Here is a 72089-nt window from a genome sequence, read left to right on the forward strand (position 1 = left end):
ATATATATATATATATACACACACACACACACACACACACACACACAGTAAACATTAAATATGATAAAATATTTAAAAAAGCTTTGAATAAAATTTTGCAATATTCATCTTTCTTTAAGCCTTGAACTATTAAATCATATTTTGAAATGTCTAGGAGTCTACCACTTAAAAGTGAGGAATTATTTTAATTATTTGTAATGGTTTGGTCTTTCTGCTGTCTTTTGCATTCACAGGTATATTAGATGTCATCGGTACAATAGAAACACTGGTGTCCGATTCTCTGGTTCTGTTGCAGGTCTTGTGTGCACTTTTAAGCAGCATTAACCTTAATAAATGAACATGTCAAATGAATCTGTCTCTTTACAGGCTGAATGTACGTCTAACTGATGAACTGTTCACTTTTCAGGGCTTTAATGGTTTTTGTGCACCCTAAGGACTGGAGTGTCCTCGTGTGAAAGGCTCTTTCTTCCAGTTTTACCTCCCATGATCCTCTCCTGGCCTGCGGCTGCCTGCCCCACACAGAGAGCTGGTTTTATTTGTGTGGGCTGCCCGGAGTGTTAAAATATCTTAGTGTCTCTCTGTAGGGGGAATGCTGATAGACACCTCTGCCACGATTTCCCAATTTGTTTTAAATTAGTTGAGACTCTGGTTAGCGTAATGGGGTGGGTTGGTGGGGGCCTGAGACACTTTAAATGTGTTTAATGACAGACAGAAATGTACCTGTGGCATTTTGTGATAGCATGAGCGATCTAAACAAGCCCTTGCAGACATGGCAGGGGAATTTCATGCCAAATAAGTTATAAAATGAAGTACTGTACACTAAAATTAAGTCATTTGAAATAATAATTCAATAAAGGCAGCAATTCTCTTGGCATGAAAAATCACAACTGGAACAAAATATATTTGGTTAACAGTAACAATCATAAATAAATATTCAATTTACATATGGATGGATATATTAGTAATTCATTAGAATGCATATTTTTTATGATATAAATCTCTAATTATTTGTATTATAGAATGTATTATAGAATCTATTAATTATTTAAATCATTTAGAATATTTGTTATTTGTTATTTTTTTATAAAACTGCTCGATTTAAATAATTCAACCAAAAAAGATTTAGAATTTTTATTTAGAATACTCAATTTAAATCATATTGGACTTTTGTTATAAGTTTTTTATATATACAACTGTGCAATAATAATCTTTTTAAGAACTTTTTTCTTTAATTAAGATGATTTAATGAAGATTTGTATATATATATATATATATATATATATATATATATATATATATATATATATATATATATATATATATATATATATATATTTTGTATGAGTAACCATATGCCATAATGCTGCTGATAGAGCTTGAGAACTTGAGCCTGTAAAATTCCTTTAAGGCGTTCACATACATCTAGTGTATGTGAACCTGTCGACCCCGTTAGGTTAACAGAAGCTTTACTAAGCACAGACCAACTGTGACCAACTGTGTGGGCTAATTACACTCGCACTGTCTACAAAACAGCTTCTTCATTTTTCATCTGATGAGCTGTTCATACCTGTCTGACAGTGGCCACCTTCAAGGGTCCTGCTGATCCTCCTTCCCTCCTAATGATGGCTAAACAGAGAAATGCAAATATGACAAGACTTTGCTGTGTAAAAACTGTGTTTATCTTTCTGATAATCAAGATATGATCATAACAAAACAAAAAACAAAAAAACTGATTTGTTACAAAAATGTCAATACAGAAAGCTAACACCTCAGACAGTAGGTAAGATATAAGTGCGTAAGCATACACTATACCAATACTTATTTCTTGGTTGCTTTTGGGTGCTTTAAATGCACTATTATTAGTAAACAACTACACAGAAGAAAGTCATATAAGTTTTTAAATTTAAGTTTTGGGGGAACTATTCTAAAGCAGTGTCACATTAATGCATAAAATGAACATTTGCACCCTGTCTCATTCTAGTGCCATTCTTTAGAATGTTAGCAGCAGACAGCTCAAACAGAAGCAGCTCCTCAGTTGTCTAAACAGGGATGTGACTCAGACTGATGAAAGGCTGAAGCCCCAGGCCCTGCTTAGCTTTACCACACTGTTCAAGTGTAACCTCACGCTGACCCTTGACCTGCCTGGTGGAAATATGTCCCTCCTCTCTCCCTGACATCACTCATGCCCCTTGACAAATCAGTCATGTTTCACCAACCGCCTACAGGCCCAAAACACACATCAGCTCACTGGAGATCCTGCGGAGGTTTGATAAAGTGAGACGCCATTGCTGAATGGATCTCAAAAGAGAAGAAGGGAAGCTGGCGAAGGCACCACAAACAGGCTCTCGAACTCGTCGCCTGAGGACGTGTCAGCGTCCTGGGTGGCGACAGAAGTGCCATGAGGCAAGGAAACAGTGCCTGGAGCGAGAGCTGCCATGTTATCCTGTTCCATTGAAATGCATTAGACTCATTGGATTTCAAAGTGAAATGCAATGTTTCGAGTTGGCAGGCCCACCCAAAAACTATATGTTAGCCCTTCTGTTGCCACTAAGAAAAATATCAGAAACAAACTTGTAGCAGGCGAGTTTATAAACACACAATACTTATAGCTATGAAAAAATTCATAACGCAATGCAAGTATGCACTGGCTTCTCTGTCTTGCCAAGGGGGGCGCTGTCATTAGCACAAATGGTGTTCATCTAAACTTCATCTTAAATTATCCATCTAAATGATAACATATCCAATTTATTAACAAATAAACGCGCCTTGAGTGCAGAGGTTTGTTACCACAAGTTAGCAATACATCGCCCAAGCATTCTAATTAATTAAAATTAGTTAAAATTAAAACCAGTAAATAAAAGTTACTTGAAATAAAATAAACGCTAACTGAAAAAAATAAATAAAATCCAGCTAGTTGCCAGAACATTTCTTATTTTTATTTAGTTTAATAAAATAACAAAAACTAAAACTGAAATAACAATAAAAAACTACATAGCAATATGGGACACCGAAAAACAAATAATAAAAACAAAATAAAGTTACTAAAATTTTAAAATGGATAAGGGAAATACAAAAATACAATAGAGTAAGCACAAGTTAGAGCAAGCTTTGCCGCCAAATGGAGGTAACCAAATGCACATTCAAATATGCCGAATAATAAACCTTCTACTTCCGGGTTTATGCAATCGGAGAAAAAATAAAAGTAATTTACGCTACTGTTCAGATGATTGGGGTCAACAAGATTTTTCAATATCTCTCTTATGCTCATAAAGGTTGCATTTATTTGATTAAAAATACAGTAAACCTGTAATATTGTGAATTAAAATAATTTTTTCTATTTGAATATATTTTAATTTCACTTAGTAATAGTCATCTTGAAATATAACTTGGCAAATTAGTATGTTTACTTGATAGGACAGCTTCTAAAGAAAGAAGTCTAAAGAAAGTGACAAAGTTTACCCCTTCTGGCCTAGCTATTCAGATAAATGCATTCAGTCCCATAGACAACTCATTATGCTTTCCGATCCTGAGCTAATCATGTGGGTGCCGTGTCAGGAAAAGTCCTGAAAAGAGCGTCTGACTAGGAATGCTTGCCACAAACTGTGTTTTTTGCGCATTTCATTACATTCCAGAATGCTCCTCACAGTTTTCAGCTATAACAGATGGAAAAAACGATCTGTGGTGTAAGCATTATCCCCAAGACAGCAGTTTGGAGGGTGACCGCAATGCTGCAGTGAAGCCCTGCATGGTCGTTCACTTTTAACAAGTCATTGAGACAAGAAGACCATTAAGATCGATTCGCAGTCATAACATCAGTAAGGTCTTGTGCCCTAATGATCTCTCAACCCTGAGAAGAGATAGTGCCCGGGGGTGCCGTCACAGAACAAGGGAGAGGAAATTCCACATTAAAAAAAATAATAATAAAAAAATAGAGTGTGGACCCACAACAGAGACTCTAAGAGCTACCTGGACATCACAACACACCTGCACTGACACGGATGAGATGAGCAACAACTATATAAAGCTGGATAATGACAATAACATGATTCATTTTGGATTAAATCCAGTTAAATAACAGTTTTGAGCTGAATAATCACACTACTTATACTGTATCTAAACTGTTGATGAATCAACACTGCACTTAGTTTCCCATATGGAATGTAATATATGACATTGACATATATTTTACCTATAAGGTTATCTATATCTTTGGGTGGATGAAGATAAAAGTTTGTTAATATAGGTTAATAATATTTATATATTTTTATTTTTATGGTTATATACAGGGGTGCACAGGTGCACAACCAAAATAAAAAATGTGCGAGTAAATCAATTCAGACCGCTCATTTGTGTGCCAGCATTTTTGATATTTTAGATCGACTAACTGTAATACTTCAGAGTAAAATGCAAAATTGTGGTATGTTTCATTCACTGATGGGCTTCACTTGGCAGCACTAAAACTGGCAGCGCATACTCGCTGACAATCTGCCATAATAAAAGCTTTCAGATTTTAGGTTCAAAAAATATGATTTGTATAAAAAAAATAAAAATAAAGTATAAAAAAAAAAAGAAATTATAAACATTAGCATCGTATTTTTTTATGTGTACTATATACACTTTACTCACTTTTTATTTAAAAAAATAATAGTATTATCATACTTTATTTGTTATGTTATATGTTATTTATATATATATATATATATATATATATATATATATATATATATATATATATATATATATATATATATATAAGCAAAAGCACGCACATCAATCTAAACTGGGTGCTCGACCAAAAAAACAAGCAGAAAAATACTTGAATGTAAAGTCGGCAACATAGCTTCAAAGGTATCAAAAACTATCGCATAGCGTATGTGACGTTTCGACCATGCAGGCTCTTCATTAGACAGATCAATCAATCAATCACCTTCATTTATATAGCACTTTAAACAAAATACATTGCGTCAAAGCACTGAACAACATTCATTTGGAAAACAGTGTCTCAATAATGCAAAATGATAGTTAAAGGCAGTTCATCATTGAATTCAGTGATGTCATCTCTGTTCAGTTTAAATAGTGTCTGTGCATTTATTTGCAATCAAGTCAATGATATCGCTGTAGATGGAAGACAGATGAGAAACACTTTATAGGACTACCTCCAAGTAATTAAAGGTCACATGACCATATAATATTATCATGATATGATAGTGTGAGTACCCAACCAAATCTCCAGATTCTCTCAATAGAACCAGACTGAAATTCGTACGTGCACCCCTGGTTATATATGAAGCAACCATATCTTTCAACACTATGTATGCAACTTTTTTAACATATATCTAAATGTTTTTATAAATACATTTAGATAAATAATTAACTATAGACAGTTATCAAACTGATTTGAATGAACACTGAACTAAACTGGGCTAAATGACTGTTATCTTCTTTATTTGAATTTGTTCCATAATTGATTAATTTTACAACATTAACAGTTATTTTCCTGTTTATTAATATGAAGCTGCTTTGAAACATATTGTATTGTACGAAATGCTGTATAAATATTTTGATTTGACTTGCCTAAACCTGCTACAAACTTAGCATGATCCCTAACAGGAACCTCTTTGCATGAGGAAACAAAAGTCTTTAAAACTTATTAAAATAGTTCATCCAAAGATAAAAAATAATTTACTCACCTTTTGCAAGTAACACACACTTTCTGCGTGGATCATACTGCATTTAAGTTATTTTAAGAATAGATTTAATATCTTAAATATTTTACGTTTTTTTTTCTGAAATGATCATTTATGTCAACCTTGGTTGGTGTGGTGAATTTGAATATACTATACTGAGTAAACTGAATATAAACTGTATATAATTAGTCAAATGAAGTTTGAGAGCAAAAGTAGAGAAGTGTAGTGAATTTCATTCTGAACTATTCTTATAATTTAATACACATCCATATTTTCCCAGCAGATGCCACTCTAGGCAAACGGTCCCTGTCATACAGTATTAAAAAAAGAAAACAGTCCTCTGGGAGAGAACAAATAGGCCTAATCATTCCTCTAATGATCTAACATATGAACCAAATACTCTTTACTTCCTGCATCAGTGACACTAGATGTCAAAGCATTTGTAACAGACTTACAAATGCTCATCTGCTAAATATTGTTTTAACACTATGTAGTGCCACACTTCCACATGCAGTATTTTTAGTTTTACCTTCTTTTCTTGTACAGCAACCTTTTTAGGGTAGGGTACACTTTCTTCAAAATTTGTATTGCATGTGCAAAAGTTCTTGCATGAGGTTGTGAGCATGTTGCAAGGGTGCATTAGCTGATCGAAAACGACAATAAAGACATTCATGAAATGGAAGATTTCCATTTCAAATAAATGTTGTGTTTTGAACGTTTTATGTATCAAGGAATCCTAGTAATTAAATAAATAAATTGAAAATTGACAAAAACGTTAAGCTGTTTTCGACATGGATAATAATAAGAAATGTTTCTTGAGCAGTACATTTATGATTTCTGAAGATCATGTGACGCTGAAGACTGGAGTAATGATGCTGAGAATCCAGCTTTGACATCACAGTAATACATTTCATTTTTAAAATATATAAAAATTAAGTTATTTGAAAATTTTGTAAAATTTCACAATATTTCTGGGTTTTTTTTTAGGGGGGGGGGGGGTTTAATCAAATAAATGCAGCCATGGTGAGCATAAGAGACTTTTTTAGAAACATTAAAAAAATCTTACAAAGCCCAAAAATCTGTGAATGTCTATGTGTGTGAGATTTTCCACCTGTTTTATTGCCTACTAAGTGAAAATCATTTGTAAGTCTATAGTGAAAGTGATGCTTCCCATGGAAATAATAACACATAGTATTTACTCATTACCTTATCTCCTGGCCATCAATATTGATAATTAACAGAACAACGTGTGCAATGTTCATAAATGAAGATAAATATCTTCTAGGATGTGCCATCATCACTAGTTGCCAGGAATACAGAATTCGTTTAAGCTTTTTGTGGAACAGAGACCTGAACTTCTGCCACTTCTTTGAGTCATTGGTTACGCACCACAGTTGCTCAACTCTTCAGGGACCTTCAAACGCTCACAATATTGGATGTTTAAGAGCTCTGCTCATTAAATTCATTGCCATTGTAATTTATATAGTCTTGTTATCTTAAGTGATTGTTGATTTAAGCCTCTCACTTGAGCAGATGTGAAAATTAGACTTCCCGCTCGTGCTGAGAGGCATGTTGTTGGACCTGCTTCTTGTTGGCTGCTCCTCTGCTTGGCGCTGAAAGGAAAAAGGGAAGACAGATAAAAATAAGCAAAACAATTAGCACAGCCAAAAGCTCCTGTGTGAGAGTGATTTGAGATTAGCAGTCAAAGTGCAAGAGTTCATCAAGGGCTTGTTGAACCGCAGCTGAAACCATGCTTCACCAAATCCCGAAATAAACATCTTGGATATCCAGAGTTATTTTTCTAAATATAAATAATGATTTTTATTACGTTAGCTGGATAGAGCATGGCGAATGTTTCTAATGAAATGTAGAGAGGTAAAACAAGCAGTGTGTTTTATGTTTGTTATTCGTCAGAATTGGTTTAATTGTATCGTGCGATTTCGCTCAACAAACCCTCTTGTTCCTCTCCGACAATAACGCTGCATTTCGTCTTCCTGACATGTATCTCAACTCTGATGTGTTTCAGAGACGGGAAGGCACATTGTGAAAGCCTTCTGGGCCAAGCTTCAGCCAAATATCTCTTCCAGATGCACACAGCACTCGGACCCCCAGGAGAAACATGGGACGCTCGCTATGTCGAAGGCCCCTGAGACCGACTTTTTCTCAGCACGTGTCATTTTGCCTCGGTCACACACAAACATGTTTTTCTGGAGGCGGATTGCTGGGTGGTATAGATCGGAAAAGAAATTAGATTTCCAGTATTGTGCGATTCATCATGTTCTCTAAAACTGTTGGATATAAATAATCTACTTTTAGAGTGCTGGTCATTGCTGTCACATGATCCCCACATGTGTGATCTGGTATCCTTTTTTTTTCCTCCTTGAAACTCTTGTCAGAGGTAATTAAGTTCCACTTGACTTGTACCACCCCCTCTTACTTATTTTTTTTACTGGTACATTAGTCAGCAGACATCCAACAGGGCAATGATACATCAAGGCCTTTGGGTTATCCAGCCCCAGCAGTAGAGACAAAGATGAGAAAACACCCCAGATCAGGTAATGTACCCCTGTGATAAATTGAGAGCATATTTCATGCTCATCATGTCTGATGAGGAGGACCATTGTTCACTCTGATAATTGGGACCACAGACGATACCTGCTACTGTCAAGTACTTTTAAGATATTTGTTTAAATCTCTTGTCCTATAAACAGTAGGGGAAAAAATAGATGAAAAGCTCATTTCTAAATCTCTAGCTTGTAAAATAGTAACTCTGGCAGTGTGGAAAGCCGTTTCAATCTCTGTTGGTACAGCAAAGTCACGGACCGACATGTTCTCCTGCCAGACCCTCTTAAGCTGGCCTATCACTTGCCTGAGCAGAACAGTGAAAAGAGAGAATTTGATATTGATCCAACTTCCCAGACACCCACAGTCAGGGATCTTGTTAACAGGATTAGGACACCCTGAATAGACTTACACCAGAGACAGAAAAGGCCTTCTTGTTGAAGAGGACCCTCCAGCTAATCTCAACCAAAAACCTGTGCTTCATGTTAACCAAGAAAAGTAGAAATGGGATTTGGGGAGCAAAATCTGCACTCATGTTTCCACTAAAGTTTGTACATGTTGATGTCAAAACACAATGCATGTCCCAAACAAAACACAGCAAAGAAAGACCTAGAACATATGTTCCCATAAGACAACATAAAACAATTGCACAGCGAGTCGGACTATATGTAGGTATAGGAAGTATTTAGCAATTTTGTATTCCTGCTTTGTGGTACTTACATACATAAATTAACAGTCCGTAAACACTATAATAAAGCAGCTAAAGTTCATTCAAACACTCAGAAAGGTATGGAAAAAATATGATAGAAAAAAATATTAAATGGGAAAAATATATATATTTCAATGCTTTTCTGCTTTCAGAGAACCTATCACAAGTTTTGTTTTCTATCACAAAACATTGGCGCATTCTCTCACAAAAGTATTGCGGTAAACCTGAGAAAGGTTGCATTCTCTTGCGAAAGTATTGCATTCCTCAGAGAAAGTTTATATTCTCTTGCAAAACATTTGCATTTTTGGATAAAAGTATTAAAAAAAGAAAAGTTGTGTTCTCTCGCAAAGCATTTGCATTCTATCCTGTTCCCAAGATAAACTTTGTATACTCCTATAAAGCATTTGCATTTTTTAGCAAAAGTACTTTGTTTCCCTGAGAAAATTAGCATTTGATGGCAAAACATTTGTGTTCTAGTGCAAAAATATTGCATGCCCTCAAAAACCATTTACATTCTCTTGCAAAAGCATTATGTTCCCCAGAGAAACTTTGTATTATCTTGCAAAACATTTGCATTCTATTGCAGAAGTATTGTGTCCCTTTGAGAAACTTAGTCTTTTTTGGTAAAGCATTAGCATTTTCTTGCAAAACTTTTCCATTCTCTTGCAGAAGTATTGTGTTTCCCAGAGTTTTTGCAAAACTTTGCTAGCAAAACATTTGCAGTCTAGTGCAAAAGTAGTGCATTCTCTCAAAAAAAAGTTGTCTCGTACTCTCGCAAAACATTAGCATTTTCTTGCAGAAGTATTGTGCTCCCAAGAGAAACTTTGCATATTCTCACAAAACATTAGCATTCTTTAGCAAAAGTACTTTGTTCCCCTGAGAAACTTTGTGTTTGCTGGCAAAACATTTACGTTGTCTAACAAACTGTTTCTTCGAGAAACCTAGCATTTTCTAGTAAAACGATTGAATTAAGCTGCAGAACATTTGAGTTCTCTCTCAAAAGTATTGTGGAAAGTTTTTGCATTCTCTTGCAAAACTTTTGCATTTTCTGGCAAAAGTACTTAGTTGCCCTGAAAAAAAGAGAAAACTTCGCAAACCATTTGTATGCTATCACAAAAGTATTCTGATCCACTGAGAAACTTTGTGTTTGGCAAAATATTTGCGTTCTCTCTCGCACAAAATTTTTAAACTATTCCATCACCAAAGTTCCTCAAGCGAGCACAAAGTTTCAGGGGAACACAAAAGTTTTGCAAAAGAACACAAAATCATTAATAATTTTTCATCCCATCTCATTTGTATTTTTCCATCACCATGTTCCCTCAGGGTCTGCGTAGAAAGGTTCAATTGAATTAGTGTCTGATGTTTCTACGTGCTCAATGTGGCCTTCCCCGTGTGGCTTCCGTGTCTATAAGCGTTCAGATGACTCATTCTTCTCCACTATACCCGTCAGACATCCAGGATCCAGAACCCTTTGACTGGCACCTCTCCTGCGGGCTGCCTCTGTGGCGATAAATCCCAATTATGACCCCTTCTATTACAGCTAGTGAAAGGTCATGTGACCCAGACGGCATTCTCGGGCATGATTAGGATTAGCAGTCCATCTCTCCTGGACGGAACTGTCGCCAGTAGCTCTGCTAGTTACTTAGCGCCTAGCCATCCCCGCCAAAGAACAACAAGCCAGTGTCTGCTGCATCTAAAACCCTCTGGATTAGAGGCAAGACCCCACCAGAGCATGACAAGGCTTTTGTCACTGGACTCCATTGGCTTTAAGACAGCTTGTTGTCTTCATTTTGTTCCCGCTCTAATTCAATCACGGGAGATCTTGGAGAACTAGATTAAGCACTGTTGTTGGAAATGGATTTCATGCTGGAGCCAAAGGAAAGTGTAGATTGAGAAAAAATCTATTAACGGCCAATGGAATTTCTTTAAGGCGTGGCCTGCAGAAACCCAGGTTGCCGATTGCAAGGAATATTTGTGAAGCTTTTTCATCTATTCTTCACAGAGTAATTGATTATATTTTTGGTCTTAATGTAAATTTTATTGCACAGGACAAACAGAATGTACAACAAGTATCAACTCATGATAGGTAAAAATTGATAGCCTGAATGCACTGTAAGTCCCTTTGGATAAAAGCGTCTGCTAAATGCATAAATTTAATTTTAATTTAATTTATCAAGAAATGTCACATGCCAGATATAAACAAATTTTAATTGCAATAGATATTAAATTTCATGTGATTACATTTCCAAACTGCAGAGGTAAACCTTCTTCCATTCTTATGTGGACTTCTAGTTTAACCAATGCCATTTAAGGTGTGACTCTATGCAAACCAAAGAGTTTTAACATACCTATCAGTAAGCATTCCCATTTATTTTGCTTGGTTGATGCATGAATCCCTTAATTAGATTAAAATGTTCTGTGACTAATATCACTATAATAAAAATAATGAAACTTTATTTTAAAAGCCTTGTCAAAATGGAACTGAAATTATATTTACTGCTGTCAGTTGAATAAAATATTTAACAATTATTAACTGAAAAGCTGCATTACATGCATTAATGTGTTAATTTACATTATAATTTACAAATTAACATTAATTTAATAAAATAATAATGATTTATATGTAGCTTGCAAAAATATTGATATTGTCAGAATACATGCATAATTTTAAACGGCTGGCAATGGAGAGAAATTTATTTTGACTATTTAATGTAGTTACTGCACTGTCCAGCAAGGGCTCCAACATTTTAATCCAACAATGGCAGATGGAAACCAGTTTGGAAACAGTCATTATTTAGAGTTTGTTGCAGAACTTACACCTTTAAAATATACTAGTATTACCCAGCTAACAAAAATATGTTCTACAGACCATTTCCATTTTATAATTTTGCAAACATTATGGGAATGTTACTTTTGAATATTCTCTGAACATTTTGAAAAGAGTAGCAACATTTAAAAATGTTAGATGGACATTCAACCGAAATCTTTCAGAAAAAAATGCTGCATTAATAATGTATAAATAACGATTTTTGTGCTAACATTTTAAGAATATTATTGAAGACCTGGAAACGTTTGACAACATGTTACTAGAAGAACGTTTGTTCATGACTTTGAGAGAACCTTGCCAGAACATCAGTCAAATTCTGAGAATGTTCTCTGTTGGCTGGGTAACTGGATCTAACAAAAAACAATTATCAAACAGTTCTGTGTACTATTCACAATCTATATGAATCAATTAATTACTGAATCCAACAATGAATAAAAGAGAACAGTCTCTCTGCAAAATTCCCATAAACAGACAACAGGAGCTCTCAGAAAAAGAAAAAGAAAAACTAGTTATGCTACACAAATAACCATTCATGGCTTGCATCCATGTCAATCAAGTCTCTCCATGGCACTTCAGAGGGTCTGATCTGGCCGAGAGCAAAGACACACAGCCTCACCGTCGGTGAGCTCATCCCTCGGCCCATTCCTCTCTGATCCCCCTTGGCACCCCTTTCTGATGGTATCTTAATCTTTCCTGTGAATGAAGGTCTCCCACCTCCCCTGATGGGGTCTGTTAAAAGGCCTCTGCTAACCTATTTTGGGGACAGCAGTGCATATGGTTTCAGAAGCCTGGTGGTATTTCTAACCTCATTGTTGACTCACAAGAATTGCATTGAACCCACGTCCCATGGCTGCATTTTAATAGGGAATGGAAGTGCTGGGTTGTGTCACATTTCCACAGGACTCCAATTCCACTGGGAATTCCAGAGCTATGAACTAATGTATCAGGGACTGTGATCAAGCTATTGTGGGCTGCTGGAAACAAGCGTGCTCTGGTCTAATGGCTCTAGCCCATGCTGGTAACCAGAAGGTAGCCGATTTGAGCAACAACGGGCCACCATTGTGCCCTTGAGGAAAATGCTTAAAGACTACATGAAATCAAAACTGACCATATACTCTCAGGTACAATGTTTTAGGTCTTATTATGCATGATTAATCTGAATGTAATACCAAAATGTAATAAATTACTATTGGGATACATTGGTAGAAGCTGACCTTCAGCCTCCACATCCGCAGCCTCCCTGGCATTTCACAAGTTGATGAATTCCTGATGGATAAAATCAAGACCTGCTTCTTCTCTTATTGAATATCTGATTTAATTTGTAAATGTGTTACATTATGGAAGTGAAATGGGTTGCAAGTGCCAATTAAAGCCTAGGTTGCTACTGTAGATAAAAGCACCTGCTAAATGGTTATATATTGCATGAACAAATGGGGTGGACAGCCTTGAATATTCCTAATATAACTGGAAAATAACTATAAGATGTCAGATACTTTTCATGTGAATTTCAACAGTTTCAACAACACCACAGCTGTACTACAAAAAAAAAAAAAATAATAATAATAATTCTTACAAACAATCGATATTGCTCATAGATAAACTCTATGGATGAATTATATATATATAAAAAAATAAAAAATTCAATTCAGCCTTTTGTAGACAGACAGTCATCTGCAGGCCAGCAAATGAATAAAATGTTTGACAGTTCTGTTATATTTGTGTAAATACATTTTAATAAGCGATATCTTTTTGTCCAATTTGGTATATTTTGAAATACATTTTTTTAAATATATATTAAAATACAGTATATAAATCGTTGGTAGTATGCTGTAAAAACTGCTTGTTTACTAATAGCAAATGCCATTCATCAAATTCCCAGATTTGTGTTATGGTATGTCTACACGTGTGTGAAAATGGCAGTAAATCTCATTCAGTTGCAGTGAGGTGAACTGAAGGGGTTATTCAGTTCAAAACCTGTGGTTAAAAAAAAAAAAAGCACGAGCATAATGAAGCCCAGATGCTTTTCAGAGCATACATAACCAGCATATGTTGTGTTTCGGATGCTGGTCCCCATTATGGGATGCTGGTGTTCTTGCGTAGCCACACTTTGACTTGTAGAATAAAGTCTGGTTCATACCGCAGTTTTAGCCTAGTCAATAAATAAATTATAATACAAAAAAAAAAAAAAAAACACCTGGTGGAAACTTTTTTTATTTTTTTCTATTTCACAGTACTCACTAATATCTATTAATACATGCTATTTAGCACTCCAAACAAAATGTCCACACCAGGCTTCTTAGCTTAACCAGCAAAAGTTCCAAAGCTTGTTGACAACCTTCACCATCTAGCCATTTTTCCACTTTCCACTATCAACAGCAGGGGTCTCAAACTCATTCCTGAGGTGTTTCTCAATGTCAAGGATACTTCCTTGGCAGGACTGATCCTTCCAAGTCACTTCCTTCAGAGGCTAGGCGAGACTCCTCTTTAGCATTCAGAGAACACGTAAATGGAACAGGCTAGCAAGTGCACGTAATTGCGTCATTACGTCAGTGAAAAGGTCCGTTTGAATAACGCTGTGGATGGTATCGTTAAATTACTTTGGAAAACGTAACTAGTTATTTATAAAAGAAATGCCGATGACGCAACCATGTTAACAATTGTTAAATGACAGGTCCGGTTCGGTTAACCATTTGTATTTGTATAATTTACAATATCAATATGGAAGTAATTTGTGCTGGCATTTAAACGTTAAACTTTACTTATATTTACTACAGTTATAACAAATGTTTGGTAATGTAAATAAAAACCGTTAACGACTTGAATTTTTGAACAAGATAGCAAAGCTGCGCGCATAGGATTGTGGGTGATTTGAGAGCACGAAGAGCACGAAGGATACACATATGCATCCTTTCCTGTGTATGGCATATTTTTCGAACGAAGAACTCAGTCCTTGGTTGAAATTCCGAGGATCCTCGACATTGGAACAGTCCTTCAATGGATGTCGATGACGTAGCATCCACAAAATACTGGCTTCCGAGGATCCTTCCTTGACATTGAGAAACACCTCTGGAGAGTTTTGGTCCAACACACATATCATGTAGTTTTCAGATAACCCTGAAGGACTTCAGCTGGATCAGGTGTGTTTAATTATAGTTGAATCTAAACTCTACAGTGCTCCAGAATTTAGTTTGACACCCCTGATCTAGACAATTACCAATCTAGCACTAATAATCAGCATAAATCTTTGAGGATCAGCATGGTCTTTTAAGCATGGTTCAAGCAAACTAATCCCAGTTTAATTGTTACATTCTTATACTAGCACAATAGCTATTCCTCCATTGAGACATTCGGGTTCTTGCTACAGACATGGTTCAGCTAAAGCTCTTATTTCATAAATTCTCTTATTTATGAGACGTTCTTTTCATGTGAAGACCAGAGATAATCCTGATAGATTGATTGATCTCATTAACTTGGATTCTTGTCACATGACTCATAAGCTAATGCTGAATCATACACTTCAAATAGTCCATTACAGCAACCCTGATAAAATATCTTGCATTCCTAGAAACGCTCTCCGCTGATGCCGACCGTCCTAAAACTTCCTAGCTGCAGCATTCAGGCGTTATGAGGTGTGACACGCAGCTGGGGCCTGTTCTCTCAGAAATACGCTTGTGTGTTTCTTGGATCATTGGGTAAGGGGATATAATAGGGGGTGTTGCGGGCACGGAGCGCTCGCTCAGACACAATCAGCACCTGTTCCCTCCCTGATCGCTCTAAGCTCAGTGTGTAATTAATGGATGTTCTTGCTTTTCAGAGGGCTTATATTATGTTTACAGAAGTAACAATAACTCTCTTTATCATGTCATAATTCAAAATGGACTTGCTTACACATAGTGACCAAAGCTACGTCTAAATTACTGTACAAGCTGAGCATCTGAAACCTGCACAGTTTAAATTTACAGGAAAACTGCCAGCTGTGCCAGAAATTCACTGCAAGTATTGCATTCATAAATACAAATAAGAAATCAGTAAGTCTCTTTGAGAATCTTTGATATGAAATAAATAAATAAATAAATAAATACTGAAATATTGAAATATAATACAAGCAAATGATGTGTCAAGCAGGGACTTCTTAGGAGCATCTGCAGTAGTGTTTATTATCATAAATTATAAGGTGACTAATTTTACTTCCATCTAAATGCACAGTAGAGTTACATGTATTTTGTTAAGTCTAATATAGATTTTCACAATATCCATATGGTGACTTTTAAATTTTTTTAAAAGAAAATTTTTACACTGTGTACACGAGAGTTGGGAACCAGGAAACATAGGTCATGAGCGTGTTAATTAGTGAACATGAAGTGAATGATACTGTGAGGCTGATGGCATTGAATATGAGGGGAACAGAGACCTGGGGGAGGGTAGAAAACCACCTCTGGCCCTCACGACATCACAAACACTGAATAAAACCCAGTCTCAGCGCAAAGCTTGTCTTAATCATTCATTTGACAATGTGTGTGAGCATCTGCTTGACAGCACTTTGCTGACATCCAGTCTGAAGAGCATTATTGTCCTATGTTACACATTTCTATAAAGCTCCCATCCAGAACCTCTTGTCAATCGATGGCAACACAGGGAAAAGTTTAGATGTGTCTCAGGTGTTGTTTTTTTTCATTGTGAAATGTAAGGCAAGTTCAGCTAAGATTACCACACTATTGATTTAAATAGTTCAATAAGTAGCAGTGCTTGCTAAAGCTAAGTATTAAACTCCATTAGGCATGTGTGATATTTGTTATCTATGATAATGTTAATTGTTGTTTTAATGAAGTGTGAGTAGACGTTATCTAGAATATCACTCACTTGCAAAAAAAAAAAAAAAAAAAAAAAAAACATCTTGAAAAGTCCAAAAAGTTTTTGTTTTTGTTATAAGATGTGATATACCCTGATAACAAACGTACATCACAGAGACGTCTATTTGACATCTGCAAGATGTATTTTTAGTGTTTGCTCATCTGCAATATGTCTATAGGACATTTCTTATCAGATGTCAAATACACATTTACAAGATGTCCTGAAGATATTTATGATTTAGAATGAATGTAAAATTGACGTCTGAATCAGATGTTTGTAAACCGCAGATGCTTTCACGAAGCGATCTTTAACAGACATTTTGCAGACGTACCTGTGCTCTCTGGGTAGTTTAGTGATATCTCAAGAGCAAGAGTGATGTTTTCCTGAATAGTAGCAAGTGAATGCAATCTCGATTACGAATGTGATTTTAACTGTTGATAAAAAATAAAAATAAAAGTTACAACTGAGTGAGTTACATTTTAGACATTATTGGCAATGGAAATACACTGAACAAAACTTCAAATGCAACACTTTTGTTTTTGGCCCCATTTTTCATGAGCAGAACTTTAAGATCTAAGACTTTTTCTATGTACACAAAGCCTAGTTCTCTCAAATATTGTTAACAAATCTGTCTAAATCTGTGTTAGTGAGCACTTCTCCTTTGCCGAGATAATCCATCCACCTCACAGGTGTGACACATCAAGATGCTGATTAGACAGCATGATTACTGCACAGGTGTGCCTTGGGCTGGCCACAATAAATAGGCATTTTGTGTAGACAGAAAAAGTCTTAGATCTTTGAGTTCTGCTCATGAAAAATAGGGGCAAAAACAAAAGTGTTGCATATAGAGCATCGCGTTAGTTCAGTCAGGTCATTTTAGTCATGCTTGCGTCAGCTGACAGTCAGCTGTTCCTGACGTGTACCAATCCAGTCTTGACACCTATCTCCTGCAGTCTATTTAAATTCCCATTATTCAGTGTCTCTCCATCGCATTGCTGCTTGCAATTAACTCCCTCCTCAAACCCCAACTCCACCAACTGAACCTGTAATCTGATCTAACTTGTTCTTTCTTTACAGTGTCTTCATTGGAAGCAGTCTCTATGACATTTTGTTTACTACTCATGTAATTGTGAATTGTAATTATGTATGCTTATAATGGTTCTGTCCTGTACCCCAGGGGGGTTTGTCTTGCTGCTCTCCCAGCTCTGTCCAAGCATGGCTGCATGGACAGGTGTGTGGAGTGTTGCCAAGAACATAACCATACTGCCAACACTAACTGTATGCAATTATAATTGTCATTAAATATACTTGACGGAAGTGGTCCTGATTGAATTATAATTTTGTTCTGTATAGTTCCAAACAAAATTGGATCAAAACAATTGTGTATTTCAGAGAAACACTGCAGCATTTCACTAATGAATGAATCTGTTTTTTGAACAACGCATTTGAGTCAGCGATTCAATGATCCATTCGTAAAGACAGTCACTTGCTAAATGCATCAGCCGATTTAAAAAAATGTAATAAATAAATCCCACAGACTTACATTGAAGGAAGGAGTTGAACCATATCTAGAGACAAGAATATAACTGAGGCCTGGGAATGGACTCTTCTGACTTGGCTTATTAATTAATACAAATAATAAATTAATAAAATTTAAATATACAAAAATGTAAATAAATGATAAAAATATTTAATTTAGTTTATTCTTCATGTCATATTTTCTTATGGCATAAAAAATACATTTTGTTGAATTTTAAAGATATTTTGATCTTATTTTTTAGTTTTTTTTTTTTTTTTTTTTTTGTATATTTTTAAAGTCATGTCACAAATGCATTCAAAAAGCCAAACATGAAGCAATATGTTAGTCTATTTTTGGCCTTCAACATGAGCGGAAAAGATTCATTGATTGAAATTAAATTCAGTAGAACGTGTAATACAGAGATTAAAGCTCTTGGGTAGGTTGTAAAATATTTGCAATTGAAGCTACTTTGTTGGTTGTCAGTGTGTTTGCAGTAAGCAAATAGTTTATGATGACTACTTTAAACAGCAGTTTGTTTAATTAAAACACGGTAGTACATTTTGTCACACCCAGCAATGATTCACTCACATACACTTTGGTTGCTGGATCATGTCAAAGCCAAAGTGATTTCACCTGAAGTAATAAAGTAATAAAATAAATACAATATTTATAAAATATGAACATGCACAATCATCTGTGGTGTTTCTAAATCTATTTTATTACACATGCAAAAGTAACTTCTACACAGCACCCGGTATGCAAAATGTAGTGTGAGAGCACTGACTGATGCCCTCAATTAAGTAGGATTTCAGCTTTTTGTTATAGGCGTCCCTCAATCCCATTCAACTGCCGTCTCTTTTTTGGGGAGCTCTGTGTTAGGGATGCGTTTTGGAGCCACTGACTCCCCATTGTCTGTCGAGGGGCCCTGCTGTCCTGCTTCTTTGTTATGACAGTTGGACGGCTTTTATACAGACTAAATAAGATAACTCAGCTGTTCATTTGAGGGACTAATGCAACACCCCCATCAACCACCCAACCAGCATCTACAGAGGCCCTAAAACCCCCCAAAAACTGCAGGTCACACTCCGAGTCTCAACACATCGAACCAGCTCAAGAAATTACAGCAGCAGTTCTCAACTGGATTTGTTTGAGGAACCAGACTTCATATTACATGCTGATCAAGGGCTAAATGTAACCCATGTTTAATGCAGTCTGGGTTAAAACTCCCTTTAAATGTGTTTTACCTACCAACCTGTCAGTATAGGAACTGACCTACAGTCAGGGGCGGACTGGCCATCGGTAGCACTGGGACATTTCCCGGTGGCCTGACGGTCGCTCTGGCCTGCCGGCTGCCGCTGTGCAGTCGATCAGGCTGACGTGCAATAGGCTGTTATGCAACTGCAAATTAATTGACGGTTTTATGAATCTACGAATCAGGCGATCGCGGAGTGAAAATGACACTACTACATGACCAAACATCAGCGAAGCACTTCCTAATTGGCAATATCCAGAGGCAGGCTTTATCTTAGAAAATCATGCAAAAAAATGGAGCCGTAAATGCAAAGGAGAATCAGAGACGGAACCAATAAAAATGAGAAAAGCCCTGGCCACAGACATATTCGCCAGTAAGGGAGCAGGTCAGTCAGAATTACATTTATATTTACTATTGGGATATAGTAAATAGTAACTCTTCTATAATGACAAAAAGAACCCTTTTGGCACAAATGTTCTTTAGGCTATTATTCATTCATATATTGCATTATTCTGCAACATTTTGTATTTGTAATTAAACTATTGTTTGGAGTAACTTCACATTTATTATACATATATCACATTTTAATCATGCTGATTTTTGGAGAAAAACTGAAATGGCACTCTTTGTGTGATATTGATTGACTACAATGATATAAATATATATATATATATATATATATTTTCTAACCCCCATATCTTGAATTTTGTGATCATTCACATGCATTAATAAATTTATTTGAATACACAGAATAATGAAGTGAAAGAAAGCACTCAAAATGCACACACGGCACAGGCACTATATGACTTCATCATGTAAATTTACATTAGCCTAGATGCATGCACTTTTTAGGCACGATTTGTTTAGTTTTTGATTATACTTAATACTGTTAAAAGGAACATCAGTAAAACAAAAAATAAGAGTTCACATATCCCAGCTAAACACGCTTGGAACTCCCGAATTGACTCAAATGATTCGCGAACCCTCTCTGAGTTCCCAAACTGACTCAAATGTTTCACGATCCCGCCACGAACTCCCAAACGGATTCAAATGATTCGCGATCCCCAAACTGACTCAAATGATTCGCGAACCCCCTTTGAACTCCCGAACTGACTCAAATGATTCGCGATCCCGCTCCGAACTCCCAAACTGATTCAAATGATGCGCGATCCACACACTGACTCAAATGAGTTCGTAGCGCGAACCCGCTACGAACTCCCGAACTGACTCAAATGATTCGCGATCACCAAACTGACTCAAATGATTCGCTATCCCGCTACGAACGCCCGAAATGATTCAAATGATTCGCGATCCCCAAACTGACTCAGAGCAACTAAATTTAGCTACTAAATTAGTAAAAAATACCTATCCATATACAGCTATGATTCGTGAACCCGCTTTGAACTCCCGAACTGACTGAAATGATTCGCGAACCCACGAACTCCCGACCTGATTCAAATGATTTGCGATCCCCAAACTGACTCAAATGAATCGCGATCCCGCTCCGAACTCCCGAACTGATTCAAATGATTTGCGATCTATTTACATTTTTTAAATAGATTTGAAAATATATATATATATATATATATATATATATATATATATATATATATATATATATATATATATATATATATATATATATATATATTATATTGTAATAATAATTCACTTTTTTTTACTGTATTTGTGATCAAATAAATGCAGCCTTGGTGAGCAATTTTCAAAAAAAGAACAAATTTGACCGACCTCAAACTTTTGAATAGTAGTAGTGTAGGCTATGTATAATTCATTAATATTTCATTATTAAAAGAAATTATCCTGTTTCTTTATATTTGTTTCTACTGGACAGCAATGAGATTAAATCTGAGATCAAGTGGAGAAAACATTGTCCTTACATTCGAAAGACAAAAATCTCAATATGAACTCAAAATCTTTTCATTTTCTTCCATGACTAAATTATCTGATCTATACTATTAGCATTTATTCCACAGCTCTATATTCTTACTGTATGTTAACAATCAATTTATTTGCCTCTATTTAAAGCTGAAATTGTAAAAGAGACGATGTACATACTTCAATAAAACATACTTCACTGAGTCTCCAAAGCAAATGAAAGAGCAAATGAAATGTTAATCTGCATTAAAATACTGTTCAGCCATAAAAAACAAAACATTTATACACAATACTTAATATCTACATGTCCTCGCAGATCATTGCAATGCTCATACACCACTGTCAGATTCTAGTTATCATTTTACACCATTTGCATTCCAGCGTTTGAGAGTCTGGTCTTTGGTAACAGGTCCAGCGAGGCTGTGAATGTGTGCGGACGGCTCTGCTTAAACACTGCTATCCCTGACCCTGACACTGAGCCTGACTGTGGACTAACATTTACTCAACATCACCCGTCCTCCTGATTTCCACCTTAACCAGAAAGTCAATACAGAATACGTCCTGACAGGACAGAGCACACATAAACAGATAATGAGAAAACACGACTAGTAAGTGTGTAAAAAAAGTAAGTGTGAAAGAGAGGATGAGCGTTTCAAAGGAAGAAGATCGATAAAAAGAACAAAACCAAATTATGTGAATGGACTATTGTGAAAGTGGCTTTAAGGAATAAGATCTTCCTAGAAACAGGAGTATATTTCTATGTGTTGATTTAATTCTGCGCTGGTCCGAAACCCTGCTGTGAGAGAGAGAGAGTTACTGAATAACCCAGTTCACTGCTCATCTCCTACAATCTCTCTAGGACTACTGACCCCTGGATGCCCCAACCCGAGTTTAGAGGTCACATCCACCTCTTTTGTTATCTCCATTTCACTCTCACAAGCATTCACACATATACTAATGCTACAGGTTCAAAAAAAAAAAAAAAAAAAAAAAAAAACAGAAAGTCCTTGTATATCTTATGTTTATGCACATTTAGCAGTAAAGTACTAAAAAACTAAATAATCTGCCATTGAAAAACCCTTATTGATCACTGTTAAAAACAAAGATTCTTTACTGGTATTGATGGCTCTTTGAGGAACCTTAAACATCCATAGAGACTTTCCATTCCACAAAAGGTTCTTTAGATTAGGGATGCACCGATCTGATACTCAGAATCGGAAGTATCGGTATCGGATCCGATACTTCCATTTTCTGCCAGATCAGGTATCGGTCAGATAATACCGATCCAAATCTGATATTGTGAGTATACTATTCTATGTTATTGTTAAATCCCACGGTAGGCACAAAAACATTATAAAGCACCATCAATTTTTTATCATCCTCCATTCAGCATTCAAACTGTGTGTCACGTTCGGTTACAACAGTCAAGACGATTAAACTCTCTCCAAGATGATTCAGTGTTGCTATTATTATACTTGATATGGAAGTATAAAAGTAAATGGTTTTTCATAAAAGGGCTTGCTGGAGTTTACCGCTGTTCAAAAATCAAGTTTCATTCTACCAGGTGTTTGTTAGGCCCAAATATGAATTTTGTATTTATTTATTTTTTGCTCACATGTGACTCAGATCTGTTTTTGTCATGACAGTGTGAGCAGCACAAACCACATGGAATCTGATCTTTTCAATTCCAATAAAAAAAATTTTTTTTAGGCCCCTTGTCCCTCGTCGGGCCCTTGGAATCATCCTAACACCCCCCCCCCCCCCCCCCAGCACCTCTGCCTCCGTGTTCACTTTCATATGACAGTGTGCTGCACAAGTTTTGCAAGTCCACAGTTTTCCCTTGTAATTGGGCAACTTTTTCATTGTTGTCGCGGGTTTTTTTACAATTCTGTGGGTTAAAGCGACCCCACTAATGCAATATCTATTTTATTAGGGTTTAGGATGGTAAAGAAAGAAAGAAAGAAAGAAAGAAAGAAAGACTGGAGTAATGATTCAGAAAATTCTATACAAACAGTCTGTTCAATATGTGTGCAGTATTGACTGGCGATCTGCTTTTATGTTTGAAGGCAGAGGGGAAAGGAGAACAAACTTAATCTGTTGTGATCTGAGAGATAGGAGCCTGTAAGCACTTTATCTCAAATGTCACCTATGCTGTGCTCATCGGGAATCAGGATTTCCAAGGGGAAAAGTTGCCAGGATCGATGCTAGGAGCAAACACACACACATACAGAGAGTGAGAGAGTTGTAATTAACTGGCAAATAAATAAATATAGCACATTAATTATCGATAAAAGTTACTCTAATATTTGAGAAGAAAAGGGGCATGGAGTGATACAAGACACAGGACACATTATCACACATAATAATAATACTTTTTACAGTGTAGAGTGCTAAGATTGACCAATCAGAATCAAGTATTCCAGAGAGCTGCATAATGAGTGAAATGATTAGTAATAAGATTGAAATCATCTTGCAACACTTCTAATGCCGTTGACTTACTGACTCACTGACTAAATGGTAATCGAAATGTTCTCTGACAGTTATTTTCATTGGCTAAATTGCTTTTTTAAATCCAGTCTAATCCTTGAGACAGCAGGTGTGATGGTAGGAGACCGGAAAAGATCTGTAACCATAATACTGCCATAACTCACAGTCAACACAACACGAAGGGGAAATGTTTATGGTACCCAACGCTCTGTGTAAATGTTAAAGGGGTTCGGCGCACCACCATTAACATGCCATTGGAAAGCCGTTTCCTTGGCAATGGCTCTGCAAGCACAAGCTGTATAAAATCTGTTTGGGTTGGGAATGCCATTGTGATCAGATATATGTGCCAATCCATGTTACCATGGAGGGCGGGACTGCTCAGGAACGCCTTTTCATGACTAAGCCCCATTCTTCCCCTTTCCCAGGAGTCATTCATTCTGGATTTAATTCATCGCAGACAGGAATGATCAGATCAACCACCTTCTGTTGCCTAACCTCTGCACCTCTCTGCTCACTTCTGACTAACTTCAACACCAATGGCCTAATTCTAGCCAGCTTGCTTTGGTCCGAAAAGACAACAATATATGTATTCCTGTCAAAGAAAGCAGATCTGATCAACACCCTTAGATCTGATTTTAATTTGGGCCCGACGTCCTCTCTTGAACTCCACACAAGCCTCAGCAGATGGGCCACAGATACTGATGTCATTTCCTGGATCTTTCCAAAGTGAACAATAAAACACAACAGACCCCATAACTCTTTCCATGTCCATTTCAATTTCAAACTTGAAGCTTCCATTTAAAAATAAATAAACTAATGGAGAAAAATGTAATTGTAGAAAATAGAATGGTTAACTGATGACATCAGTGACATGAGACATCAGATATGGATTATAAGGTTCACATTAATGATCACCATGCACTAAACCAACGCAATGAACAAATGAATGAACAAACATACAAATAAATAGAACAATGCAACTGCACAACAACAAACATTATTAATGCATGAATAGAAATTATAAATAAATCATACATGATTAATCTTTTTAATAAAAATACATTGTGGATGGCACAAACCAATCCTTATTCTCACAGCAACCAAACATTTCAAATAAATGAATATGAAACACACACACACACACACACACACTGATTTCAGACGGAGGAAGAGCAAACGCTATGCAGGAGTCATGCAAAGGTTGCTGGGCACTGAAAGCACTGCAGTCTTTTTGTGCAATGACTGTTATGCACTTGCATGTTCAGCGCATACTGTGAAGAGCCTATCCAAACTTCGGCAGTGCTCGTGCCACAAGAATGGATTCATTCACTGGTGGCACATGTCTACAATTGCTTGGTCGTATGTCAGCATCTCTGACTGACTGTTTATTCATATACACGTCTAGTGTGGACATGTTGCAGAACTGGTCTGGAAAAAAGACCCAAAATCATCAAATAAAATGTTTTATGAGTGCAACTGGTCATTAAGTGGCTATTAAATTGCACTACAGACAAGTTTAGCATTTACAAATGAGAGAAAGTCTTCCCAAATCCAAACTGATACAGAATTCGGGACCTATCGAGACCAATCCGCCTCTGCTGATTGTGGTTCCAATGCTGCTGATTTGTTTAAAGGGAAAGAGACAGTATGAGCACAACAGCTGTGAAAAAAATAGTGTTATGTAGGTTGTCTGCCGTCCAAACCTCATCTCCTTGGCTCCATGCAGTCTTGCTCTCGTTGCTCCAGTATCATCGGTGGCGTCTGTGGGGATAACAGATCACACCTCTTTTGTGAGTGTGGGATTGCACGAGGGCCAAGGCTCAGTAAATCAGGACCAATGGAGTAAAGAACTGGACAGAACCAGCAACAATGGATGGATGCAGAAAAGTATTTTTTTTTTCTACTAATTATAATTTAATGACATTAGTCAGGTCATTCTAACAGCACCATGCATGTCCCATTTATTTTCACATGGATTACTTATTATATAGGGCTTATAATTAAGTGTCAGTATGATTTATTTATTTTTTTATTAAAAATGTAATGTTTTTATTCAGCAAGGATGCATTAAACAGTGAAGACATTAATTACAAAGGATTTCTAGAAATGCAGTTTTTTTTTTGTCATGCTGAAATTTCTATTAATCAAAGGAAAAATGCACCATGGTTTCACAAAAAAGACTAAGCAGCTCAACTTTTTTTCAATGCTGCAAATATTTCTTGAGCAGCAAATCAGCATATTAGAATGATTTCTGAAGGATCATGTGACACTGAAGACTGGAGTAATGATGCTGAAAATTCAGCTTTGATCACAGGAATAAAGGTAGCACTTTATTTTACAGTCCTGTTCCTCATGTACTATGTACTTATTATAGTAATTACAATAACTATGTAACAACTAGGTACTAACCCTGAACCTACCCCTAAACCTAACCCTACCTCATGTAGTGACCTTGTGTTACAAGAACTTTCTTAGATAAATACACTGTAAGTACCCTATAAGTACACGTAAGTACACGTACTGTAAAATAAAGTGCAACCGGAATAAATTACATTTTAAAAATACAATATTACGGTTTTACTATATTTTTGTTCAAATAAATGTAGCCCCGGTGAGCATAAGACGCATCCTTCAAAAATACATAAAAATAAATTGTACCACCAATAATAATTTTTATATTGCTAAATAATTTGTACATTTTTCAAAAGTCTTTCAATCGTTATCATTTAATGGGTTATACAGAATACCAACACAAATGATTCTAGCTAAATTCTGCTTTAAAAAAATCTGTGGGAAGTCGTGGCCTAATGGTTAGAGGGTTGGACTCCCAATCGAAGGGTTGTGAGTTCTAGTCTTGGGCCGGATGGAATTGTGGGTGGGGGTAGTGCATGAACAGCTCTCTCTCCACCTTTAATACCACGACTTGAGCGAGACATCGAACCCCCAACTGCTCCCCGGGCAGCCGCAGCATAAATGGTTGCCCACTGCTCTGTGTGTGTGCATTTCGGATGGGTTAAATGCAGAGCACAAATTCTGAGTATGGGCCACCATACTTGGCTGAATGTCACTTCACTTTCACTTTAAATAATAAAATCATAGTAAAAAAAATAAAAACAAATGCAGCCTGAAGTCTGAGACATTTTGAATAGTTGTTACACAAAGCAAGGTTTGAAAGAGAAATGCGCCACATTGAGCTGTGGCTGCATGATTTAACAATTAAAAGATGACTCAGAAGAATCTCTAACACTGAAACCCCAGAAGCCAATTCAGAAACCAGCCAATGCCAGCCTTGACTTCAGCATCAGTTACTGTTGCTCACTTTCTCCCTCTGTTGGTGAACAGGGAATCTGAGGGACCCAGTCGAGCACTTGTCTGTCAATCCAGCAAACTTGCAAGATAAAAACAACTGCACATAATATTTACCAGTATAGAAAGATGTTTGTGGTTTCCCACTGCATACATACCATGTTAAACACACATAAACTTACGATGAACTGTTGCTGTGATTAAGCTGACATGAAACGACTAAAAAATAAAACCACCACGACTGATTTCAGCCTAATGTTCTATTACGAAGAAAAACCTGGTTTATTTATGTATGTAATCCTAATGAATCAGATTTTATCTTTGAAAATGCTGTTTTAAAGTGACTCCTGTAATCTTCATTCTCATTCAAATGCCAACCACATATCACAGCATTAATAACAATAATAAGCCATAATCTGTAGTCTATTTTTGTCAAAGCTGTCAAAATGCTAGGCATCCTATAAATAGCATCCTAACCACAAAGTACTTGCGTTTGGGGGCACTGAGGCCAGGGAAAATACACCTTGCCAAAAGCATATGCGGTTATACCTCGAGCACGGCGAATAGTGAGTCCCTCTGAAGAACTCTGAAGAAAAAAAAAAAACCTTAAAAAATACACCTTCCTTGGCAGCAAAGAGCAGGAGAAAACATATATGCATGCACTAAACCCGCCTTTATCTGCTTTCTCACACATCAAAACCTCCCCCAAAACGACGCGCCGCCCCTACCAAACCCTCCAGGAGTCAGTAAATTCAGCATTCCCTCTCAGGCTCAATTCAGAGTGGCATCAACAGGGGTGCTGAACCTCACGTTTAGATGAATTAACTGCACGCACGGGAGTGGGACTGTCGTTTAGACTCAATTTATTGGCGGGACCGCGCGTGGTTCACCTTTATCTGATGCTGCGTAAAAGTTGACCGTGGAAACCGCTGCACGCGCTCGGAGGAAATCGCATGGTTGGATACCGCTCAGTGTGAGTTTGCTGCCACTACATAAACTTTATTGAGCCCTTGGGCTTGTTTATACAAGGAGGCATGAACTGTTGATCCGGACAGACCTGCTTCTCATCCAGATGGATGCGCAATGATGGATTCATCGCTTTTCGATGCAACTTTTCAGCGCGGTGCACTGATAAACTTCCCCTGAGGATTTTACACCAGCGACCTTTACCTGAATTATCCTCTCAAGATGTCATCGGAGTATTTGATAAGGTCGCTGCTTATGCTCTTTCTAGCACTCTTCTCCGCCAATGCGAGCAACTGGCTGTAAGTGAATAGCTATCACTTTCTTCATTCATGTTATGTTTTGACGTCTGGGTCTAGGTCTGTTATGACTAAGTCAGTCAGATTCCCCGAAAGCAAATGTTTAGCATGTCAAATGTAGCCTATGAATCACAAATCTGAAATTAGGAAGCGAACTGGTGAATAAGAATATAACCTACCTACTTCGATGAAATACCTTAAAGCTTACAGTTTTTTTTTAAAGCGCAGAACAAAACAGTTGTAAACTTTGTCTAAGTCGTCTAATGTAGCCTTTATTATGAAATAAACATCTCAAAGCATGCACTGTATGGACAGCACAAAATATAAAGTAATGAAACCGGTTATTTGGAGACTTTCCGTTCATGTGCATTTGGCACAGCCGCGCTTTGCGCAACGCGTGAATGTGACAGCAGTTAGTTAGTGCAGAAGAGAGCTGTATAAATGAATCACGTATGGCAATTTGTGATAACAGCAAAGAATCCATAAGAGAATGATCTGATTTTGTTACTTACGTAGTTAAGAAGCAGAATTGCATGCTTGGTTAAGGCCATATCAAGATGAGTGCATTTCCAGGTATATAGAATCATTTATCTGTATCCTCAGGGCAGAAACAGCGCATCATTTAATCTATCCAGATGTAGTTGGGTTTTCGATGGAAGAGTGTTTTTAACTCAAAGGCGTGGTGACAGGTTTGGGGCATGCACAGACAAGCTTCACACTTACGGAAAACCTCCTACCTGTCTACAAAATATGATCATTCTGACAGGAGCTTGTACATGATTCCAACCCCATCTCAGGACAGGTATTAGCAGGCAGCCAAATTGACATTAGACAAGTTTTCTTTAGCGAACAGAAAATGTGAAATCTTCGAGTTATAGGAGCAACATGTGAGCATGAATCTAAAATGTAGTCTATATGATCCAGAAACACTAATATTATTTATATGAAGACAGTTAATTAAGCTTAAATGTTATACAAATGTGACTTGAAGTTTTGATAAGAAATGCAAGGTTTAAGTCTACGGTTTAACTGAAGAACAGGGAAACAGACTTCGTGTAAAACCTGCAATAAATAGAAAAATGTTGTTCAGTATGACAACTGACAATATGCTGCATGCTTTTTGATAAAGATCATCTTCAGGCATATTCCTGAGGTAAATCATCTTCTGAGCAACATAGCAGTCTTTAGTTCAAATGAAATAAACAGTGATTTTGTCACGACTGATCTTAAAATGAGATTTAGATGTAAAGTAAGATTATAAACATTTTTTAAATATTTCGTCTCACTTAAATAAAATCAGATGAAAAGCATGACTGAGAACACAAACGTTTTCTGTGTTGTCTCCTGTTTGTTGCATATAACTGAATTACTGTGCAACAAATCTTAAAAATAAAAGCTTTTCAACTGGTTTTTCTGTAGTAGGTAAACCCCTTCAGAGATTAAAACGTTCTCAATGTTTCAATATAGGTTCTTCAGATCAGTGGTTTGGCTTCTGGGCTCTTTAAAACGCCAGAATATAGACATGAAAACAAGAGAATAAAGGTTTTGTGGTGCTTAAAAAGTATCAGGTTGTTAGCCCTTTGTAGCTCTAATCTGAATATTTTAAGAGAGTGCGTTCTTCTGGTTAGTCAGATACTCTTTACTCAGCAGTCATAATTAAATGTTTTGAAGCACAGCCAAGAGCTTTTCATTTGAGAGATGTGTGAATGTATTATTCTTGATACACATCCATCAGCACCTGTGTGGAGGGTTGAGGTGCAGGTGCACGTCACGAGAGCAGTTGTACTGCACCTGCACATCTTCAAACCTGCTTCAACAGCATGTGCTTGTTCATGCAAATATAAGCTTACATTGCTTTATAATATTTTATGAATGACTATTTGCAGTTGCTTTGTATTAAAATGCCAGGAATGAATCATTAATTAGACACTATAAATAACAGATGGTGAAATGTTATTAAACAAACTCTTTTCTAAATAAACAATGCAAATAGTTGCTCTTAATCCTTATTCTAATGCATTTTGACAGGCAACGGTTTTTGCTTTTATCTTGCTTTGGCAAAGTCAGCATATACTGCTATTGATCAAACTTCTAAATCCTTAAACTGAGACCAACATTCTGAATTACATCCACCAAAATTTAGTCTGTTCCAACTTAGTGTGCTTTGTGTATTCTGACTGATCAAACGGTTTCAGATTTTGTAGAATTCTATTGAGAAAGTCTGACTCTACTGATCCATCCAATCTTTAAAGAAATAGTTCACCCAAAAAAGAAAATCTGCCTAGACGTAGAGCTTGTTTTTTCATGGGAACAGAGTTGGTGAAATTTAGCAATACATCACTTGCTAACCAATGGATCCGCTGCAGTGAATGGGTGCCGTCAGAATGAGAGTCCAAACAGCTGATAAAATGATCCAAAGTAATCCACATGACTCCAGTCCATCAGTTAACGTCTTGTAAAGCAAATAGCTGCAAGTTTTTGAAGAAAAACAAATCCAACATTAAGGAGTTTCTAACTTCAATCCGGCTTTCGGCTAAAATATTTTCCAGTGAAAAAGTCATCTTGTCTGAATTAGGAAAGAAATATGCACAGATCAAGCACCGTTTACAAGCAAAAACAGTCTAAAACAGTTCTAATCTAATATGTGGGTGGAGTTTGATGTGAGAAGGGTGAATATGGATTATGGAAGGGACGAGTTAAAGTTAAAATGCCTTAATGATGGATTTGTTTCTGACAAACATGTAACTTCATTTCACGAGACGTTCACTGATGGAGTACAATCGTGTGGATTACTTGTGGATTACTCTGATGTTTTTATCAGCTGTTTGGACTCTCATTCTGACGGCACCCATCCACTGCAGTGGAGCCATTGGTGAGCAAGTGATGGAATGCTGGGTTTCTCCAAATCTGTTCCGATGAAGAAACAAACTCATCTACACCTTAGATAGCCTGAAGGTGAGTACATTTTCAGCATATTTTAACTCTCTCCATTCTTAACTTTTACATTAAGTATCCAACCTACATAAGGCCAATGCAACCTTCACAATTCAATATTTTTCTAAACTTTAAAATTTATCTTGATGAATTAATCTAGTTTCATGATGCAACAATTTCAGAAGTAAAGAAAGCGTTGCACACTGTGAAATGCAGATTTTTTTTTTTTTTCTTTTAGAAGTTGAGGTTATAGAATGTTCCCTAATGCACATCTCACTGAATATAATACAAAACCATGCAGTTGTCTTTGTTTGGGAAGTGACACAGTGTTTCCCATTGCATGGGATGGAAAGAACAGTGGTTGAGGCGTTTGCACAGGACGGTCAATAAATAGTTCACAGCTGATGAGCAACATGAGAAGAGAGAAACCTCTAATGTGAAATACATCCTGGCGCCGAGTGCTGATAACACAAATAACACCAGTGACAACAGCGTAATGAAGCTGGAAAACCTGTTGTCACATACCTCCACTCATACAGCAGCCTATTAAAAGGTTAATTTGATAAAAACAGGCAACTTCCATCACCACTTTCATCAGTCATCAACATTTAAGTTCTTTGCTCTTAAAAATAAATGGCAGAATCCCCATATGGGCCTGTCAACACCTAAAAAGAACAAGAGTAAATCGCTCTTACTTAATTTTCTGCTCTGTACCGGAGTACATTTCCTCCAGATTCTTATCAATCCGTCTTCAATTTTACAGACCGCCGTTCTGGTCACACAAGATGTTCAGGATGTTTTTTGGACCTCAGGTGCAGGAATGTCTCCGAAATATATCTATAAATAGTATATACCCATTTACTTCTTGAACTGATGCTAATTATATTTACATAAATTATTTTAATTTGTTCTGGAGTCATGTATGATAAAAAACGTTCTGGTTTGTAGAAGCATATGCTCATATAAAATGAATTAAACTGCACAGATTAATTTAAGTTTAGATGTTCAACGCACCTTGTTGTCCCTCTCTGAAAGTCTGAAGTATCTTCATGATGTACACCTGGCACATATTTAATCTGCTAGAAGATATAGAAACAAGATTAATTAAAGATATGACGTTATCTCAATAAATGAGATAACACTGCCCTCTAGAGTTAAAGTCATCCACGAGACTTGCAGATTAAGCGTTGTGTAAATGCAACTGTAGCTCTAGACGAACTCTCTCAACTTAAAGCAAAATGAATGAATGAGGTTTTGGTACATGAGCTGTGAACAGTCTGCGAGACTTAGAAATACCAATGAGTCACTGAGTTTTTGAGGAAACGAGCTGTTTATCAGAGCAAGACTGTTGTGCAAGAATGACAGATCTGTTTTTGAAAACATGTCATATTCTTTGATGGTTCACATTTTGGCTCCTTTGTGCAGAACATCTTCTTGACTGTATTTTTAATGTTGTGAGGAGAATTAAAGTGTGACTTTCAAGATCTGTAGACTACCATTCAAAAATACAAAATGAAAACTTTTATTTTAGTAAGCATGCATTAAATGAATCTAAATTCATTTATAATGCTATAAAAAATACTGAAAAAAAAGGGTCAGGATTTCCTCAAAAAATATATAGCAGCACAACTGTATTTTGGTTATAATACGACTAAATGCAGCCATTGTAAGCATGAGAATGAAGAAGAAATAATACCTATGAACCGTATTCAGTTAATAATTTAAATAAATAATTTGTTATTTTTAAATTCATTCATTTTCAAAGTAATATTTAAAGGAGCCATATGATGTTGTTAAAATCAGAGCTTAATATATCATTTATATCAGCGCCAAAAAACAGTGCAGGACGGGTTTCTCACAGAGTTTTATGAAAAGTATGAGCAATGCCAACAGTAATGCATTAATAGTGCTTCTATTCAAAACAAACTCCTTGGTAATGCTGGTAATGCGTTTGATGATAATTATAATAAAAATGGAAATATGTGGGTGTAATGCGAAGCACTAAATGCATCAGTTCCCTTAAACTCCCTTAACACTGAATTCATTTCAGACAAACAGCTTGTAATACACAGATACAAGCGCCCTATGACGCACAGCTGACAAATATGTAAATATCAAATACTTTGCTAAACCTCAAGAAATTGTGTTCCTCGGACACCACAGCACACTTTACGTACTGTCGGTAGCCTGCATAGGTCTGATATTTACTTTCACCGATTTACCACAGAGAGACAAAATCTCAACATCCATTGTTTGATTATAAAAAAAAAAAAAGATGCTGAGGGAAATTGAAGCTTTTTAGTTGCTATAAAAAGTTTTTTATATATATATTTATTTATTTATTTATTAGAGATGCCACAATTCTCGATATAAAATTGAACCATTGGGTACGACATCCATGGTTCAATATGTGCTTGTGAATTGTGTTTTTTTGGCTTTGCGTTTAAATAATTTTTGAACTGGCTCTGTTTGTCTGCTCATGAGTCTAATCACTGAGATGACCAAACGCTGTCCTGCTTATAACATGCATTTGAAAAAACACTACAAAGAAAGATGTTTGGCATGTGATGTCTTGTAATTAGAAGCATTTCTAAACCAAAAGAGTATATTATAACACGCTTTCACTCTACAACAGTCAGAATGTTTGAAATAACTTCCTTTTGTGATCTGACGTGGCTTCTTTTCACAAAATGACACAGAAAATATATTCTATATTCTGTGAATATATGTACTGTAAAATCGACAGCCAATGGATTATAAATATACATCATTATGAAAATACACTAAATGGCTTGAAGAACACTATACATTGTCACAATCGAGTGTTTATTGTCTTCATGTTTCATCATTCAAAATGTTTCTAGCAGGATGTCCATATTAGGGGTTTCCTTGAGTGTCATCAGTTCTATTATTTCTGAGATGTATATGTGAAGTTTCTGCATGAGGGTGCCCTTCCGGCTGCCAGAATGAATGAAACAGATATTACATGTGTTAATAGTGCCTAATAATGGCCAATCCACAAAAATAATACTTCTCTCAAAAGAATTTTGAAGTAATCCATGTTTTTTTATATAGCGTACAGAAGTGTATTACAGTTTTAAATAATTTTAAAATGGAGGTACATATTGAACCCTGGGCTAAATGTCTTGTTGCACCCAGTGGTTTTTATTTAATCTCATTAAATAATTTCCCCTTTCTCAAATTGAGCCGATCTCAAGAATGATTCCTAAACGATTGAGGTGTTCTGTTGTTGGATGTAATAATGAGCATAGCAGCCGTCATTTACTCTTGACATGTGAGCCACTGAAGATGCAGTGGATTACATTTGTTTTTGAAGGGAATAAGCCCCCGATCTACATAAATGCATCTATGTTCAAGCCAATAATTCGCAACCCAGCTTCACCAACAGAAGACGTGAGTAAAATATTTTTTAATGAATCTTTGCAAATCATCTTTCCAAATAATGTGCTAATTAGCAAGTTTCAGATGAATGCACTTATAGTAAACAGTCTCTCTGAGAGCAGCATGGAAGAGAGGGGTGGGGTCAGCAGAGCTCATTAACATTTAAAGGAAAATGCTACAAAACGGCTTGCTCTGCAAAGAGTTGTATTTGACAGGGTAAAAAAAGTTGTTGTTTTACACTACCATTAAGACATTTTAACTAAAATATGTTACAGACTTTTCATTAAGATCTTATTAAGAATCATATATTAAGAATCATATCAGTTTGTGGAAATTTTGCATCCGATGACCTCTTTAAAAAATGTTCCTTGAGCAGCAAATTCTCATATTAGAATAATTTCTGAAGAATCATGTGACACTTTAGACATTTTAAAGTATATTTAAAGAGAAAATAGGCATTTAAATTGTAATAATATTTCACAATATTACTGCTTTCACTGTATGTTTGATCAAATAAATGCTGAGACTTTGATATGTTTATAAGTTGACAGTAGTAAGAGGCAAGCGGATATATGCAGTCAGGCGTGTGTACGTGTGTGATGCTTTTTCTCTCTCATTCTCTTTCAAACTCTCTCATACAGCATTGTTGCGTGCTAAGTTGCGCTTGGCTAAGCCATCTGGAGCCAACAGTGCTCGAAGGCCAGGGCAATGTAATTCAACACAAACATGACAGAAAAGGAAGAAGGCACCATGCTCCAGGTGGAATGCTCCTGCAAAAACCTCCCAGAAAGCGCAGAGGAAGGCATCTCCCATTCTTTCACAAAATCCCATAGTCGACTCCCTTTGTTTTCCCAAACGATTAGCAAGTACGTAGAAGAGAAGGCTAGAGCTATAACTGGGGAGCAATGAAAACAAGATTCTCTCAAGGTCTCAGACAATCTTTTTCCCAGACAAATATGCAGCGGGCCGTTCTTCAGGTGTCTGTTTGTCAAAATCCCGAGCTTGATATGAGTGCCAGTCTTATGAGTGCATCTGGCACTGATATATTATATTCTAGCGCTAATCCCGTCAGAACGGACGGGACTCCGCTGCCATTTGGCTGCCAGATTCATTATCAGGTCAGGATCACAGAGCTAATTTACTAGTGAAACAAACAAAAGCTGTAAACACACATGCAAGAACATGCAATTGTCAACAGATGCTACAAAAAAGAAACTCAAACTCCCTCTGCGCAGAATGCATGTGCATCTGGCCATTGAAGTCGTGCTTCATCTTTTGGCTGGACAGGAGCATGTTATCAAAGCTCAAGAGAGCAGAGATGATGGTCCCATGGACAAGGAGGTGTTTGTTGCTTATCTGCCCCAACCGTGGCCTTCAAAATCATCTCTTGTCAACGGCAGAGAGGGGTGGGATGCGCCGCTTCCAGCTGCAGGGATTCAAACGTGCCGTTTTTAACTTAAGATGAGCCCTTGAAACCAAACAAGACACTGCAAGCTTAAAATTCCTAATACTATTTTTTATTTTATTTTGTATGTTAATTGCAATTTAATAAGCATGAACTGAAATACTGACTCAAAGTCATGCATGTGCATTAACATCAGATTAGCTCAAATCTTTTGTGTGCTATTTACACTGAAAAAATGGCAACATCTAAGTCAACTGGTTAATCAGAATCACAACTACTATTAACTATTGTTAACTATTAATATCGATAAATCAACCCAAATACATTAATCTGTATCAACAAAAATAAAATTGTATGGGTTAAAAAAGGTAAAAATAGCTCTTTAAAAAGGTAACAGTTGCAGGTTATCACAAACAGAAACCCTTAAAAATCCCAAATTAATAGAATATTAAACACTAACATATCTCTCACTATACTGTTCCTGTGCAAAAACACAAAAATAATACTTAATTTCAACATTTATTCTCCTAAAGACTGACGGTTTGGCACACCGGTAACAAAAAATCTGCTGCTCCTCTTTCATTTTAATTTCAGATTAATATAATCATTTATTGGCTTCATCTAACTTTAAGTGCAATGAGCTTTTATTAATATTTGAAATAAAGTAGTGTAGTTAATTTTACTGTTTGTTTTAAAGTGGTGGCATCAATGATTCCATGAAGTACCTTTAACATTCATGGAAAATGTCCATGTCACAAAAAGTTCTTTAGATTTCTAAAATGGACTTCACCCTAAAAAAAAAAAAACTTCTTTTGAGAACCATTCCATGAAAGGTTTGCATCGCTTTGAAAACCCCTTTTAAAAACTACTTTCAAGAGCGTAAATACTGTACATGCGATTACACTATAAGCATTTCGTGAGTCAGATCCGATCCGTGGTGATTTTGTGGTTTAGCCTTGAGCTACAATCCAAATCAATAAACCTCAAGATCTTGCACCTTAATTGAGTATTTACACCACAGCACTTTCAAAGCCATTCTTAAGACCTCCATCCGCAATACATTTAAGCACACTTTCGAATTACCCAGCACTACACCAAAAGACCTTCAGAAACAAATAATGCAAAACAAACCCATCCGTGAGCACACGCAACTCTCTAAATGCATCTGTGCAGACTTTAAACACTCATGACTTTGATCTTAACCAGTCCTTGATGATAATGAGACCAAGCTTGGTGTGTTCGGATGAAAACCTGTGTGATGTGTTGTAGTATAGGACTATTTTTATAAGGTGCCATAAAGAGATGGAGCTCAGCAGACCCTTCAAAGCATTGGTGTTGCCCCGACCCCCTGGCCCTGGAGGTGATGGGTGAAGATAGTCTCTATCCGTCTCTCAACATCACCCTTACCTCATCTGCTCAACACAGCCATCCATAAACGTCACAGGAGGGCCACGCTGCTTATGTTTGCGCTGTTTATTGTACTGTTTGTGCTTTGGAGTCAATATAAAACCTACGTGGGTCACTAAATTAGTGGAACAATGCATGGGTCAGGGTTATTGTTAACAGACACTTTAAGAACAACTAAATTAAGCCATAAAACTAAAAATAAATAAATAAATAATAATGGGGGGGGGTAAAAATTTTAAAATACAAAACACAGAAACAACTTTAACCAAAAATACTAAAAAGAATTACTTTTTACATTAAGGTTACATTTGGTACAATTACTTAATGCAATAGTTATCATGAACTAATAATAAACTTTTTTTATTTTCTTTTTTTACAGAATACATACAATAAATTAATAATAAATAATAGGATAATATATAACGGTACTGTATTTAGAATATATATATATAATAAAAAAAAAAAAAAAATATATATATATATATATATATATATATATATATATATATATATATTATTATAGATTTATTATTATATTATACTGTTTATTTGTTTAAATGGTTCCTTCATTTGACTTAATTTTATAAATGCATCTTTGTAGAAATTGACATTAAAATAATAAATGATTACTCTACTGCTTTGTCCTCAGATACCTAGCAAAGCTGTCATCAGTGGGGAGCATCTCGGATGAAGAAACCTGTGAGAAGCTCAGAGGACTCATCCAGAGGCAGGTTCAGATCTGCAAGCGCAATGTGGAGGTGATGGACGCCGTCCGCAGGGGCGCTCAGCTCGCCATCGACGAGTGCCAGTTTCAGTTCCGCAACCGACGCTGGAACTGCTCGACGCTAGAAAGTGTTCCTCTGTTTGGCAAAGTGGTCACACAAGGTAAGTAGCCTCATATTTAATTGCACATGAAGCCAGCCCTGCTTAAAACCCTGTAGATACTTAATGGCTACTTATGTGTGTCACAGGTACACGGGAAGCTGCATTTGTGTACGCTTTATCTGCTGCTAGTGTAGCCTTTGCAGTGACCAGAGCCTGCAGCAGCGGGGAGCTGGACAAGTGTGGCTGCGACCGCAATGTGCACGGTGTCAGTCCAGAGGGTATGTGCGCTTTTTTTATTGAATAATTATTATTTTGAGGATTGCTGATTAATTATTATTGCTGTTGCATATACATGGTTTTTCTCCTGGATATCTAGTTCACCTAGTCTTAAACTAAACTTAAACTAAACACTATCGTGTACCTAACAACGTTGTTTCCATGTGGACTCGTTACATTTCTCCATGCTTGAGGGTCTTTATCTCAACAGGTTTCCAATGGTCAGGATGCTCTGATAACATTGCATACGGGGTTGCTTTTTCCCAGTCCTTTGTGGACATCAGGGAACGAAGTAAAGGACAGTCCTCCAACAGAGCCCTAATGAACCTTCATAACAATGAGGCAGGGAGGAAGGTACGGCGCTTAACACACATCATGCTGAAAGGTTTCAATTATCACAACTTGTTTAACAAATGACCTTTCTTTCACAATCCAAGGCAATTCTGAACAACATGCGAGTGGAATGTAAGTGCCATGGCGTTTCTGGCTCTTGTGAGGTAAAAACCTGCTGGAAAGCAATGCCGCCGTTCCGCAAAGTGGGCAACATCATCAAGGAGAAATTTGACGGTGCTACAGAGGTGGAGCTACGCAAAGTGGGCACCACCAAGGTCCTGGTTCCCCGAAACTCACAGTTCAAGCCACACACAGATGAAGATCTGGTGTACCTGGACCCAAGCCCAGACTTCTGCGAACATGACCCCAGATCTCCAGGCATACTGGGCACCGCGGGCCGCTTATGCAACAAGACCTCGAAGGCCATCGACGGCTGTGAGCTCATGTGCTGTGGTCGCGGATTCCACACGGAGGAGGTGGAGGTGGTCGACCGCTGCAGCTGCAAGTTCCACTGGTGCTGCTACGTCAAGTGCAAACAGTGCCGCAAGATGGTGGAGATGCACACGTGTCGGTGATCTCTCCCCTTACCACTTCCCTCCATGCACAGGGAAACTAGACAAATTCCCAAGCATTTCAAGCAAAGGTAGAGGAACATGTCATACATGAGACATTAAATTATAGGGGCAAAATACCCGAGGTCCCAATTGAGAGTATTTTTCTCTCTCCTTGTCCTGTTTTTAATCATGATTGCTCTCTTATTTTTATAAATATATATATATATATATATATCCATTTTAACTTATTGCAATCGAATAGAGAGTTAATTTTTAATGTGACGTGCACCAGAGAAGTGCCATTGGGATCAGGGGCACATGAATATGGAGAAAGGTCAATGCCTTTTCATCGTTAATGCTGCTTTAGGGTTTCATCTTGAAAGATGGACGTCGGACTAACTGAGACATTGAACACTACATGCTGAGATGCAGTCCAGGTGTACATGTACTTTCCAAGAGTTTTCCATCCTGTGACCATTCGTTCGTGTGATGCTGCTTGAATTCGTGAATTACTCACTGATAACATACAGCGAGCATTAAAGCAAGGCTTGCTTTACTATGGATGCAAACCGACTACAAACAAGACAGAGTGGAAATATAAGTGTTAGCAAGCTGTTCAAAAGAAGCGCTGGGTTAGTTAACTAGCTATTGATGCAGACAGATGATTGGTGCTGAGATGTAACCATGCATCTGGTGCGAAACTGACAAACATAAATTGTTTACCCGCTTGGGGTGCTTGGACCATGGATTCTGTGCATGATGACTCTAGCACTTTTCCTCTCCAGATGCACATAACGCAAATAAACAAATCCCCCAGCATTCCCTCCTCCATTAGTCAGACCTGAGTGACTGAATTATGTACGATATCATAACTCCAAGCTTTTCTATAGTAAAACTTGCTATCCATTATGCTTTTAAAAGAAACATAGGTTTGTAATGACTTGTACACTGAAGAGGACTATATTTCATATGAATGTATGATAAATTGAAATATATGCTGTGTCAAAGACTGACATGCTTGTGATTGTGCTTTTTGCGTGAACTGCTCTTTCCAAATGGTAATTTATGGAAGCAGGCCATCCATAATTAACCAGCTTCATTATAAAAAACAGGCTGAGCAACATTAATCAACATGGTGGCCAAATCTGGTCTTTTGGCAGGGTATGATTTAATGATTTAATGGGCTTCCCACAAGGATAAGTGTCTTCGTTTTGTGAAGTTTTGGTTTTAACGTTAAAAAATATCCTGGGTTGTGACATAATGCTGATTACTACAAATATATATTGGGGGGTGGGGAAATTGGGAAATTCTCGGTTACTTGCAATGAATGTTTAAATGTTTCAGTAGTATATAGATAAGATTTTAATGTGTGTTATGATTTAAGTGGTGGAAAAAATTGCTTTCTAACCAGCTTTCTATGCTGTCTGGATAGTTATGTCCAATTTAACTTAAGGGAATGGCATAATCCATAAAATAATGATTTAGAAAATGATATATATATTATCAAATAATTTTATATAAGTATTATATACCAATATGCCATTTCTTGGGCTGAACCTGGAATGTTATTTTAAGTTACATATTCAAAGTTTGCCGCCAGAAAGATTTTTTTAAAGAAATAACTTTTATTTTATTATTTTTATTTAGCAATTGAATTGATCAAAGGTAACAGTAAAGATTATAATGTTACTATGATAACTACTTTCTATTAATCAAAGAATCCTGCAAAAAAAAAAAAAAAATGTATATATATATATATATCATTGATTCCACAAAACTGTTTCTAATATTGATAATAATAAAAATAATAAGAAATGTTTCTTGAGCAGCGAATCAGCATATTAAAATGATTTATGAAGGATCGTGTGACACTGAAGACTGAAGTAATGATGCAAAAAATTTTGCATCACAATAATAAATGACCTTTTAAAATATATTGAAATAAAAACAATTTAATTGTAAAAATTTCTAAATGAAGCCTTGGTGAGCTTGCCAAGCTTTTGAAGGATTGTGTACATGGTAATTATGAAATCCCTTGGTTAACCACACCTACCATAGACCTGGAAAATTAAGAAACGTTACTAATGGTATCTTCCATCTCTATCATGCTTTACAGATGTATGTATTGGTTTTGTGGTTTGATGGATCATGGTAGTCCTAGTGCATGTACCATTCAGGCAGCTGCCTAGTGACATGGTCTAGGCTGATCTAGCCATCACGCCAAGAACAATAAATATTTATAGAAACTATTCATGGAATAATGGCAGGAATGAAGCTTTGTCGGACATGCATAAATGTGGTTTGGTGCTGCAACAAAGCGGCCCCTAGAGATGACTTTCGTAAGCACTGCTTTGCTGAGCTGTTGCCCAATAACTTGTGTTGTGTCAAATTTCCACACATTTTTGGAGGTCAATGTTATTTCTGCATGCAGTTTAATAAATGTATATATAAATTTGGGGTTGGTTTTTCTAACGTTTTTGAAAGAAGTCTCTTATGCTCACCAGGGCTACATTTATATGATCGAAAATAAATATGGAATTTATTCCTCTGATAGCAAAGCTATATTTTTTTACATTATTACTCTAGTCTTCAGTGTCAGATGATCCTTTAGAAATCACTCTAACATGCTGATTTGCTGCTCAAGAAACAGTTCTGATTATTAGCAATGTTGAAAACAATTGTGCTGCTTCATATTTTTGTGGAAACTGTGCCATTTTGTTTTTCTTTGATGAATAGTTATTTAAATAACAGCATTTATTTGAAATATATATATATATATATATATATATATATATATATATATATATATATATATATATATATATATATATATACACAGGAGCATCTTAATAAATTAGAGTGTCATGGAAAGGTTAATTTATTTCAGTCATTCAACTCAAATGTGAAACTTGTGTATTAAATTCAGTGCACACAGACATCTTTGGTTCTTTTAATTGTGATGATTTTCACATTTAACAAAAACCCACCAATTCACTCAACAAACATTCACTCAACATCTCAACAAATAAGAATCCTTCATAAGGCCAACTATTTGTAAATTGTTGGACTTCTGTAAAGTATGTTCATTTACTGTACATGTACTCAATACTTGGAAGAGGCTCCTTTTGCTTTAATTACTGCCTCAATTCTGCGTGGCATGGAGTTGATCAGTTTGTAGCATTGGTGAGGTGGTATGGAAGCCCAGGTTTCTTTGACAGAGGCCTTCAGCTCTTCTGCATTTTTTGGTCTCGTTTCTCATTTTCCTCTTGATAATACCCCATAGATTCTCTTTGGGGTTCAGTTCTTGTGAATTTGCTGGCCAGTCAAGCACACCAACACCATGGTCATCACACTTTTGGAAATTGCCAAATCCTGCTAAAAAATGAAATCAGCTTCTTCAAAAAGCTGGTCAGCAGAGGGATGCATGAAATGCTCCAAAATTCTTGATAAACGGGTACAGTGACTTTGGTTTTCAAAAAACACAATGGACCAACACTGGCAGATGACATTGCCCCAAATCATCACAGCTGTGGAAACTTAACACTGGACTTCAAGCCACTTGGGCTATGAGCTTTTCCACCCTTCCTCAAGACTCTAGGACCTTGGTTTCCAAATGAAATACAAAACTTACTCTCATCTGAAAAGAGGGCTTTGGACCAGTGAGCAACAGTCCAGTTCTTTTCCTTAGCCCAGGTAAGACACATCTGCTGTTGTCTGTGGTTCAGGAGTGGCTTAAAAAAAAAAAGAGGAATACAACAACTGTAGCCAAATTCCTTAACACGTCTGTATGCCTTGACCAGGGCCTCAGTCCATTCCTTGTGAATTATTGAATCGATTTTGCTTGACAATCCTCATTAAGCTGCGGTTCTCTTGGTTGGTTGTGCATCTTTTTCTTCCACACTTTTTCCTTTACTCAACTTTCTGTTAACATGCTTGGATACAGCACTCTGTGATTGTCTTCTGGACAACTGTCAGATTGGCAGTCTTCCCCATGATTGTGTAGCCTAGTGAACCAAACTGAGGGACCATGTTGAGTGCTCAGGAAACCTTTGCAGGTGTTTTGAGTTTATTAGTTGATTGGCATGTCACAACATTCTAATATGTTGAGATCAGTGGTGGGTTTTGCTAAATGTGAGCCAAAATCAAAACAAAAGAATCAAAGACTTAAACTACTTATGTCTGCATGCACTGAATCTAATACACAAATTTCACAATTTGAGTTGAATTACTGGAATAAATGAACTTTTCCACAACATTCAAATTTATTGAGATGCACTAATATATATACACACACACACAAAATGCATAAAAAACCTGACCTAAACTCACACTACTGGATGAGTTTAAATACATACAGAAACATTTACATACAAAAATCTTCTTTATAATGTTTCTATTGTAAGTAAACACACCAGACTACTCCACTCCACCCTTGCTATAGGATACTACCGTCTACCTTTAACTTTGCTACTGTAACAGTAGACAAGTAGATTACACCCTCCAGTTTCTTTTCAACCAAGCTGACATATTTTACCTCTAATTTATGTTTCATATGTCATCAAAGCACCTCTGGCCTTTTTCAGTTGTTGGAAAAGCGTGAGAGCGTGCACATGTGGTCCAAAAAAAATCCACCATCTCAATTTCTACGTACATTTTAAAGTTTGCTTTCATATTCTTTGGTCGTACCCATGTCTGTTACTAATAAGCTGCTTTGAGGAACAGGAAGAGGTGGTTTGAAGAGAGGAGAGTTTGCCTTTTATTGTGCGCCGGGAAATTAAAGCGGCGGCATATCTGTGGATGCAGGCTGGAGAAATCATGGCAAATTCCTCATAATATCCAGCATATCCTGTGTTTGTGGAAGTAGAGATATTGGGGCCTAAAACACAACTGTTTTTGTTCTTGCCATTTCATGCTGCCTGGTTCTGAAATATGTGATGTGATGTGATGACACTAACATGGATGTTTTCAGTGTGACTTTTAAACACACCTCGGAAAGGACAACGTGTCTGTGGCTGAAAAATTTCTCTGATGGCTATTTGGGGAAAAAATATGCAGGCATGAATGTGGAAAAATCGGTGCGTATGAGAATAGATCTAAAATGTGCTTGAGGGAGATTTCACAATGAGAAATCTAATCCTGTCAACAGAATGGCCCTGTCACCGCCTCTTTGATGGAAAATACCACACAGTAATTTAATATTTGGAAAGGCTTTTCCAGGGACATAACAATTATCAACCTACAATTCAATAAAGGTACTCAAAGATCAGGGGCTTTAGCCTTTCAGCTACTTTTAATATGACTTTGGTCTCTGAAGTCAGAACAGTAACAGTTGTTTGATTAGCCAAGTCATGAAAGTATGCACTTTGTATGCTATGTGTGGCCATTAATAATAATAATAATAATGATAAAACACACACACACACACACACACACACAGTGTTCATTCAAATTCAAATATTCATTTCAAATATTGTCCGGTTATCACATTTATATGGTGCAACAACAACCGTAAAAGGAAAAAAATATATATATATATATATAGTCAAAACTATACTAAGCACTGTAAAAAGTGAAGCACTGCATATTGTGTCTTCTATGCTGGACTTACAATAAAGTGGTCATACGACGTTGCTAAAAATAACATTATTGTGTGTATTTGGTGTAATGCAATGCGTTTATGTGGTTTAAGGAAAAAAAAATAACACATTATTTTCCACAATGTACATTTTTGTTGCCTCTATGCCCACTTTTCTAAGACACAACAATTTTTACAAAGCTCAACGTTCTGAAAAGTGAGGTGTACGCTGACTGGCCAGCTATCCAGTCCATTGTGATTGGCCGAAATACATTAAGTGTGTAAGGGAAATGTCACGCCCCTTAACATGCTGTGTCCCGGCACAACGAGACAAAACAAATTAAACTAAGCATTTGTTGCATCCAGTGGGGACATAATTACTGATTATAATGAATTGTACAGTCTTTTAACATGTTGCTTTGTGTATCGCGCTGTATAAACATAAAATCATTTCTGGATTTGTGACATCATGACGTAGATGTGGGGGCGTGTTTAAATGAGGCATTTTCAGAGGGCATGGATGAGTCTTAACTTTTATAAAGAATATCTCTTTGGAATTGAGACTTTAGTCTTTGCAGCTGCACAGATCTTCTTTGCACACCAAGAGCTTGTAACACTCCAAGAGAAAGGTCAAATTTAAAGCATTGTTTGACCCCTTTAAAAACTATGTGATCGATCAACATGCAAGCTACAAAAACAGCTCAATTTAAACCAGATACTGCCTTATGGTACTAACCTAATCTCAGTTAGCCAAAGAGTAGCAAATTATCTGATTTCGATTTAACTATTGACACCTGATGAGACAAATGTATGTACAGTAGCTATATTTATATATAAATAAAGCATATAATGAAATAATTTTATTTAATTTATGAGTTTTGTATGTCTTGAACCAGGGGTCTCCAAACTCAGTCCTGGAGGGGCGGTGTCCTGCAGAGTTCAGCTCCAACTTCCCTCAACACACTTGGTTGGAGGTTTAAAGTATACCTTGTAAGAGCTTGATTAGCTGGTTCAGGTGTGTTTGATTCAAGTTGAAACTAAACTCTACAGAACACAGGCCCTCTAGGACCAAGTCTGGTGACCCCGTCTTAAATGATTGCTCTTCTCACAAACTCTAGAATAAGAAATAGTAGTAATGCAACTGCACGGTATTCAGTGGCAATGGGAAGAGGTTAAGAGAGGATTCTACACAGGGTTGCCAGGTCTGCTTAACAAAACTCAATCATCATCAAAAGTAGCCCAGTCGCATTCCGGGGGAAATTGACTTTCAAAATCACTCCAAAATCACCCTGAGGGGGTTTTACCTCGGTCACGTTCCAGGGGGGTCAACAGGTTTGCTTCAACTCGTGACAACATTATAAAAGCAGCCTAATTCTGTGTGAAAACCGCAGACTTGGCAACCCTAATTCTACACATTATGCAAGTTTTTTGCAAGTCTAAATACTTTAAGGTTGTGTTTCAGATGTCCATGTTTAATTTTAATTAATTTTATTATTATTATTACAAAAATCTTTATTATTAGGGGGCCAGTGGTTTTTTTTAGGGGGTTAAGTTTAATTTGGAGTATCGATTTCTAATAAACTAACATTTCCCTAAACTCACCTCAGAGAACACAAGGAGAGAATTTGTCTGCCGAGAAACCCATAAATTCACCAAAGGTCTGGAAGAATCATTCCTCTCTCCTATCAGGCCTTCCTCAAAACTCAAAGATCTCTACCAACATACTTCTCATATTAAAAGAAAACAAGTTACACAAATGAGACAGCTGTTTCTTGTTTGTGATGACAGTTGCCATACTCCTCCCCCTTCTTTCTTCACTTTTTTTTTTTTTTTTTTTTTGTGAAGCATCCAGTTGTGCAATGACCCAGGCCCTCACAAAGACATTATCCTGATACCAAGCCCTGGTGCAGTAATATTATGCACTAATATGTACTAATGTAAAGTTACTAGGTAAAGAAACTGGAATCAGGCACTCACCCATTACTGCAGATTAACAATTAGAGTATTAATTCCCCTTATCATAAAAGATGATCATAATAACCAAGTAGGTTACAGTGGATATACCAGTGTTCACACAAAAATTAAAATGAGCCATTTACTCACCCTCACATCGTTCAAACTCTCACTGTAAAAAATATGATCAGTACCTCATTAGAACAATTTAACCAATTTCAATTTTATTTATTTTTACATGAGATATTTATTTTAAATGAAATTAAATTAATAAAAATTTTAATGTCCACTAAAAAGTTGGAATTACTTGCACAGCCATTTTGATTATATTTAAACATTTAAATAAACAATCAACTATAGAATAGCTCACCCAAAAATTAAATTAAATTAAATTAAACTAAATTAAAATTACTCACCCTCACGAAATCCAAGATGTAGATGAGTATGAGGATTTGGAGAAGTTTAGCATTACATCAAAATGGTTGGGTGCCGTCAGAGTCCAAACAGCTGATACAAACATCACACTAATCCACAAGAAATCCACACCTCTCCAGTCCATCAGTTAACATCGTGTGTAGTGAATAGCTGTGTTTTTCGATCTCTATCCTCTATCCATAATATAGCTTTTTCCAGTGAATAAGTAATCTCGCCTAAATCAGGAGAAAAAAAATGCACAGATCAAGCACTGTATAAATACTCATAAACAGTTTTAACAAATGTGTTGGTGGATTTTTATGCAAGAGGACAACAGGGGATGGACTTTTTCACTGGAGGGAGCATTATTATGGAATTCGTGCTCTCATTTTCTGACGGCACCCACTCACTGCACAGGATCTATTAAGTAATGTAATGCTAAATTTCTCCAAATCTGTTCCAATTGGATGGCCTGTAAAATATTCATTTAAGTTTAAGTTGAAGGAGGTGGAAATTTTGGTGGAACAGAAAAGATGATACATTACTTAGTGCATCTTTACACACAACAATGCCCATTTTTAGGTAAACACTAATGGTTGTCATTGTGAGCAGCGTGAATGAATTAAGGTTCAAGCTGGAGCAGCGGCTCAGTTCGAAGTATTGCTCGAGCATAAACCGCAGAGAATTCCTCTACACTGGCTCATCCATCATGCAGTGATATATAAGGCCTTCCATGCCTGATGCAAACCCCCTCTGCCTGGCAGTCAGGAATCTAAATTTGTATCCACATATCTCAGTGTTGATGCAACTACTAAAACTATGGAGGTGCTTTCCGTGTGGCAAAATATCAAATCCTGTGATCGGACACAGGTGTAGGGACTGTCATGAGATCACAAATACCAAAAATAAAAAAAGAGGATATGGCCGTAAACAGGCCTTATACTTAATCCATCAAACTCAGCTATGCTGTCTTACCAACTGAGATCTCCCAGCCACCTGCACCGCGACTGCATGCTGGTATCTCTAGTTTGGACATGGTTGTTCTGCATCCATGATATGGAAGTATGGTCAAAGAGTTGAGCCTCTCAGCAGACTGGACAGGCTGTCAACAGATAAGCTGGGGGTTTATGGAAAGATGGGTTGCCCAGGACACCTGAGGGGAGACTGAAAGTGAAGGTCTATGGATACATGTATCTGAACACCACGAGCGAACTGGCGTGTCACAATAAACTAAACTGAGGGATTTGGGGGTCACTGCTGGATTCTCTGCACTTAAAACATACACTGAAAAAAAAAAAAGAAAAAAAGTGCAGGATTCACACCAGAAACAATTTTAACTCAGAAATTGTTAGTAAATTTCACAATTAACTACAAAGAAATAGCAAGTAACACATTTATTATTATTATTATTATTATTATTATTATTATTATATGTGATCAGTAGATGCATAGGTCAACAAGCAGATGTTTATGATTAGTGTGCTATATGCTTGCATGTTATTTTAGTCTACAAAAAGGACTTTAACCATATTATATATTTGTATGAATTACAATATGTAACAATACTACACAGAACAATTTGTCATATTACTGAAGGAAACATTATATTTAAAAAATAAAATAAAAATAAGTAAATAAAATATGTTTTGGGCTGTAGATGCTTCCAAGCCGGTTTCTGTTTATATGTTTGACATCTGAGCATCACAGATTCATGAAATTAAACATGTCAAAACATGTCACTTATTCTCCATTTGGGCATTGTTTAAGAAGTTTTAACTTTGTGCACTTAACATATAGACATCATGTTTGGTCATACCAGGCAAACATAAAAAAAAAAAAAAAAATATGTGCTTATAGAATTTTTTTGATAACTTTTTGTCAGCATGGTGAAGAGCGGACATGTGAAATGTCTGGTGAAGATCTGAAAACGGTCTAGGAGGAGTTTGATTTTTTTTTTTATCAAATTAAAATGACAGATAAAGTTCATATATAATAATAACAATTTAGATGCGTTATTTGGGGTTGAAGCAGGATTCATAAAAAATGAAGAATGTTGATTCTATCACTGAATTATTAGGTAAAAAGTTACTTATAGCACCACTGTGTGGTCATTAAAAGAAAATAAAAAATTATTTACTGTATTTTTGTAAACGTAGGCCATTCATATTCGTTATTTAGAATGTTGTAATATAATCTATTTATTATCTTAATGTACCTCCTGTTAGAATCAAGCCACTCGCCCCAAGCAGTTTCCGCTCTGTATTATGTATTTTCTCATTCATGCATGTTTCTTTATCACTTTAAAGTGTCAAAAACTTTAAGCAGTTCTGCCCTTACGGCTATATTTACATACCTTGATGTGCAAAAAAACAGCAAATTATATAATTCCCATCAAATATTATTAGACATGAATTCTGACCACAAATAATAAACAACAATAGACCAGACTAAGTGATGCATTTATTTATTTTTTAGCGCCTCTGCACTAGCTGTTATGGCATCAAATTTGGAACATTTATCAATGGTACAATCACATCAACAGTTTTGGTTAATGGCTGATTCTTAAATTACTTTTCCAACAAAGACCATTACATCATGGTCATGGAGCGGCCCATGCCTTGCATAGACTTGACACTCCATGGAGAAAGCCTCAATGAGGGCATGGTGCATCAAGCATAGTGTCTTCCGTCGGGACAACAATATGGAGAACTTGCTGATGAACCAGGACACCATGCAGGTCAAACTGATTGACTTTGGGTGTGGTGCGCTAATGAAGAATTTCCCTATGAAGTCTTCAGTGGTATGTGTTATGAACTGCTTTGTTATCTCACAGAATTGCATCCTATATAGTCTGAGCATTTGCTGAGTCTTTAATCATTTTCAAGAAACATCTAAAGACTCATCTTTTTCGCCTGCACTTATCCAAATAATACTAGCACTTTTCCTTTTCTTGTCTTTTCATAAAAAAATAAAAAACAACTTGGCTATGCGTTCTATACTAGACTAACTGAGACTTGCCATGGCACTTGTATTCTGTTGTTGTTCTCTTGTTGACCTGACTGCTTCTATTGTTCTCATTTGTAAGTCGCTTTGGATAAAAGCGTCTGCTAAATGATGTAAATGTATAAATTATAAGAAACCTTGTAAGAAAACGTATAATAAGTTTATAAGAAAAATTGCCATATTTTAGGTGTCCGAGTCATATTATGTTAGGTCATCCAACATAAGGTGGATACCAATTTTTAACTAAATTTATCATGATTATATTGTTAGTGGTTTTTTAGTTGTATAACCCCCAATTGCATTATTTTATGATAATTCATATGCATCATCAAAATGACCTGTTGTCTTTGTGTGTCCAGGTTCATTAAGCTTGGATTTTACATCCCAGGAAATAAATTGACAAAATGTACATTTTAAAAGCAAAGCACTCAATTAAACCTGCCAAATGTTGTGATATGATAAACAAATTAGAGATTTCACAAGTCATATTAAAAATTTAAATTATTAGTTTATTTAAATTGTGTAATCTAAATAGATGAAAAGTGTGTATGCAATTCAAATATGTAAATCTTAAATTAAGGCCAATATACTCTTTGAACTGCAAACTTAAACCTGACCATCCAAAATAAAAAGGAAACAAAAAAGTAGTATTATTAGTTGTATTTCAGGACAAGGGGAAAAGAAAGTGTTAGAGCCTAGCATGTTCCCAAAGCCGATCCAACATAAAGACAGTCTGCGTGTTTTTACAGTGCAGTCGTGGTATGTATGAAAAACTCTGAGTTTAAGCTCTGCTTTTTACCACGTTACAGATGGCCAAAGGGTGGCAGGGAGCAGGGGATGTGGGTTACTGATTTAAGACTCTGTAATATTTCAATGTTCATAACGGTCGCAGTCCACAGCCTAACCTTTCAACACATCCGAAAATGACTGGCACATCTGAGGCTTCAACCCAGCCCTCTTCTGGCTTATCTGTGGCTTCATCTCTCGCTGTGCAGACTTACGCTTGACAACGCCATCACTGAATGACACAGAGCTGCATTTGTCACCTAATATTTATGGGTCTTTGGAGGCTTCTGCAATTCTTGCAGCCTTCCAGGTTTAGCCTTTGGCTCTGATTGGCCCTTCAGGCATGATGAAGAGAAATGCCATCCTGCGGGAGACTTCACAACATTCTCCAAGAAGAGCATGGAAGGGCAATGAAACATCAAACCTAGTGTTTGCTTTGGATGGGTATCAGCTTTACAGCGCTCCCATTTAGAACAGGAGAGATCCAAAAGCAGTGGACAGCTTGGACAATCTGTTTAAGTCTTGCCCAGATGACAAATCACCCCTATTCTCAGATAAAAGTTTAACATTTCAAAATCATCCACCTGGAAATTGCGAGTACAGAGCATGAATTGATGGAGAAGACCTGCATAGGATCACAATGACCTCGAATCACACCTCTATGGTAAACGAGTACAAACACTCGCCCTCTGGAAACAGAGACGTCTTACAGGCAGGGGCGGATCTACCAGGGTGGCAAATGCCACCCTAAATTTTAAAGCCTTGCCACCCCTGCTGCCATCCCAGTTGGCAGCAATGAATTAAAGGTTATGGTCAATTTGAAAATTTACGAGCGCGAATCTTTCGTGATTTGTGATCCCGCTCCGAACTCCCGAACTGATTCAAATGATTTGCGATCCCCAAACTGACTCAAATGATTCGCGATCCCCAAACTGACTCAAATGATTCGCGAACCCGCCTTGAACCCCCGAACTGACTCAAATGATTCGCGAACCCGCTACGAACTCCCGAACTGATTTGTGATCCCGCTCCGAACTCTCGAACTGATCAAAATGATTTGCGATCCCCAAAGTGACTCAAATGATTCGCGAACCCGCTTTGAACCCCCGAACTGACTCAAATGATTCGCGAACCCCCTACTAACTCCCAAACTGACTCAAATGATTCGCGATCCACATAACTGACTCAAATGATTCGCGATCCCGCTCCGAACTCCCAAACTGACTCAAATGATTCGCGATCCCCATAACTGACTCAAATGATTCGCGAACCCGCTCCGAACTCCCGAACTGATTCAAATGATTTGCGATCCCCAAACTGACTCAAATGATTCGCGATCCCCAAACTGACTCAAATGATTCGCGAACTCGCCTTGAACCCCCGAACTGATTCAAATGGTTAGCGATCCCCAAACGGACTCAAATGATTAGCGAATCCGATTTGAACTCCCGAACTGACTCAAATGATTCGCGATCCCCATAACTGACTCAAATGATTCGCGAAACCGCTCCGAACTCCCGAACTGACTCAAATGATTCGCGAACCCGCTCCGAACTCCCCAACTGATTCAAATGATTTGCGATCCCCAAACTGACTCAAATGATTCGCGAAACCGCGAACTCCCAAACTGACTCAAATGATTCGCGAACCGGTGCGCTATGAGAGGATTTCACCATTTCATTTGATAAAACTATCGTCATTCATTCGTATCTTATACACAGACTGACAGAAACGGCAATGTCTTTACGAAAAACTGTCAAAATAAAATTTCGGTATAACTTGAAGAAATTCAAACAGAAATATAGTACTATTGCACAGTAGAGTATGCTATACTTCAAGTAAGCCTATTAGCTAATAATAATAGTTTATTAAAAAACACAGAAACTCTGGTTACTACCCATCAAAAAAAAAAGTTTGGTCTAACTCAAAGAAATAATGTAAGAAATTGCTTAGTAAAATATACTTAAAAAGATATATACTAAAACATTAAAGGAATATCACACAAGTTTTCATAGAAGATTTAATTTAAGCTTGCCAAAACAATAACACCATATTTTTCAAAAACAATTTCTAAAAGTACATTTGTATTTGTGCCTATAATATTTATTTATTATTATTGTCAGCTAATAAAACCTATGCTTCAGAGACCATATTCATATAACTGTGTCCTTTTGTAGTGTGCACATATATTTATCATCAAATTGTGATAACTGTGACTAAATTCAGTATATATACGTCTGCCATATGTTGCCACCCCTCAAAAATTCCTGCCCCCTTCTCGCCACCCCATCAATATTTTTCTAGATCCACCCCTGATTACAGGGGAAAAAACGACAAGCTTACCTTCCTGTAAGTCAAGACCACAAAATCCAAAGAACCAAGTAAAGACATTTTGAAAGAATAGACCTGTAAAACTGGATTTCCACCACAATTCATAACTCAAGGTGCTTCAGGTACAAAAGTTGGGAGAAAAATATATTACTGGATTATGACATTTTCATTTAAGCACACAATATTATTCTATATTATTTTAGAAATAAAAAAAATTATTGGTGAATTATAGGTGAAATAATGTTCCAGTGTCATTAAACGTAACAAATATATTTATGTAAAAATTAAACAATTATTTCTGAACCGTACTTAATATATAAAGGAATAAGCGATCATACAAAATTTTATTTTAAATGGTTTAAATGACATTTTAGTGGGTGTTTTCTGTAGATCATGGTAATAATGATGGTCATTTTTTGCTCAGAAAAAATAAAATCAAATAAACAAGACACACTCAACTGTATGGAACAAACAAACAAAAAACTAAACTTTAGTGCTGTATTAAATATCGTTTTGATGATTAAAAAAAAAAAACCCCGCTTATTTTTGTCCCATAGGCAGGATAATGCAATAATACATATTAATATACAGTTTAGGCTTTATATATATATAGTGAATTTATTATATTGACATTATGGTAATGACAACTGGAAAACATGCTCAATTGTGACAAGAATCAAAATGCCAAAAATCTGAAGTGACTTAAAAGACTATTCTTCTTGAATACATAAACACAATAAAATGATAAACCTTAATTCCACCTTTTGGTTTGTGGAGTGAAATATAACTAAGGCCGCTTCTTGACAAATTCTGGTGAGACTCACCCGATGGCGGCAGCACAGCTGGTGATGTTTTCATAAGTCATCATCTGCATCGGCGTTCTGGCAAAGCTGTCAGTAGGTCCACCCTACACACTGATAATGAGTGAAGTCCTGCAGGTGCACCCCCACCAACCACACGAAGGAATGCCTGCCATTCATTCCACACTTCATAATTAATGGTTTTCTGTGGCTGTTTAACGCAAGTGTGCGCTGACAGCCATCACATAAAACACTCAAGGAATGTGTTAACTCATCCACCCCAGCATAATTACAACACTGAATAGACTATGTGCTAAAAATAATAGATTGAGCAAAAATGAAATCTTTACTGATAATTTACAACCAGGGATGTGAGAAAATAAAATATGAATTAAACAGACTGGGTGATTTCAATGCTATTTACCATCTTATTTAGGGAAATCATAGTAACCTAGTAGCTGCAACTCTATACAGAAAGGATTTCAGTGGTCACCATACTATTCATTTCCCATTAGTCATAAATGCTTATCAGGAATAGGTCACTAAAAAAATATTATAAACTAAATCACACAAAGGGAAATCACATACAAACAATAGACATAAATCTACATTAAACCCAAACTGCATTTAGTCAAGCTCAATAAAAACACACAAAACATGTGCATCAAGGCCAACAGACATATTCATTTAAAACAATGGCTATGAGAATTCTTCACAATGCTGACACAAGATGTGTTAAACCAGCAGAAAAAAAGAAAATACTGAAATGGGAGAGTACTATTCAGTTCAAATTACTTCTTTCCTGCTATAATGCCGCTGTTATGATGCAAATTTCAATGGACCTAAATTAGGAATTGACATTTAAAAGATGCTTTAGACAAAAGCATCTGATAAATAACTAATATGCATTCCACTCGTAGTATGAAAAAAAAAAAAAAAAAATTCTAATGCCCTATTCCTGTGTGCTTGCATTTTCAAATACAAAGACTGAAAAATACTCAGTAAACCTCCACTGCTACAGATAACTGATAAAGAGGCTTTCCTTTACCTATCTGGTCATAGAGCATACCCTGCTGGCAGAAACGATCACACTGACCAACTAAAGTCCTGATTCTAAAAACTGGGGGAAAAAGGAAAATTCATCAAGAAATGTGCCCATCAATTTAAAAATAAATAAATAAATAAATAATATTAAATACACAGGCACTTTAGGAGAGAGATGTTTCCTTAGGTAAAGGGCAGTGTTCATTTTACAATGCATGCAGCACCTTAAGAAAAAGAACTGGAACATGATAAAGGCAATTAAGGTATGAGTTTAATATACACATATATTTTTTTTCTCTCAAAAGAATGCATATACAGTACAAAGGAGAGACTTCATACAGAGCATTTGGTTTACACCAAAACAAAATTAAAACAAACAAACTTGGGAGGGGAAAAAAAGACTGGAAATCGAACAAACTCTGATCCGCCTGTGTTAAACTATTAAACTTGGTTCATAGTTCTGAGAGAGGATATCTTGCACTGACACAAACATTCAAAGGTTGCTTTCTTCCTTAAAAACACAAGCGGATCAAAGAATTGCTGGGACCCAGCCCCTACACAAGAGGAGTGAAATGAACCTTTGAGGAAAACAAAATTAAGATTAAAAAAAAAATTCAATAATCACAAAAAAATAAAAACAACTGGAGCCTACAACAACTTTTGTCAGCTTACATTATTATTATTAATGTTAACCTATCCAAAGGAACCTGGAGGCTTACCTACATGCATCACAAGTTCTGGGAAAACGCTTCCATGGTCCCTAGCAACGCATTAGAACACGCCACTTGTTCTGCTAACACTGTTAGAAAGTTCCCTGCTTGAGATAGACCAATTCTTTTCATGAGAAGCCAAAATTATACACTGAAAACAACTGAAGCATTTACAGGACTACTGTCTTGAATGCCTATCAAATGGGAATATTGGCAAAAAAATAAGGAGCTATTTCTAAGCACTTCAGGTGATGTTGCTTGAGCGTGGGAGAGGGATTCCGGCAGACTCGTGAACACATCTCCAAATATGCTAATTCGTTTTTTTTCTTGGGCTGGTGACGTTTCAGATCAGGTCAGAGTGATTTGGTTGCCATTTTGAACAACATAATGTTTGCAGAGCCTGATGGTAAGAAATACAACCTGAACCTACCTACTAAAGACTTTAGCGACTGAGAGTGCCCGTGCAGCATTATTACTGTATGATCTTACATTAACCCACTTAAATGTCAAAATACGACTGGCAAACCAAGGCAGTATCTCTAATAAATCTCACCATGAAGTACAGAAGCAAGATCCCTGGAATCAAGAATAGAAAAGGCCCTCTAAGGTTTTTATATTAATGGGCATGTGGGTTGTGTGTTTATGTGCATGTGTATGGTGGGTACTCTTTATATCTTTATTGCAGAGCAAATTTAGAAACACACTTTTACACATTGCTTTTTAGAGTGTACAGCTGTGGACCAGCCTTAGCAGAGTAAAGAAGGGAGGGGGAGAGATGGGAAAGAGGGCGCTCATAGCAGCACACATTTACGCTTCTTCTTGGGCTCTGGGGGCTCCAGGGCTGCCAAAATCGCCTCATCAAATACGTTCTTTAGGCCTTTCTGTGAACACAAAGCAAGGGAGATGATGGACACTCAACACGGGTCAACACACAGACAAAAGAAAAGAAAAAAAATCAATGGGTGGGTTGGGAATAAAATTTCTGACACAGGACATTTGAAAATGCAAAATATAAGAACAGCATTGTAGAAATAAAGGATAAAAAACTTAAACTAAATTTAAATGTGTAGGAAATGCTCTTAACACAAAGTAATATTTACAGTGGAACCAAGCAAATAACTAGGCCCACACACAATGTGAATTGAATTTGTAAATGTTTTGTTTATTTTAAAAGAAAATCTGAAAAACCAAAAAACTAGAAGATACCTGGAAATCTTGGAAGACATGCTGAAAAATGCTTGGAACCAGTTTCCATTCCATTTACTTTAATTTTATTTTGTGTCCATATAATGGAAGTAAATGCAATTGTTTGGTTATCAACACTATTCAAAATATCTTCAGTGTTCTGAAGAAAAATAAAACTGGTTTGGAATCAGGGTGAGTAAATGATGACAATTTCCATTTTTGGGTGAACAATCCATGTGGAATGTCATATTTTATTAATGACCAATTCTGCTAAAGTTCTGTGGTCACATATTACATGTGGCCCCACTTAAGAGCTAAAAATAAATATTTCAGATGATTGGCCAATTTTATATATTGTAAACTTCTCTATACGTTCTCTCCTATTTAAGTCAACTGAATCAGCCATGCTGTGTAGTCATTCTGACACAAAACCAGGCGTCAAAAAAGAAAGTGGAAGTGCAAGCAAACACAGGCTCAGAGACCGAAGGGTTGGTGAGGCGAAGGTCTGGTCAAACAGACACTCAGCCTCTGGGTGAAAGAAAACATACACTGGGACAAATGATCTGGGGGAGAATGCGACCTGCAGTGTGGAAGTTCTACAAGACTGCCCTCATCTGGGTGAAATGAGCAAGAATGACATTTTCTTGAGACTTTGAGATTATTTTTGTTTGTTGACAAAACACATCAGGCGACAGCTAAAGCAAGGGAGAACAAGCACAATACACTTTTCTGCACACACATACACAGATTAGAGCAGAGGAGGAACTGCTTGGTGCTTGGAAACAACAAGTATGACATTGTTTGAGAAAATCGTCCTCAGAAGAATAGTCTGAGAAGTTATTGTCCAGTTCAGCACTGTTAGCATGTCTCAAAAGAGTACAAAGACCCACTGTGCGAGCCATAGTGAGAAGGATTTATTCACAAACAACTGGTGGAAGGTAGATGTGGATTGTGCTTTGTGCAAAAAGACAATGTGGGTAATGTAGAATAGTGTTGTGTTAGTGTTGGCATCAAAGTTGACCTAGGGCCAGGCCATTTAAAAAACCCAACTCTGGTTTAAAAACACATTTCCCGTTTAAACCACATTAATGCATAATTGACGAGAGAGACGCATTAAGTAATGGCAATTGCAGCTGTCCTTTATTAATGGCACAAATCATTTCACAGGATTATATTAAGCCATGTAAACTCTCAAGACGTCATATGGATAAGAATGGCACCAAACTGCAAACTGTAGCCATATGTTAATACGTTTAGAATTAACTTTATATGATACAATTGTTGCAGTACAAAATAAATACACTGACATAAGGAATAATGATTCTTAGAAATGCAAAAAAAACTGAGCAGCAAAGTACTGAACTCTTACCTTTGTCTGCTCTTAAAGTTTAAGACTTAAACAATGAAAAAGACTATGAACTTTAATGTCTAAAGCAACATCAGTAATTAAAGCAAATATTATATATATATATATATATATATATATATATATATATATATATATATATATATATATATATATATATATATATATATATATATATATATATATATGCAAACCTTCGTTGTAAACTTCCACATTTTATTTTCAAACTCAAAGTGGAAATAACAACAGTAATAAAAGAAATCTGTAGAAAGGAGACAAATGTCACTCCCAGGAGCGGAGACTAAAGCTAGCAGTCTCCAACAACAACAAAAAACTTGGGAAAAAAATAAAATACAAAAGAAAATCTTTTAGTATTGGTGAAAGAAGATACATATGATGTCACTTAAGAGATTGGGAAATTTGTCACTTCTTTGGAGCAAGAGGTAACTAAAGGAAGCAGCAAACATCTGGGGAAGAGTTGGGCATTAGAAAGAGAGACGGTTTAAAATATACAGCACTTCCGTTTTCGCTGTGTTTCAGGAGGTTCGAGGGCAGCTAGGATAGCTTCATCAAATACATTCTTCAGACCTCGCTATGAACACAGAAGGGAAGGGAAACAGAATAAAGCACCAATGTTAGCAGTTACAGAAAACATGATAGAGAGAGAAGAGGTAAGATATAAAGAGAGGAACTAGCACATTTCAACAGAATACAGCAGCTAGTGAGGAAGAGAAGCTGCTTGAAGGAGAGCTCGTCGCACAAAGACACATAGGTAAGCAGTAATTCTACAGGTGCAGATGCCATGCAGGCCTACAGATGACACTAACAAATTAGGAAAATGGATACATTAGTGTGGTGTACTAAAAATAAAAAATTAGGATGCCATCTCCATTGCTTAAACTCAAACCACTGTCTTTTTCAAATGCATGCAGATTAGGGCTGCACGATGTGTCGTTTAAGCATCGATATCGCGATGTACGAATCCACAATAGTCACATCGCAGGACGTGCGATGTAGGCTGTCGTAGTTGATCCGTTATTCATTAACTGTATGTGCCAGCTGGTCCTCGGCCCTTGACGAATGTGATTCGCGGATTAATTGCACATTTTACCATCATAGAGTGAAAGTTTATCATTGACAGGACTGAAAAACACATGCAAGTTTAACAGGGCATAGAGAAAGAGCGCGCGTGAGAGAGAGAGAGAGCGCGCACCCGCGAGAGAGAGACAGAGAGAGAGAGCGCGCGAGAGAGAGCGTGATAGAGAAAGAGAGAGAGCGTGTGCGAGAGAGACAGAGCGCGTGAGAGATCATTTTAAATCATTTAAAATGAGAATGTAAGTATGCTCACCCCATTTTTGTTTGTAAGAAAAAATTAGATTAGATTTCATATCGCAATATATATCGCAGAAAAATAAAATATCGCAATGTCATTTTTTCCCCAATATCGTGCAGCCCTAATGCAGATATTTATGAACAGTTATACCAGTTGTCCGATAACAGTGTATATTTATTTCCTAAAAAGCAAAACAAAAGTGCCAAACAAAAAAATAAATCATAATAACTAATGTAATGTATATTCTTGGTCTTACTCTGAAAGACTCAAAGCATAATACTTTTTTCTAATCAATACTTTGTGTGTTATTTTATGTTGTCTTTATCATCCCAATAACACCATTAGATATAAATCCCCTATGCAGTGTCATATCAAATTATATTCTAATTCGCAAGCATCAATAGGCAGAGAACATCTGGTCAATGACAGATCAACCAAACATCTGATCACAAACCAAACCAAATGTTAATCCTCAACATTTTGCAAAAACAAATATTAAGACAAGTCACCAATGTCTCTGAGCCTCTGACCAAATGCTATAAAGCTTCCACTTTCTTGTTAAAGTGCCCCTATTTTCATTTCCAATATTGCCTTTCATGCAGTGTGTAATGTAGCTGTATGTGAATGTAAATGATCAGCAAAGCTGTAAATCTGAAAAAGCAAAATAAAGAATTGACTCTCTACAGCCTAAACGAGTCATTAGTAATTTGAAAAAAAGGCTACACATCACTGGGAAACACATTTGCATAATTTCCACCTATGTTCTACGTTGGACAGCAGCGAACAACTTGACACCGCCCACAAACACATCATTTTACTGACGACTGCTTCTTTAATCTTTGGGAGTAAAAACAAAACAAACAAAAAAACAATTGGGGAGTTCAACTAGGGATTCACTAACAACTATTATTGAAAGATGGCTCAGTACCACAACAGACCAATAAGAGCAGAGCAGGCTCACAGAAAGGTGGATTTTAGAAAGACTGATGCCTTGTCCAAATACCCACACTTGCAGTCTTTGAACTTGATCACTTGACTACTTATATGACGTATTTCCTGTATTTGGCCCAAGTGTTCAAGTGAGGATGAAGACCACAAGTGTGTGTACAACTTCTTATTACCTGATGGGACACATTTTAATTTCTGGTGCTTCTAATTAAGTGATTAAAAGCCGTTCGCAAATGATGTACATAAAGAGACTGATTCGCAAGTATGACTGGAGCAGGACATTACTTAGTGATAAGTGTCAAGTGTTAACAAGTTTGTAGTAATTACAAGACGTGTTAAAACAAATATAGTCTCACAGCATAGGATACAGTGTCTTCTCGACATGTTAACCAAGTTGGCGACGTAAAATGTGGGCGAACATTATACAAATGTGTTACTTCGTGACCTACAGCCATAACAGAATAATATTTGAATTCCTGACGACTCGTTTAGGCGACTGAGAGCCCACTCCTTTTGGCGACTGAGAGCCCACTCCTTTTTGATAGACAATAACTTTGTGCACAATCAGGCACTGTCAGCTTCAAAACATTGCAGATATTGTATCTTCACATACATGACACACTGTATGAAAGGTAATATGGGTAATTTCTAAAAGGCATAATAGGGGAACTTTAAGGTACATCGTACATGTAGTAAAATTAAATAAAAACACACCTGGAAGACTTCATTTCAAAAATCAAATGTCAAATCTTAACACTGTATCATCAGGACACTTCTAACCACTGAGAAGCATATAAAAAAAAATTAAATGTTGAAATCTAAGAGAACACACAATCTCGCTAAGAATAATTTAGCATGTTAAATGACCAACTAAAGAGGCAGTTTCTGTTGGTAATGTAAATTATATAAGTTCATGGACAAATGATTACAATTGTGCACCGTGTGTAAGACCTCACTTACCTGCGTCAGAGCGGAGCACTCCACGTATTTGACAGCCTTCAGATCGCGGGCTAGCTTCTCTGCTGTCTCCGGAGTGATGGGTTTCTGTTTGTTCTTAGCAAGCTTCTCAATGGTTGAAGGATCATCTCTCAGATCAATTTGTGTCCCCACGAGCAGGAAGGGGGTCTTTGGACAGTGGTGGGTGATTTCAGGTACCCACTGTAGGACAAATGCCAAAGGATAATTTTGTCCAATTAACTTGTGTAATAGGTAGAAATTAAAGTTGTAAATGTAATATAGACTGACACACTACCACAACTAAAAAGAGGTTCAAGGTATGAGTCAATGCAAATACTTTTCTGTCTGATTTGGACACAGATAATTTTGAACTCTGAAAATGCCCCAGATTAATGCATTTAACTTTCGTGTGTCCCTGGATCCCTCTATAAGGACCAAGGTCCACGCCCAATAGTTTCACTAAATCTTGTGGGAAACTCTTCAGGCGATCATTTTGAACAGACAGACAGAGACAGACAGCACTGCACACCAAAAATAGAGTAGTGCAACCAACAAGATGCATGTCATGGCTGGTTTTAATTATTCAAGCTCACCTTTTCTTTGACATTTTCAAACGAAGAGGGTGAAACAACTGAGAAACAGACTAAGAAGACATCTGTCTGAGGGTAGCTCAGGGGTCGTAATCTATCGTAATCTTCCTGACCTGCAAAGAGTTGGAAATTAAAGGAAAAATTTCAACCAAGAATGCATGTGTGATCCTGAGCAGCCAACAAACTTAATTCAGTCATGCGGTCGATGGTGCATTTGAACACATGCACAGCAAAAGACTCTGGTCCCACAATCCTCCTTCAAGCTCAACCACCCTCCACAGGAATGTGAGGAATTCTCCAAAGCTCCTGAGGTCTCATTTCTATAACAATAGGTGTGTTTACATGGACACTTTTTGCTTCCATCGGGAATTAATTCATTCTGACTGATGAATCCAATCATAGTGTTTACATGAACGCTAAATAAAATGATCGGGTTGATATGTGCATTATATATCACATGCTTCTGATAGGATTTACTCTTTTGACACACACACTGCATGATGATACAGTTTCCCGCTGCTGTCGCATACAGTTTTAAAAAAGCACACGTGATATTTATCTACTTTGGGTTCTAATTATGCGACGACCAGCACATGAACTTTTCTATGCTGCTTACTTAAAAAAATGTAATACAATAAAAAACAGATTAAAAGCGCCACTGCCAGCACCCAAAACCAGTCGTTTATTGACGAGAGTCTTAAACAAGGACTCTGGTGAAATGTTGTACTGCTCCACTTCACAGACGCTAAGTGAAAGGGGAGTTTTATAATGACGGGCGACTTATGACACTTCCTTTTGCCAGGAAGAACAGCTCGTTCCACGCGTCATACGTAATTGCGCTTTTTCTACGTCACTGCGCATGCGCAGTACTTTTCAGTTTAGGCTTTCAATACGATCAAGTGTTTACATGTTCTCACTCTGATTACAAAAGGAATAAACCCCACCTTACAATCCCATCTAAATTTTTGTCTGATTTACGTGTTTACAAGTAACTTTTTTTATTCTGATTGTACTGCTATGATCGGATTAGTAGGGTCCATGTAAATGCAGCTACTGATAATCATTATTTTTTTTTCCCCCCTTCAGCCTATGAGCTCCACCCTCTCAAACAGACACCCTAAAAGCCAGAGAATTTCCTACAGAACAGTTTTTATTACAGCTTAATGATGATGAATGTTAATTAATAAGCTATAGGTAATTTCTACTGTACCTGCAGTGTCAAACAGCCCAAGGGTGTATGGCTCTCCACCAATCATAACCGTAACTGCATAGTTATCAAAGACCTGTAAGCAAAGCAAAAAAAAAAAAGGCGTTCTTTGTACATTCAGGAAACATTGTTTGTTTTCATACAATAAAAGAATTAGAGCCACTGAAATCCAGCTACAAAAGTCAGAAACATGACAGGTCAAGACATGAGACTTATAACAATAACGTAAGTAAACATGAAAGGAAGCGGAAGATGCTACTTACCGTTGGTACATATTCGGAGGGGAATTTATTCGTTGTATAGGAGATTAATAGACAGGTTTTACCGACTGCACCATCACCAACAACGACGCACTTGATCGTCTGCATAGCTGTGCTTTTATGAAACCACTGTTCTCATTCAAGATCTGCAATGAAAGATAATAGTGTTCGCATGAGACACTTTATTCAGAAACAGCTGGCTTACTACCAGTGTGTCAGTCTCAAGTTGAGAAGGTGTAAAGCACGTGTATTACACAACTCCTCTCCTGTCTATGTCCACTACTATCACGTGTGCAGAGCAATAGTGCAAAGGACAAACACTGAAGGAAGACATCTATTAAAATATATCTAGAAACACAGAATTTTATCTAATTTTACTGAATTCTATAACATATATATATATATATATATATATATATATAGAGGGAAAGCAAAAAGACTAAATAAGGAAATGGGATCATTCCTGATTGCAATATTTATAATTATAAATACATACATACATACATATATATTATTATTACATTATTTTGTCAATTATTCTATCAGTTGATGTGGATTTGTATTTGAATGTCTTTAGGTTTCTGTTTTTCAATACAAACACCACAGAAACCATTTAGTTAGGCTTTTTAACCAAGGTAATAAGGTGCTGTACTTTTGGTTATGACCCACAAATGTATGAAAGATGATGCTGTTACAGATTTCACAATGGTACTGTTTTTATTAATGAAAATAAATGTGCATCCCAACTCAAGCTCCTGTTCTAATGTGCAATTCTATAAGACAAAACTTTTTAATATTATTACATGTTCAGTGCTACAGAATCAGGTGCTGGTGCCACTGCTCTCAAATGCTATTCTGGAGCCCTAATAATATAAATTGTACTGTAAAATGTTACTGTAATTTGAAATTTTGTCTGTTTAATTGTCATAATGGAATAATCGACAATTATGAGTTTAGTCATAATACTTCTATTAAATACATCAACAGAATGGTTTCTGCAATGATTGAAACTTTAATGCATATAGCTTAAATGCATTATGGCTTTTCTATTACCCACCTACCCACAGCTGATGAAAACAACTGAACCCTAAAACTTATCAGATTTAAGCCAAGTGTACACTACTAGACTGAAAATTGCACATACTTAAGATTAACAGGGTTTGTCTTCTATTGTGTTCTGATTGCAGACTACTAGGTGCATCAATTACTAAATCATTCTTTACTCAGGCAATAGGTCAAACATTTTAAGCAAGACAGTGCTTGGGGAGATGTGGGGAGCAGTTATTTAATTTATACACACACACACACACACACACACACACATAATGACAACCAGTGTGTGTTTAAAATGTTAGATAATCAGAAGTACACCTAAAATACAAAAATATTAAGATGTTGTTTCCTTTCTTTCAATGGTCATACTGTGAAAATCATGAAATAATGAATGTGTTACAAATGATTGCTTTACTAAAAACTGAGACTATAGATTTGGCAATTAAAAAAAAATAATTCTAAAAATCCTTACACAAAATTATTTCTTTACATTTAAAAGTCAATTTGTATTTTAACATACAATGTTAAATAATGCAGCCTGTGCGTAGTAAAACTATTTCTTTGTTCAAATCTATTTACCATTACATGATTAAAAGTGATCTTGAAAAACTGAGCAACCACATTGCTGCATTAAACTTGTAAAATGTTAAGTTTGTTGCAGTGCCATTTTATTAACAAAGATTAATAAATTGTGTAATAAATGTATTGTTCATTCATGTTATTTAATACATTAATGTTATTGTAAAAAGTTACAATTAATATTTATTCATCATACTGTTAAACTTGACAGTATTTTCTTTCTTGTTATTTCATAGGGGCTTCAAAGAAGTTGGAGAAAGCCAGAGTCTTGTGCCCTGCATTTATTAGTATCCTTATATTCGTTGGGTGAAAAAGAAAAACGCAATAAACAAAGAAAAAAATAATTTGACTGATATCTCTTTCCCCCCAAGTTTTTTATAGAGATTACGATATATCAATATCGTGAATTCTTATGACCACAATAACCGTGATATGAAAAATCGAACATCGTGACAGCCCTAATCGACACTTCCTTCTCTCTGACAGTCCCTCCCCTGGTCTGATTGTGGGTCACTGCAGCTTTAAACTCAAGCATAACGTCACTGGTTTTAGCACATCTCTCACAGCGGATCAGTATGCCAAATCACTATCCACACAACACAGACCCCAAGCGTGTGGAGAGGACACACGGGAGCAGAAAAGAACAATACTGCAATATCCCTTTCCTCTGGTGTGTGGAGGGGAAGAGAGGAAAGAGAACCAGCTTCCTGCTGTTTGGGTCGCGGCTGAGCAGCAGCTAAGCCTCTGCAGAGCTATGCAGCAGTAAGCGCTGAGCCTTCAAGCTCACAGATGGTCAGGACAAGGAGATGGAAGCCCATCCCGGCTGTTTCCTTCCCCTTGCAGACAGAAATCTGCAGATGCAAGGCCTGACCTCATTCTTGCATCAATGGAAAACCCACAAACAAAAGTACAGGGATCTGGTGGGTGCCGTCACATGTCTTAACAGAAATTCTTATCAGAATCGTAATTCCTCAGAAAAGGATTAATCTACAAAACTCACATGCTCAAAACTGTATGACATGCATCAATTTATTTCACAATACCGCTAACAGCATGAGCAATCAGATCGGCACATGGCCATGAGGACGGAACTTGAGTGGCAAGTTTTATACTGGAAATAACTGTATTAAAGCCCAAATTCAGTTCAGTTCAAGCACTAGACTGAGAAAAGTAATATAATCCAGATTTATGTGCAAACCTAGACACTAAATCCATGATCTTTAAAACCAGGGTACATTTGGACAAGCCTATCCTTTACTCAGCCTCACCTCTAATTCTTGATTTTCCCCAAATCCACCCTGATTATTGGGATAGAAATATTTCAAATAATTTGACTATGCATTTAAAGCTATTTATATTATGATGATCCACACATAAAATAGTTGAAAGCACCATGGTTATATAGATTTTAATGTCCAGTATTGTTTTTTTTTCTATTATTAAATAGATCAATACACAATTGCACACTAAAACATTTCCTTAAATTACTTCGACATTTAGGCTAGTCTCTTTCCACCACAATTCAAACTTTGTTACTCGCAATTCAGATATGAACACAGAACTTCAAAATGTAAACTCTGACTTTATATCTTGCAATTCTGACTTTTTTCACACAGTTATGATTTCTTCTCATTTCAAGAAAAAGATAGAATTTTGAGATTAAAAAGTCAGAATTAACTTTTTTTTTGGTGGAAATGTGTTTCCATAGACGTGATGGATGATGAGCTCAAATTACATGTTTACATTATGCATTAACAGCCTGATAAAACACAGAAGTAATATGTGAATAATAGCAATTTACTATAAATATTTTGTTATTAGCAAACATTAATAATGCAAATGTAAGCCAATCAGTTTTGTCAACCTGTCTAATTATTTAGCTACACATTTCTTACTCGAAAACAAATGACTGTTGTGTAAAAACATAAGTAATGATCCACCCAACAAATCAAATAGATTAAGCCGATGTCAGTCGCTCTCCTTTAGAGAGCCACCAAATGGCGCTATTTATCAACAGAACATTAATGAATCAGTACAGTAAGAATATTAGTAAAAGATTATATAAATACAGATTAGTTCTAGCAGGATTTGTCCATTCTTCTTGTGCAAGCCCTGCCTTCTTCCTGTGATAGTTTAACAATTCATCTGTGGCAGGAAAAGCATTTCCTAAATGACCAGAAGTGAAAGAGAACTTGTTGCAAATACATAATGATGCAAGTAAAAAAAAAAAAATGATGTGTCCTCCTCCTCTACCAAACAAATTCATCTGAGACTTAGAGGCAGTAATGCTTTAAGATTTAACATCATTTAGCCTACAGGGAGAAATCTAAAACAGCAACATGGATGTAAATAGCAGTAATACTGAGGGCTCTCTAGTCTGCATGTGGTAGAGAGACAGAACAGAACCACTCAAAACGTATGAAATTAGTGCTATAACATGACCCTATCTGATTATTGCATATGTGTGTGTCAATAAAATGTTGAGATCAATAACAATCCTGACAGTGTCGTCCACGCTAAACAAACACAAACTCAGAATCAATGCCACATAATTATAAATAAATACAGCGCCTTCTCAGTTTCCAATGATGCTGTACCACTGAAGCCCACCGAAAACACTGTTTTAAACAATTTTAAAAGCAAACATGCACTGCGCAATCCATTTATAATTCAATCAGCACTGAATCCACATGAGCTACAATGAATACGCTAATATGAAAATCTAAATAATGTATGACAGTAAACGTTATCTCGACTGCAATGGATGACAGATTGAAAGCCAGAAATGGCTTTATGTTTAATACATGCATAAATCAACTATTATATTAAAATAAACCTTACACATGTAATACAGTAGCATGATAATAATTTTTAAAGAGCCTGAGGTTAAAATATGATCGGTTCTCCTCAGCCTCAGCTAGCGTTAGCCGCCTGTGCTAACTGGCCTCCGGTGCCATTTAACACGTTAAATTCGTTAAATGGCTATTTAAAATACATATACTCATACCGTACATATTCATAATTCGACAACGCACCAAGTCGAGAGCGGATATTGGTTATAGAAAGAAAAATGTTGATAACATTTTGAGCGTCATTGGCACTCACCGTATCCTTTCTGTTTGTGTCTCTGCGCCGGGCGTTGGCAGGTCCGCGCGCGGGGTTTCCAGAACTGAAGAGCAGGGGCGAGCCGCGCGCTGCGTCACTCCAGCACACTTCACTACAACCAAAGACATTAAAAAGATTTCTGCTAAATGCAAAGCTAACAGAATATGTGCAACAGTTTATAAATTCACTTTGATATGCATAGTCAACCATTTTTGTGGATGGTTCTATTTGAGTTATTTGATTTAAGATCCAATTAATAGGCTTATTTCAAAAGGAGGAAGAAAAGAGGAAATTTGATTTTTGTCCATAAACGGGGAAGAAATCAAGTAATTTGCCTTTTACGAGTTAATTCATTTTTGTTTTTGTTTTGTTGTTATGTTTTACACATAATTTAGTGATCATGTCTGAATGCTGTTCAAAAGTTTGAGATCAGTATAAGATTTTTACTGTGTTTTAAAGAAGTATCTCTTTATTCATCAAAGCTGCATTTATTTGGCCAAAAATACAGAAAAACAGTAATACTGTAATATATTATTACCATTTAAAATACAGTTTTTATATTAGAATAGGGCTACATTGAAATATAATTATTTCTGTGATGCCAAATTGATCAGGATTACTACAGTCAGTGTCACATAAGCCTTCAGAAATCATTCTAATATGCTGATTTATTATCAATGTTGGAAACAGTTATGCTGCTTAATTTTTTTCAGGACTATTTGATGCAGTAGTGTAGGCAGAAAAGAGACTCTGGGTGTGCATTATGCGTGACAGTCTCAATTTGTGGGACCGCATGTATTGGGCTCAAACGCTGTGCGCGCACGCGCAACGCGGGACGGATGGTCACCCTACCTGGCACACCCGTCTAAAGTATGTCCACCTTTGTGTGTGGGTCCATGTACATGCTGAATCGACAGGTAAAAAAGCCTCAAGTCCAAATATTCATTTATCACCAATTAACTGTTTGGCAAACACTTCCTGCTTCGATGTCCAGATCTGAATTAAAAAAAAATCTCAAACATGCTCCGAAGTGCCGATCTGAATCAACCGAGTCGCGAACATGCTCCGAAGTGCCGATCTGAATCAACCGAGTCGCGAACAGGCTCCGAAGTGCCGACCTGAATCAACCGAGTCGCGAACAGGCTCCGAAGTGCCGATCTGAATCAACGGAGTCGCGAACAGGCTTCGAAGTGCCGATCTGAATCAACCGAGTCGCGAACATGCTCCGAAGTGCCGATCTGAATCAACCGAGTCGCGAACATGCTCCGAAGTGCCGATCTGAATCAACCGAGTCGCGAACAGGCTCCGAAGTGCCGACCTGAATCAACCGAGTCGCGAACAGGCTCCGAAGTACCGACCTGAATCAACCGAGTCGCGAACAGGCTCCGAAGTGCCGATCTGAATCAACCGAGTCGCGAACAGGCTCCGAAGTGCCGATCTGAATCAACCGAGGCGCGAACAGGCTCCAAAGTGCCGATCTGAATCAACCGAGTCGCGAACAGGCTCCGAAGTGCCGATCTGAATCAACCGAGTCCGAACAAAAAAAATATATATATATTCTAAGTAAATAACAATAGCCCAAGTTTAGTAAACATTTTTTTATTGAGACTATAAAAAATAATTCTGCATCTATTTTTAGGTGTGCCAGCTGCCACTGTGGGTGGCACAGGCACACCCTGGCACACCCATGGCTACGCCACTGATTGAGACTGTCACGCATAATCAATGCTTGCTCAAAAAAATGTGGTCGCTATATCTGGAGTCACCAACTCGTCGATCGCGGTCGACAAGTCGATCTTGGCAGCATTTTAAGTCGATGGCGAAGATGTTTCAAAATCTGAGAAAAAAAGGTGCGAGCCTCCGGTGCGAGTTGGGAGGTGCGAGCCTCCGCAGTCTGCGCGCGCACCTCCCAAAACAGACGAGACATTTATACTTGACACAATTGTTTTAGACTGAAAACCAGACCATACAACTGATTTAGACGCGGGTGCCGGTGTGATGAGATGTACTAATATCCGTCTGCTCGGGCATGATTGTTTTAGGCCTGTAATTGATTGATTATTGAGGTAATAGGGATGGCACGGTTTGCTGAAATAAAAAAACCAAACCGTTCGGTTCACCACACACGGTTCGCACGAGCTTCAACTTAAATCTGACAAAGCATCTGTAATATCATCTGTAATATGGCTTGCTATAAATGGCACGTAAAAAAACAGGGTTCAGCTAATAAATGTTTCTGTTGATGCATGCGCATTCTGGCTTCCCAGATATTGCAAAAACATGAAAAAAAGATCTATATTGAGCAACTACAATTCATTTTAATCCTATAATTATATATTATAATTTATTTAAAGTGAATAAATTGTAATGAAAAATAAACAAAATGAAATAGCTAAAGTTCAAAATTATCGTATTTGGAAGAAAACTACATTTTGACACGACCTGCAAATTAACACTAGGAGTATTGGACGGAAGCAGTGTGGCAAAAATACTATCCCATAATTTTGCACAGTATCTGACATTAAATGTGGCACACCCAGATTTTCATATGCACACCCAGAGTCTCTTTTCTGGCTACACTACTGGTCTTAATTTGTGGGACGCATGTATTGGGCTCAAACGCAGTGCGCGCACGCGCTACGCGGGACGGATGGTCAGCCTACCTGGCACACCCGTCTAGAGTGTGTCCACCTTTGTGTGTGGGTCCATGTACATGCTGAATCGACAGGTAAAAAAAAGCCTCAAGTCCAAATATTCATTTATCACCAATTAACTGTTTGGCAAACACTTCCTGCTTCGATGTCCAGATCTGAATTTAAAAAAAAATCTCAAACATGCTCCGAAGTCCCGATCTGAATCAACCGAGTCGCGAACATGCTCCGAAGTGCCGATCTGAATCAACCGAGTCGCGAACAGGCTCCAAAGTGCCGATCTGAATCAACCGAGTCGCGAACAGGCTCCGGAGTGCCGATCTGAATCAACCGAGTCGCGAACAGGCTCCGAAGTGCCGACAAGAATCAACCGAGTCGCGAACATGCTCCGAAGTGCCGATCTGAATCAACCGAGTCGCGAACAGGCTCCGAAGTGCCGATCTGATTCAACCGAGTCGCGAACAAAAAAAATATATATATATTTTAAGTAAATAACAATAGCCCAAGTTTGGTAAACGTTTTTTATTGAGACTATAAAAAATAATTCTGCATCTATTTTTAGGTGTGCCAACTGCCACTGTGGGTGGCACAGGCACACCCTGGCACACCCATGGCTACGCCACTGATTGAGACTGTCACGCATAATCAATGCTTGCTCAAAAAAATGTGGTCGCTATATCTGGAGTCACCAACTCGTCGATCGCGGTCGACAAGTCGATCTTGGCAGCATTTTAAGTCGATGGCG

General features: G+C 36.9%; 2 protein-coding genes and 2 long non-coding RNA genes across 5 annotated transcripts; 1 reads left to right on the plus strand and 3 right to left on the minus strand.

Annotated features, from left to right (window-relative positions):
* Positions 1 to 6766: 6766 nt before the first annotated feature.
* On the minus strand, positions 6767 to 35218 carry LOC128022080 (uncharacterized). The gene is made up of 3 exons (XR_008185850.1): positions 32307 to 35218; positions 31988 to 32129; positions 6767 to 7300 (listed from the first exon to the last, which is right to left on the minus strand). It is a non-coding gene; the product is annotated as an uncharacterized LOC128022080 (long non-coding RNA).
* On the plus strand, positions 27873 to 40507 carry LOC128022079 (protein Wnt-4a-like). The gene is made up of 5 exons (XM_052609313.1): positions 27873 to 28361; positions 38156 to 38391; positions 38478 to 38609; positions 38819 to 38961; positions 39045 to 40507. The coding sequence occupies exons 1-5, from the start codon at positions 28285 to 28287 to the stop codon at positions 39513 to 39515; spliced, it is 1059 nt and encodes a 352-aa protein (XP_052465273.1). The 5' UTR covers positions 27873 to 28284; the 3' UTR covers positions 39516 to 40507.
* A 5639-nt stretch (positions 40508 to 46146) lies between these two features.
* LOC128022792 (uncharacterized) lies at positions 46147 to 48748 on the minus strand. The gene is made up of 3 exons (XR_008186008.1): positions 48412 to 48748; positions 47439 to 47672; positions 46147 to 47194 (listed from the first exon to the last, which is right to left on the minus strand). It is a non-coding gene; the product is annotated as an uncharacterized LOC128022792 (long non-coding RNA).
* Positions 48749 to 55649: 6901 nt separating this feature from the next.
* LOC128022081 (cell division control protein 42 homolog) lies at positions 55650 to 68824 on the minus strand. Of its 2 annotated transcripts, none has more exons than XM_052609314.1 (6): positions 68694 to 68823; positions 63960 to 64102; positions 63700 to 63772; positions 62493 to 62602; positions 61903 to 62100; positions 55650 to 56991 (listed from the first exon to the last, which is right to left on the minus strand). In XM_052609314.1, the coding sequence occupies exons 2-6, from the start codon at positions 64062 to 64064 to the stop codon at positions 56902 to 56904; spliced, it is 576 nt and encodes a 191-aa protein (XP_052465274.1). In that variant the 5' UTR covers positions 64065 to 64102; positions 68694 to 68823; the 3' UTR covers positions 55650 to 56901. The 2 variants fall into 2 exon arrangements, with proteins under 2 accessions (XP_052465274.1, XP_052465275.1); XM_052609315.1 differs by lacking the exon at positions 55650 to 56991 and adding an exon at positions 58414 to 59253 and having other exon boundaries at positions 68694 to 68824.
* Positions 68825 to 72089: the final 3265 nt, after the last annotated feature.

The sequence above is a fragment of the Carassius gibelio genome, chromosome A11 (genome assembly GCF_023724105.1).
Source record: "Carassius gibelio isolate Cgi1373 ecotype wild population from Czech Republic chromosome A11, carGib1.2-hapl.c, whole genome shotgun sequence".
Lineage (NCBI taxonomy): Eukaryota > Metazoa > Chordata > Actinopteri > Cypriniformes > Cyprinidae > Carassius > Carassius gibelio.

Bases quoted from the DNA above. Each gene is read 5' to 3' on its own strand.
- LOC128022079 (XM_052609313.1), top strand. From the start codon at position 28,285: ATGTCATCGGAGTATTTGATAAGGTCGCTGCTTATGCTCTTTCTAGCA. The intron at 28,362-38,155 runs GTAAGTGAATAG...CTTTGTCCTCAG, and splicing joins GCCAATGCGAGCAACTGGCT to ATACCTAGCAAAGCTGTCAT. The intron at 38,392-38,477 runs GTAAGTAGCCTC...TGTGTGTCACAG, and splicing joins TGGCAAAGTGGTCACACAAG to GTACACGGGAAGCTGCATTT.
- LOC128022081 (XM_052609314.1), bottom strand. From the start codon at position 64,064: ATGCAGACGATCAAGTGCGTCGTTGTTGGTGATGGTGCAGTCGGTAAA. The intron at 62,101-62,492 runs GTGAGCTTGAAT...TTTGTCCTACAG, and splicing joins TTGAAAATGTCAAAGAAAAG to TGGGTACCTGAAATCACCCA. The intron at 56,992-61,902 runs GTAAGTGAGGTC...TTGTGTTCACAG, and splicing joins AGTGCTCCGCTCTGACGCAG to AAAGGCCTAAAGAACGTATT.